Raw genomic sequence first — 72,089 nt, 5'->3', positions numbered from 1 at the left:
TCTCAACAAAATTCACTTCCACTCCCCTGCCTCTCTGGCCCCCCAACCCTGTGAAGTGTATGAGTGCATTTTACATAGAATCAAAAGCCACAAGATCAAAACTCTGAAGACCTTATAGTCTATATTGACTGCAATACAGAATGCTGGGGGCAATAATATTTGGGGGCATAAGGAAGGAATCCACAGCATAAGGTTGTTCTGATGCTTATGTCAACACTGTACATGAGTTAGACCTGGACCCTGTTTTCATTGAAGTCAAGGGAAAAACTCCCATTGACTTCAGTGGTGCAGGATCAGTCCTTAGTGGCTAGAATTTAGTCTTTTTAATATCAGACTAAATAGAGGATAATTGAGGAGAGTTTAGTTCTTAAGGGGAGAATAGGAGAAGGGAGGCTGTGCAGTTTACAAGATCAGGGAGGATCTTCCAAGCACAGTGGGCAGCATGGGAAAAACTACTAAAAGAAGGAACAAAGGCAACAGTGAGACAGGTGGAATTAGCAGATGGTAGAATCTAATTGGAGAGTAGTAAGTGACCAGTGACAACATGTAAGATGGGGATGGTTTGAGCACAACCTTTGAACCTATGTTGAGGAGTTTGAAATTGAGGCAGAAAAGAAGATGCAGAGCAAACGTGTGTGCAGGAGATGATGAGAGGGATAGAACATGTTTCATGGGAGAGAAGGCTCATGGGGACTATCATAAGCTAAAAAAAATGGGGGTGGCCCCACAACTGCTTAGCCATAACTCCCTACTATTCCTATTTGTCTTCCACCATAATCCCTCCACTGTCTGATCCAGATATAATGATCATTCCTGCTATTAAAATAAACTTTCCAAACAGGTTGGAAAATATAGTAGGAAGATTTGGTGAAATAAAAAGCCCACTAACCTCACCACACGTCCACTTGTCTACAGAATATGTGAATGCACACCTCGCCTTTCCTCATAGCTCCTGGTCAAAAAGCCAGGGTTTGTAAGTATTACATTATAGAATCACATTCAGAATTCACTATAGGATTAATGTTTCAGTCTTGTTATAATAGCTCCTCGCCTAACATCCTACTCCTCACTGTCAGTCAACCTGTAACACCTGGATAACAAGTTTTTTGGTCATATTGTGGACTCAGTTACATCATTTCAGTCTGGAGAAACTCCATGTATGTCAGTGGGTTTACACAGGCAATGCAGCACTCATTTTCCCCATCCATGTTTAACTTTAAGAATGATTGTGGTTATCACTGTCTACATTTGTAGACTTAATTTATTGGTAGTGTGCAACAGTTTACAAAACGTATGAGAGAAGCTATGCTGAGTTTTTGACTAAACCCCATCTCACTGTTTCACAACAATCATTTTCTTCCTTGCCACACTGTACATGTCACATCCTCAATCTGTTGTAACTTTATTTTATTTTTAAGAAGCACCTGAGGGGGGAGCAGGAAGAATCCACCTACAATGCAAAAACATTGTAATGAGTATTTTCATCACTCTACATTGTATGAAAATGTCTTGCTTGATATCCTCCCCCAATGCTTCGTATCACGTTTATCTAACCTTTACTGTAAGCTTCTTAAGACAGGGATCCTGGTACAGATCCTCACAGGTATTTAGGTGCCTAAGTCTAACTGAAATCAATGGGAGTTAGATGCCTAAAAACCTTTGAAGATCTGGATCCAAGACCTCATTATCTTTGTAAAGTGCTATACACAACTGCCTAATGATACCACCACTGCTGACAAAGGCAAAGTCATAATACTGTCACTGCTGATTTTTCATCCATGCATTTTCTTCACAACTTCTTTATTCACTCTTCAAATTTCTCTGGGTGCATTGAAGGAGCAGTAGACAAAACAGCTGTTGTAATTTCTGCCAACAAATCATGTTTTGTTTTCGAAAGAGGGGCTAGACTATGTCAAGTCAAGTGTAGTTTAAAATCCAATACATTATTTTTGGAGAGACTATTGTGCATGTCAGCAGGAAAGACTTGTATTAACAAATACAAGAATGTATAATTAAGAGACAAAATTCTTATTACTCTTGCATTCAGGAGCTGCAATTGAAAGTTTTCAAAGAAAAGTTTATCCCATATTCTGACCTCAAACAATTGGGAGTCAAGGAAAATACATACCTAATATCCCACTGAGCATTTGGCTGAAGGATTGTCTTACACACCTGGTTCAAAAGGGTCATAGCTAGCTGATCCCTGATGGCTTCTGACAGGAGGCAATGAGCACTTATATTAAAAGTCAATATAAAGAATTCTGTGCACTGTACCCTCTCCGACAATTGGCATCTACTCTTCACAGCCAGCATGATTCAGGCTATGTCTACACAGAGATCAAGGCTGAAATTTATCCCACAATGTCTGTGTGTCTCTGAGTACATAGTTGGGTCAAAGTTGGATGATTTTTAAACAATTAACATACATTTACAAAGCTATTACTGCTTCTTCTCTACATGACTAGGTTCAGAGGTGTGTGTATATTTATATGCACATGCAGTTGAATGTATGTATATAACATAAAAATTATATTACAAACCTATTATTGCTTCTGTACATGACTAGGTTCAGAAGTGTATATGCATATGCTTGGGTGGGTGTTCATTTTATATAAATCTCAAGTAAAAACCATTTAAAGTATAGTTATGTTTTTCTTTGTCTTTTTGTTGCTTGTGTCTATGTCTGGCTTGCATCAGACACACAGCAATGGCTACATAAGTATTAAGTGCTTATCACAACCCTACTGCAGTGTAAAAGGTGCTCAGCATTCCTATTGACTTGAATGTGCTGCTCAGCACTGTGCTCAGTGTCACTTGCATGTATGTTTCCAAAACTCTCAGTTGCAGACATTACTTGAAGATAAACACATCTTAAAGATTTTTTGCGTAGAACAAGTAGAATCTTGAAATAAGAGTATTCAAAGATCATACTTTGGATGTCTAAATCCACAGTCAAGTTTCTTGGATACTCTTAAAAGCCCCCTCCACTCCAGCCCCCTAAAAAAAAGTTCTTTTTGTCTTCCATTAAAACTTTGTGCTGTTTGTTTGTCTGTTTTTGTGATGTTTTCTTCTTCAGAGAGGGGAGAATTTGGCAGGTGATTGTGAAGGGAAAAGCAGATGAGATGTAAAATTTATCTAATATTTCCCTCTTTAGAGAAGGTTTTTGTTGATTTAAGAGAAAAGATTCATGATGAGATGCCTGTTGTAAATGTCTAAACTGATTTTATTAATAAACTGTGATTTAGACACATACCAATTTCCTGCCTTCGCCTGCCAATACATCAAATGACAGCTGGGTACAGAAGAGTTACCGCTGGGTTTACAGTCAGCCCCACGCTGTTTTCTTAGAAGAAAAAGGAATGTTTGACATTTTTCTCTGTGAATGACATACTCCAGCAAGATGTCTTTATCAACATTATACTTCAGAACAAATCAACATTAAGAATCCTTCATAAACACAAGTCTGCACAATCTTTCCACATAAATATCAAATTCTGGACTGAGAAATTGAGGAATTACTTTTTTTCCCATATACAGTAAAGTTTGTTTTTCTTTTACACTTAAACTTTTCTCTTTCAGTTTTCACTACTAAACAAAATACTCTATCATCAAAATACCTGTATGATATTTTGGGTCCCTAACCAATATCTGAAATTATAATGTATATGATTTTTGTATGTTTAAAGAGCAAAGAACACCTGTACAATCAGTGTATACAATTATTTTTGTATTCATATTTACGAGGTATTTAAAATGATTTTACAGTAATGTAATTATAATGACATCCAAAGCTCAAAAGCTCAAAGATTTTTTTTAAAATTTGGAAGTCTTACATCACAGCAAAATACAATGCAAATCAATCAACAGTGATCAATGCTGTATCACACAGTTACCCAACCAGAGCACTATGACTCTGAAGCAGGTCATGAAAGACAAACAGGGGGTTGCAACTTGTTGAAAAGTTTATTCTAGTCTAAAGCAAAGAAAATAAAAAAATCCAGAATAACTTTTGGATGGCCAAAACCTTCAAAGTTTGTGACATCAAACATAGCAGTTGTAGTTTTGTCTCTTTCATGTCCATCTATGGAACCATCTTCAAGTATCCTCCACCCTTCAAATTAATCTATTCCCTTAATAAATTTGTGTATGTTTTGAGAAGTTATGTAGGGTTATCATTATTATCATTGATACATTTACAATAAAAGTGAATAAAAATATAAAGGGGTTGTAATTAAAAAAAAACACAACTCAAATAAGATGTTGCCAACCTGAAAAGATTGAGACATACTAGCAGAGTGTACAAGATCAAGGAGGACATTCTAGGCACATGAAGCAGCATAGAAGTAATTGGAAGGCAACTATAAGAAGACAGCAATGTAGGAAATATGGATGCTCACTTAATTAGCAAAGGAGAGCATTCAAACAGAAAAGTAGTGATGGTCCAGTGATGACATGTAGGTAGGAGAACAGCTGAGCAGAACCATAAAATCAGGTTGCACCCAAAGCATTGGCAATCTTAACATTGTTTTATATAGCATGGAATGCCAAAAGCACATTTATTTTCTCTCCTTTGGCTAATAAACACTAACTATTACTTTACAAACCAAGCAATGACACACACACAATATAGTTTACATTTTCATATTATTAAAACAATTTTAATCTAGTAACCTTTCAAAGAGCAAATAATGACAAAACCTGAACCACACAGAGTCTGAAAAAAATATAATCATCCCAAACACACAGTATCATCCCACGGGTGTCAGAGTTAAGGTGCCCAACTGTCACTTGCTTCCCAATAGAGATTGTGGGTACAATTTTCATAAACTCATACATCACATATGAGCCCAACTCTCATTGAAAGTCTGTGCGACTTAGGCTCCTAAATTACTTAGGAACTTTCAAAAATGGGACTTTGGTAATTTTGAAACATTTACCCAGTGTGCATTTGCAAGCATGTGTGCATAAGAAGGTGATTTATGGCAATATATGGCTTTACTCTGTATTTTCCTCTTTTTTGTGGTTTTTGAGGAGGGTGTTACTTGCCTTTAGCAATCTCAACATTTTAAACTTGTTAAAAAATGTTTGTTTTTAAAGTGATAAAATAAGGGGTTATCTGCCAAAAGAAGGAGTGAGGAAAACTTGTTGTCCCATTGGAGGTAGCCACTTGGAAAATGGAAGTTATGGAATCCAATTTTACTACTAAACTTTGATTATTCATATTTGATTAATCAAGTTTTAGGACTGTGAGCTCCTTGGGGCAGGAGCAAGGTCTAACTCTTTGTACAGTATCTAGCACAACTGGTTGAGGATCCAGAGCGTACTGTAACTTTACATTCTGATAAAACTGGATTATAACATTCATTCTTTGATTCACGTAGGTCTGAGAACGTTATAATTAACATCCTGCATATTAGAAAATTCATTTTAGATGTAACTAGATAAAGGGTGCAAGTGATTACATCAAATTCTGTAATCCCCTGACTCAGTCTGATATATTTGGCAAGATGCTTAACTTTTCTGTGCCTCAGTATTCCCTTTGGAAAAATGGGATAATAAAGACTTTTATAAAGCATTTTGAGAGCTACAGGTGAAAAACATTATAAAAACATCAGGTCTCATGATCAACAAATAATAATTGGGATCATTTTAAATTTAACCTAAGCAGTCATGCAGATGAGGAAGGCATCATCTGGCAGTTAATGACTGGCTGAGAGAGTAGAAGGGCCCTGAACCATGCTGCTTATTAACTGAGTTGCCAGGAAAGGTCCAACCTACAAAATAATGATTCCTGTAATGAGCAAAAAACATATTATACTCTATATGTCTCTCCTCTGTTGTGTCTCCAATTCTATGTGCTTCTGCTTTTGTTTATAGTTCTAGTCTTTGCCTGCTTATTAAAGAAATCCTAGGTAAGAGGTTAACAGTAGCCTAGGGAGGAGAATCAAACATCAACATTTAGAACTAATGACCTGCAGCTGCAGCTCCTCTAGTGTTGTCTCACCAGACATGCCAGCTTTGTCAGTAGCTGTATGGGAATTCTCTGAGGAAACATGGCCACTGAACCCTTAAGAAAAAGCCTACCAGCTTCCAAAACTGTTGCCCTTATTTTCTGTTAGACTTTCCTACAGAACTTCAAACTGTATTCATGTGCTGGTGCTCTATTTCTGTGGTACCTAGGAATGCACTGGACCATATTACAGGCAATTAAAAATACAGGTCCTTCCCCTGAGTTTACCATCTGATTTAGTTTGAGTCATATCACATGTGACAGATATTGGTCACTTCACTTGATACTATGGTGATGAGGGTGCTTTAAGAACCTATAATAAGCAGAGTAAAATAAGAGATAAGAGTAGATGGGTATGAGAGAGATAACGGTTATTAACAAAAGCTCATTAGCTGGGCTTGGTTACATTTACATCTTCTTAATTATGTTTTAAATAAGGATGTTTTAAATTATTTGATCAGGCATCCACAGGGAGAGATTGTCAAGTGCTAGAGAAAGGCTGCTCCACAAAAAGGGAAACATGATTTGTCTGTACTCCCACAAAAGGCTTGAAACCCCACATTTTTTCATGGACCAAGACCATCATTAATCCACCTCTCATGGTAACAGCAATTACCACATCCTCCCAATGCCCATCTGTAATGTGGCTTTGATTGATAAGACAAGGAAGCAACACTTCCAGGCAGGAATTTCCTCCTGCCTTGTGTACTTTTAGACTATTTTTCTAAGCCATCTGCACTCTAGGACTGCAGAGACTCTTACCTTTCCAAGGGCACTGTGACTTCACAGTTATCTTTATAGTCTTTGGAAAGTAAACACACAGCAATTGATATTTTTAGACGGTTGTAAAAACACTCATGTTTTGAATCCTCCCTTGAAAGGAGATAAATAATATAGCTAGGGCTGGCTAGAGAATAGCAATTCCATTAAAAGAGAGAGACAGAGAGAGACTGCTCTGTTTGATTGGAACAGGAACTTGATTGGAACAGGAACTTGAACCTGGCTCTTACATTCTAGGCAAGTGCTGTAACCACCAGGCTATAGAGTCACTCTGTCTTTTTCTGGCCCAATGACTGTTTAATCATTTATACAAAGTGGAACAGCTTCAACAGGAGAGAATGAGAAAGACTGATTCTACAGCCTGATGGTTACATGGGACATGAAAAAGCCAGGTTCTTGGATTGAAACAAGTAGGGGTTTTTGTTTGTTAGTTTGTTTTTGTTTTTTACCAAGCATAGGTTTTGGGACAAAGTTAAAATACTGAATTCCAAAACCTAAAGTTCCAAAAAAATAAATTCAGAAATGGTGAAACATTTCATTTTGGCATTTTCAATTGAAATGAAACAGGTTGATATTCCTGATTCAAAATGTTTCATTTCACTTAGTTGAACTGACTAAAAATGAGTCAGTTCAACATTTAAAGTACACTCCATTTTGGTGGCATCTTGACTTATAGGTATTGTGGTCGAGACTCCCTGAATGGGGTGCATCTCCCATGACGCAACACACCATTCTGTCACAGGATAGACATTGTTGCATCATGGGAAATCTAGTTGTGCAAAGATCCCAGCTCACATGACAAAATGGGAAGCATTAAACCAACTTCCCATGAGGCAATGTATCACCACAGGGAAATGCAATTTAATGGTGAATTGCTGAAAATGAAATATTTTGCATCAGTTCAAGAAAGCAAAATATTTTAATTTTCCTGACAGAAAATTATTAAAAAAAAACCTTGACAAGGTCAAAATATCCTATGAAAAATTTTAACTGTCTAAACTAAATTTTCCATTGAAAAAAAAATCAGATGGAAAACACCCTGCTCTACTAAACACAATAAGAATATTTGGCCATTTGTCAGAAATAATTGGATCAAAGAGTAGGTGCTTGGGTTGAGATAGAGCATGAAGTTCACAATAGAACTTGAATGTTGAGGCTGAGCTAGGGCTAGGTTTTGCCTTTACTTGATCTGAGATCTGTAAGCATATACAAAATATTATACAGTCTATTGTTCTTGTGACATTTATGGCATATTGAACAAAATACATACAGAAGATCTCTTTGGTCCTGGATCCCATCTGTAACCAATACTGCTGGAGTAGATTCTGATCCAAAGAGCCAAATCTAAACTCTCCAGTCCTCATAATTTCAAAGATTCTAGCTTGAGTTCATCTAGGGGATTGCTCCTGCTTTGAGCAGGGCGTTAGACTAGATGACCTCCTGGGGTTCCTTCCAACCCTAATATTCTATTATTTAGGACCAGATTCTTATGACAGTGGAGTTACACTAGGTTTGTACCATTGGAATTGAGATCAGACTCTGGCTGTCTATTTGGAGGAAAACAAAAGTACTGTTAAGTGTCACATTTCTTTCTGATGGTCTATAGTATCGGTATAGTGCAGAGGTGAAACCAGTATGTTTGTTTCAAGAAAGAATTGGTGAATTGAGCCATGTGATATTTACACTGCCAATAAGTTTCTTATATACAATTCTTTAGGCCATACCCTACTATTGCTTCAGGCACAGCAGTCCACTGATAACATTGGGAATTCAGTATGAAATAATATTGCAGGAGAGTCAGGTGCAAACTATCAGCATGCAGTATGTGCCATGATATATTTAAGAAATATCAGGTTTTTTTCTTTTCTTTTAGTGGATATAGGAATTGCCATAGTGCATCAGATCGATGATCCACCTAGTCCAATATCCTTCTTGGACATTTGACCAGTACCAGGTGCTTCAGGAGAAGGTTCAGGAAAACCCCATATTGTACAAGTTATACAAAGTATCTTCATAACTTCCATTAGCTAGTGGTGGGTTTATGTTCTGAAGCATGAGGCTTTATTATATCTCTTTATTTTAATCCAGTGTTCATATTAAAATCTAATTCTCATTTTAATCCTGATAATAAACTCTTTGCCACAAGATGGCATTGATGTTATGAGTGCCACTACCTAATTTGCATTATGTAAAAATAATAATTCCTATTATCAGCTGTAAGTTTGTTGCCTTTCTTTCTCATTGTAAAAACTGAGGGTAATTTCATTTAAAAAAGACAGAAAAACAAAATGGGAATATTTTATAAACTGCCAAGAGTGTTAAAAACTGTATGTTCTTAGTTACTTCATCCTTTTTTTTAAGTGCTTTCTTAGCACTCTGTTACAGAAACACTAGAACCATGGAAATAAGCTTTTTTCTTTCTTTTTTTTTTTTACAAAAAAGTCACTTTAAAATAACCAGGAAATTTAATAACATATTAAAAGCTAACAGTAAGATCAAGCTTATTTTTCAAAAGCATAAGCAATGTTCAATTGTAAGTAATATGTCACTCCTAATTGTACTTTATGCTTCAAGAAAAGAAATCAGAGGACCTTGACTGTGTATATGACATCAACTTACTTTCCTATACTCATAGAGCAGTGGTTCTCAACCAGCGCTACATGTACCCCTGTGGGCACTCAGAGGTCTTCGAGGGTACATTAACTCATTTAGATATTTGCCTAGTTTTACAACAGGCTACATAAAAAGCATTTGCAAAGTCAATACAACCTAAAATTTCATAGACAATGATTTGTTTATACTACTCTATATACTATACACTAAAATGTATGTACAATATTTATATCCAATTGATTTATCTTATAATTATATCATAAAAATAAGAAATTAAGCAATTTTTCAGTAATAGTGTGATATGACACTTTGGTATTTCATGTCTAATTGTGTAAGTTTTCAAGTGAGGTGAAACTTGGGGGTACACAAGACAAATCAAATTCTTGAAAGGGGTACAATAGTCTGGAAAGTTTGAGATCCACTGCCATACAGAAATGCGAGCTAGGCCTATGCACAATTAGTAGGGTTGAAAATCAACACCAAGAAAAAACTAAAGATATCAGAATCAACACACAAGGAACACCAATAACACTTTCTGGAACTGACACAGAAGCAGTCAGATCTATCACATATCTTGGAAGCATCGTAAGTACAACAGATGGAACACATGAAAACATTCAAGCCAGAATAGCAAAAGCCAGACATGCCTTTGTAACTGTAAAGCTGATCTGGGGAAACAGAAATCTTACCCACTAACTAAACTTCAAATATTTAACTACATTGTAAAGTTGGTCTTACTTTATGATGCTGAAATTTGGAGACTTATCAGGATCTTACTAGCTAAACTCCAAATTTTCATAAACAGCTGCCTTTGACAAATCTTCAGAATCCAATGACCAGCAAAAAATCATAACTGTTTAATATTTTTCTTATTATTGTGGATTAGTTAGGACTAATTCATGATGTAACAATTTAAACCAGGTAGATCAGGGACCGGCAACCTTCAGCACGAGGCTTGCCAGGGTAAGCCCCCTGGCAGGCCGGGCTGGTTTGTTTACCTGCCGCGTCCACAGGTTCGGCTGATCCTGGCTTCCACAGGCCGCGGTTCACTGTTCCAGGCCAATGGAGGCTGCGTGAGGCAGTGCAGGCCAAGGGATGTTACCCTGATGGACCACGTGCCGAAGGTTGCCAATCCCTGAGGTAGACCTTTGTCTGGTAGTTTCCCTGGAGGATTTTTAATATCAAGCTATTTTGTCATAGTCAGTTGAGTAAAAATGAAACTTACTGTAGTCTGGGAAGATGCACTCACCTTTGCAATCTGTTTTCTGTAACGTGTCACCTTCTTAATAACAAGAGAGGATAAACATGCCAGTAGCTATGCTTACCTGGTAGAAAGGAGATGCAGCAAACAGCACTTAATAGCCTACACTGAAGTTGAAAACCCGCTGCTGGCCCATGTCATCTGACTTGAGCTAAGGGGCTTGTGCTAAGAGGCTATTTAATTGTGGAGTAGATGTTTGGGCTTTGGCTGTAATGCAAACTCTGGAACTCTCCCACCTTGCAGGGTCCTAGAACCTGGGCTGCAGCCCAAACCAGGAACGTCTACATTACAAATAAACAGCTCTTTAGCCTAGAATGGGCCGGGTGTGTGTTTTTAATTGAAGTGTAGACATACCCTTTGAGGGAAATGTTCCTGTATCAGGTTGACCTCCACTGTGGAGTTTTAGTAGCAGTATTCATCTGGTTATAAAAAGAGGAGAACTTATCCACGTTTTCCTTTTTTTTTCTTCTTCTCAAAAAGGAATTTTATCAAAAATTTTCCTGGAGAAATATTATTTTTAATAAACTTTTAAAGTTCCTTGGGAAATGTCAAAATCAAAAAAATGTTAAAGTTTCATTTCATTTTAGTTTTCATTTTTTTATTTTTTGACATATAGGGTGTGTTTTTCCCCCTTTCTCCCCCCTTTTTGCCACCAAATGCAATAGAATGTCTATTTTTCAAAACTTTTTTTTAAAGAATGTTAATTTTTCAGAACTTCATCTTTGAAGAACTTAGGGAATAGGTATAAGTGAAACTCTGTACTGCTGTAAATTAAAATAGTTAAATTTTGAAAAGTTATAGTTAGAAAATTAAAGTTCCTTTTTTTCCTCTCTGTAGCCCTTCTGAAGTTGGAGATATTTTGAAAAGTACGCAGTGGTTCCATCTTTGCTTCTATTATTAAATTATTATTGCTTTTGTTCAAGTTTGTATTGTTTTCTTAGAAACAGGCACATCATCAGTCTAATTGCGTGGGTAATTGATATTCATGCTAATTTTGGTGACAATTTCAACAGTTTATTGTTTAGACCTGGATAAGTCTATCCACATGAGAATGCCATCACACAGCATTCTTTTAGCTGTTGCACCCCTACTAGTAGTATTTTTAATCTAATTTACATATTAGCTGCCTTATGTATTACTTTCCCCGCCACCTTTGGGAAGCTGGCCTTTATGTTATTGTTAATATTAGATATAACCATTGAACTATTTGAAGAATGAAGGCCAATGGGATTAGCTAATTAAAAATATAATTTTCATAATAACAATAAGCATACTTACTGTCATGTATCATCTATGCTGTCTGATCTCTGTATCCATCACCCTTGCTCTTCATTCTTATGCAAGAAAATAATTTGTAGTGTTGACAATTATGTTTGTCTTTAAAAAAAGTTGGGGCCTGATTCAGCAAGGTAGTTAAGCAAGTATATAACTTTAAGTATGTGAGTGTCCCCAATCATTGACTTCAGTTGGACTATTCACATGCTCAACGACCTTGCTAATTTGGTCCTTAGTAATTGAATTCAGCAGTAGGTAATCTTTTCCCCCCACCTTTGTATAGGCTTTTAATCACTTTAATCACTTCTGTATTGTAAAGACCACTAATGCCTCCTGTCCCTTTACTAATTGTATTAAGAATTGGTCCTAAAATTCTGGACATTACTTCCCAGCATACCAGGAGTGCTAAAGTCCATAATTATTAAATTTCCTTTTATTTAGTTAGGGGCGTCTATAATAGATTTTGTCTCTAGCATCCTATTCTAGTTGTCTGATTACAGTTTACTGTGTTATCCATTCATAACTTCCCTTATTGCTGCATTAATTCTAGTCATATGCTTTCTTCTTTTCTTCTTTTCTTTCTGCTTCCTGTTATTGCTGGAGTCTAAATCTCCATGTTTACTAGCTAGTCAAGTACCTCTTCCCACCCTGTTTCTGTCAACTCTCCTATATCATTTTTCTATGTTAGTCACAGCTTCCAGTTTCCCCTTGTTTGTCCTTCATGCTTCTTGTGTTAGCATGCAGGTATTTTATTATATTTGATCTGTGACTGAAAGTGCTCGTGGATTGATATATTGGTATCCTTGTGAACTGCCTGAAGGTTCTTCTTATTTGTCTGCTATTAAAGATCTTTTCCCCTCTCTGCTTCTTTTCAAGTCTAATCACCTTATTTACTTGGTAAATTTATTTAATCTGTTCCCCCATACTAGCACTCCTGTTCTGTCCAAATGCTTGTCATCACTGTGGTTCCAGCCACCTTCCTTCTTCAACACTATCTATCCTATGCTAGCAAAACAAAATTTTCAAGCTTACTCCATATCTCTAAAACCAGAAGATTTAGGAACCAGGCCACAGCCTTGAATTCATCCTTAATGACTGTAAAAGCTTCATCTCTACTTTCATTACAAAGTTGTAATTTGTTTATTGTTCAGCTCCAACCTGACATTTCATGATGGGAAGATGGTGACCTTGATTTGTTTTACTTAGCCTGATGACTAAGGGAAACAATCTAAATATAAAAAAGTTTTGAATATGAAGTGAATTCCATATAATCAGCATTTTATTATTTGCAGCCATAAGCAAAAGCTGTTATATTATAGGCAAATGGATAGTGGGAGTGGAACTACATGTGAAAAGGCATAGAAATAAAAAATATAAAGAGTTTTCAAGCATAAAATGTTTGCTTCATTCTGTATCTGAATTTTAGGCAAAGATTTGATTTATGCCTTGTTATAGCAATCAGTCTTTTTCTAATGAGCGCCCCACTAATTAAATGACCAGAAAGCTCAAATATACTGTATGAAAATGAGGAATATACAAAAACTCTAGGTATAATAAATTAATGGGAACAAAAAGACTCTAAGATCTACCACCTGAAATCCATGGCTAAATTAAAAAAAATAAAACAAACAACAGAAAGCCCATTATAACAGCTAATAGTGTGTAAACTATGAAGTTATGTACACAAAATATTCATGGTAGAAGTGGTGGTTATCATTCACTCAGACTAATCTTGCAACACCTCGCATGGACAGACCCACACTGAAATCAAAGATCTACCTGCCCTGAGCTAACTGCAGGGTCAGGGGCTAAATCTGAAACTTCAGATTATTTAATTTTGTCTTGGAGGAAGAAGAAAAATAATTATAATTATTCTAGAAAATGCAATTCAGGTTGCCTCACAAAATGAGCAAGAGGACATTTGTTGAAATTAAAAGGCAAACAATTTAAAATGAATAGAAAAATGCTTTCTAAAGCAATGTATAATTAAACTGTAAAAGTCGCTTAAAAGGATATTGTTGATTCAAATAGCATACCAAGATTGTTAAAAGCATTAGAGATTGCATATGAATGAGAACAGCATTTGTAGTAAAAAAATGGATAGGATAAGAATTGCAAAGGGTTATTGACTCTTATGTTTCAGGGGATATTAAGATGATCAGCAGGAATCAGGAAGAAAAGTCCTTTCCTCTACAAACATTCTCCGTTTCTTGTACAGCACTGGACATTTGGCACTGTGCATTATAGTAAATTTTCCACTTTCTCTGAAACACCCAGTATACTTTAAGTGACAGCTAAAGAAAAACTATTGAGTTTTGATCCATACTAGCATGACAATTCCTATCTGTCCACTGCGTGAAAATTGCAAGAGTATAATTTGATATTCAAATTTTAAAATAGTCTAAAAAGTCTAACAAACGTGGTTGAATATATACATATAAAATTTGGCATGGGGAGGAGGAGGAGGAAATACCACAGTGTGGATAAGGCTGGACTAGAAATCAGAGGAATAAGAGACCTCTAACTAGTTCCACATTGGGATCAGCTTTTCAGTTTCTTAAAATATATACAAAACCTCTTAAGTTTTACAATCAATAGGAACTTGCAAAAAACTATTTTACTAAAATGTAGGAAGGAGTTTTCAGTCAATTCTAAATCATCTTGAAGCTCTTCATTGTGTTCAATTGTGGCTGAAGCAATCAAAACTCCTGGAGGACAGGAAATTACCTGCCTCATCAGAATCAGTAAAGATGTATTTCCTGTCCACCAGAATGACATGTAACCTCAGAGGAAAAAAAATATGACAAAGTAAGCTCCAATTTTACTAAATTAATCTTTAAGATGACAGTCTCCCTTTGCAGCCATGTGTCTCCTTTGCAGGATCTGTAAATATCAGAGCGTGATTCTCCTTTATGCTAAGGCCATTTTGCACCTCTCTGGCAGGATAAATGGATGTTGAAGAGAATGTAAATATAGTTTATGCCCACTTCATAGACCATTTACCATACCAGAGGGATATAAAGTGATGTTAGTGTAAATGAAAATCAGTCCCAGAAGCATTGTAGAGACTATTTTTTCTTCTTGATTAGTTGTAAAAACTATATCGTTATCATTCATAGAACCAAAAACAAAACAAAACAAAAAAACTCACAAAAAGTTCAATGTGCTTTCCTTTTGGAAAGGTGTTCTTGGAAAGGTGTTATTTAATTTTTAGTTTAAAAAAAAAAAAGCTTTAAAGGTACAACAGGATTATCTCCCTCTGAGCCCTATATGTTTGAAGAACCTTTATTTCCAGTAACAGAACAATATTTTATAACTGTAGTTAGCAAATAATGCTGAGCTGCAAACATTCATTTTAATGTGATGGTTTTCTTTAATGAGATTCACTTGTTTATGGAGGGGAATCTGCTCCGCATAGCCCTGAAACTTCCTTATTTGTGAATAATAAAGCAATAAAATTTTACTATCCTAAATCATAATCAATTAATATAGGCCGTGATCAAACAAAATACTTAAGCTTCAGTGGAATTTATTCATGTGCTTAAAGTTAAACATATGCTTAATCATATGCTTTTACTTGATCAGGACCTTCTGGGATGGCGTTGTAACAAAGTACATATGGTTGATGTCCTCTCAGAATATCACTTGCATCCATCAGCAGGAATTAGAGCTCATCCTATCAATGAAATAAAAATGTGTTTCAACTATTTTTCAATTTAAAAAAAAAAAGACAAAAAATGTTGACCAAAATGAAGATTTTTTTCATGAAAAAGTAATTTTCCATAGGAAGAAAGAAAATGCTGACAGAAATTTTTGACCATTTCTAGCTGGGACTGTGTGACCCATCTGTTAAAAGATGTCTGTCATGGGGAACACACCTCACCATCCGCACTAGCTTCCTATTCCCCTATAGGTGCAATTTAAGGAGTCGGTTTTATCCTACAATGGCCTTGATCCCGTTGCTCCAAGACCTCCTCTGTCTGATATTACGCAGTTGAAATCTGAAGTGCTCAGGCTAACTGTCTTCTGGTTTGTTATGAGGAAGCTGGAGGCAGAGTGTTTTCAGCAAGTAGTCTTCCACTGGGAAGTTTATTTCCCCCATTGGATTCTCAGATCCCAGATTTATTCACCATCAAATCATAATATCAGGCCCATCAGTTCTTCCAGGCTCTCACAAGAGGAGAGGGAAAGACAAGCAGATGGGTGGTTGTTCTGGAGTCTGGAATTCTGAAGATTTAGACTGGTCCACATTTTGTGATATTGAGTCCTATTTGCAAATCTATTGTTGTGAAAATTAAGTACAAACCTAAGAACTAGAGGGGTGCCTTTTTATAACTTGAAACCAAATAAATAGTAAATCCAGTGCGTTTGGGGGCTTTTGTAGCATTTAACAGTTGACCCATGAGTGGAAGGTTAAAAGTATAGTCAGAATGTCATTTTCAGGAAACTGCAGCTATAGATGGCTCATTGCCATAAGCATCTAAAAGGGTTTCTGTGTCTTTTATGATTGCATGTAGTGTCATCTTATGTTGCTGAACTGCATTTCCACAAGGCTTGTGGATCTTCACAGAATGGGTTGTTTCATCCTGCAATCTGGATTGCAATAATAAAATAAATAGGAGCAATGTACATCCCCACCTGATATCAGAGGACATCACAGCAGATATGTTTCCTGTTGGATGCTAGATAACATGTATAGTTTGGCCTGTTCATGGCACTGGTTACAAATTGAAGATGTGCCCAGATGGGAGTCTTTCCCTGACTAATGCTCTTCTTACATAAGGGACAGATGGCATGACACTAATTATCTTGATCAATTTATTAAATCTGCCATATGAGAGAGATGGTTTTCTCTCTCTCACTTTGGAAAAGAAGAGAACAGCAGCACTTCAGTTGGACCCAGGCAATGTACCAAATAAGTCTGAAGATTAAAGAATCAATGACTTGTTTGGACAGAAGCAGTAAGTACTGGCATGGTTCCATAATCTCTATTTCAAAAACCAGATGGAAAATATTCTGCCACCTGAATGTGCTGGAAAGTCTTTCTGTTACACAAAAAGCTCCTAAATATTCTGCAACGCCTTAAAAAAAATAGTGCTGATGACATGAAAATCAGTAGTAAAGACAGTGCAAGAATGAACAGGGATATTGGAAGGAGCTACAGGTTAAATAACTTAAGTTTCCTGACACAGAAACCAAAATTAATATTTAATATACTAGGTCTCAACCTTTAGTTATGATTAATAGTTATAGATGCTACCATTACACAGGACCCTGATTCTGACTAGGGAATTTTTTGCTAGGTACTGCACAACCATAAAGGTAGACAAGGTTTCTTTCTTGAAGAGCTTATGATCTTACGTGACTGATCATTTTGTTCAGTAACTATTCCCAGATCTGTCTGCTCTGCCTTTTCCTGTACTGTAGTTCCTATCTGTGAGAACTCACATTCTGTCTTCCTTATGTGCCATGGCCCTTAAAATTTATAGTGTGTTTTATCCAATTGAGACTGCAAGAGTCTGAATCTAGCCTGAGACCAGGCTCTTTGTGATTTCACCCTGCTAGAAGAATATCTGGGGAACTGAATTCTTGGAGTTGACATCTACTTTTTGTGGATTTAATTAATGGGATACAATGATTATACTGGCTTCTACTGATACTTTAGTTACATTTTATTTACCTGGAGCTAGCTAGTTTTCTCTCGTGAGAACTGTTTTTCACATACTGACCAGTTTAATCTAAACAAAGTTTAATTTACTCCTATTTGACCTGTTTGTGGTTTTCTTTTCCCCTTCTTCTTGGGTAAGCATACTTTCCTTCTTAGGACCTAAGGTGAACTCCTTAACAAGGTTAAACAGAATGAATTTTACTAGGCCTGCTATTGGTAAGCCTAAGGAAATTTTAATGAAATAAAGTTAGACTGGTGCTGTTGTTCTCTCAGCAACACAAAAATAGAAATTTCCTATTGGGTTAACTGATTCCAGAGAAGGAGGAGTCACATTCTCTTTAGGGCAAGTAGCCCCATGGATGTCAGTGATAATACTGAAGTCTGCTTCTTTGGCTGGGAGGAAAAAGGTGTGCTCTCAATGTGCTACGCTGAATGAATGAAAACTAGCTAACTGGCTTTCCCTGACTGGTACTCCAAAGTTTTAGCATGTTGTGCTTTTGGAATTTTTTTTCACTTCCCCACAATACTGTTTTGAGAGAAGTGGAACTACTTAGCTCATAAACACTTCAACTTAACTCGTGTACTTTAGAAAGGTAGAGTATGGATAGCATAATATCCAAGCTATTTCCAGTTAAGCAGGTAACAATGGTTGAATGCATGCAAGTGTCTTTCGACCATTATAAGTATCTCTGATATACGCATGTGCGCACACAGACACAAACTGTACTTGTGGGGCAGGAGTTTATGCTAGTTTAAATGGACATGGCACTCCACTAGCCTCTAGAAGATATCTTCACCCAGTTTCACCAGTGGAGGAAACAACACATGTTGTTTGCTTCTGCTGAATATCTAATGTTTATGAAATGTAAAAAAATCTGTGCTTGTGTGTCATTCCTTTAAAACTGAAGATATTAATGCCTCAGTTTCTCATAGAAATAAATTTTGCAGATTGCTGTCTAAAAGTGACTCCATTGAAAATCACATTTAATGACTATATTGCTGTAATTCATCAAGTATTCTTTTTCTAATTATTGCTTCATTGGAATTCTTACTGCCTTTATATAAATAATAGCTCTTCTCACAAGCACTAGATATACATTCAAAACTTGAGAGGTTTTGCATTCTTGGCCTATCTGTGCCCATACCACCTAATTTATTCATCTTAATTTCAATTGAGACTGGAAGGAAATAATTTGTATAGGGACAAATCTGGCATCTGTATTCAGTTTATACTCAGGCAAATTTACTGCTGAAGGCAGTGAGAGTTTTGACTGATTAAAAACTGAAAAATCATTACAAAACTTGTTCTGTAGTCTACATTCTTCTCCATAACTATGGCCCTTTTAAAGGTATAGATGATTTGAATATATTTTATACATAGGTTAGTTTTCAGCACTTTTTAAAACTAATGTATACTTAAATGAAACCTTTACTCCTAGTATGTGCCTTTGCCTCTGTCCTGCAAATAATTAAACTATGGATGCTGCTTGTCCTGAAGGAGAGGATGTATTTTGTTGACTATCTTTAAAAGGATACTTATGGTCTCCTCTGGATGTAATGTATAACTGCTATAGATTTTCTGATGTTGCCCTTCGGTTTATCCTCAAATGTTAAAAAAAGTATATTGTTACTCACACTTGTTCTGTTAGTTGACTACTAAATATTTCTCTGTAGTGTGTGCCCTGGCTGAGGATGTTTATATAACCCATAGTTTTATCTGTTAAAGCAGCTCAGTGAGGTGCAAGTTACATAGTGTTTAACTGCAGAAGACTCTTGATGTTCCCTCTCCCCATAGCCAGGCTGTCTTTAGGAGTCCTACTCTTGTAATCACTTTACACTCCTGGCTCTATATAGAGGTTTGCCTTGGACCAATGACAGCTTCCCTAACAGGAAATTAAACTCATTCCCAGTTAAAGGGATGCCAGAAATACCTCAGGTAAGCTGGGTAAACTCCCCATTACTACCAATCTTTCCAGAACCACCATCACCCTTTTCGAATCATAAGCATTTCTGAAACCCATCTGATGTATTCACATTAAACAGGCTGTGCATTCATTTCTGGGCACCTCAATATCAGAGAAAGCAGATGGCAAATGGGGGGAACTTACAAAAGAACAACTGCAACAGCCAAGGGTCAGAAGGGCAAAATATGAGAAAAGAATAAAAGATGTGTATAGTTTAGTTAAATTATGACTAAAATAAGGAAACAAATCTACATATATTTTAAGTCTGGAAAGACCCCAGAAAAAAGTAATTTGTTTATGGTGGCCCAGTGATCTGATGGGATGAAATTATGAAAAAGAAACGTTTAGACAAACTATCAAAGAAAGCCTCCTAATAGTGTGTTGAAGGTGTGCTCTGAAATTAAATGACAATACATTTAAAAGGAACAGAAGATATGTTTCAAAACAACGTATAGTTCATTTGAAAAGTCATGGAAGAAGGGAGAGATTCCAGAAGACTGGAAAAGGGCAAATATAGTGCCAATCTATACAAAGGGAAATAAGGACAACCTGGGGAATTACAGACCAGTCAGTTTAATTTCTGTAGCCGGAAAGATAATGAAGCAAATAATTAAGCAATCAATTTGCAAACATCTAGAAGATAATAAGGTGATATGTAATAGTCAGAATGGATTTGTCAAGAACAAATCATGTCAAACCAACCTGATAGCTTTCTTTGACAGGGTAACAAGCCTTGTGGATGCAGAGGCGGGGGGCGGGGGGAAGGGTAGACATGGTATATCTTGACTTTAGTAAAGCTTTTGATGCTGTCTCACATGACTGTCTCATAAACAAATTAGGGAAATGCAACCTAGATGGAGATGCAATAAGGTGGGTGCATAACTGGTTGGAAAACTGTTCCCAGAGAGTAGTTATCAGTGGATCACAGTCATGCTGGAAGGACATAATGAGTGGGGTCCTACGGGGATCAGTTCTGGGTCCAGTTCTGTTCAATATCTTCAGCAATGATTTAGATAATGGCATAGAGAGTACACTTATAAAGTCTGCGAACTATACCAAACTGGGAGGGGTTGCAAGTGCTTTGGAGAATAAGATTAAAATTCAAAATGATCTGGACAAACTGGAGAAATGGTCTGAAGTAAATAGGATGAAATTCAATAAGGACAAATGCAAAGTACTCCACTTAGGAAGGAACAATCAGTTGTACACATACAAAATGGGAAATGACAGCATAGGTGGACCATAAGCTAAATATGAGTCAACAGTGTAACATTGTTGCAAAAAAATCTGAACATCATTCTGGGACGTATTAGCAGGAGTGTTGTAAGCAAGACATGAGAAGTAATTCTTCTGCTCTGCTCCTCATTGATTAGGCCATATCTCAGGAAAGATGTGGAGAAACTGGAAAAAATCCTGAGAAGATCAACAAAAATGATTAAAAATCTAGAAAACATGACCTATGAGGGAAGACTGAAAAAATTGAGTTTGTTCAGTCTAGAAAAAAGAAGACTTAGAGGGACCATGATTACAGTTTTCAGGTACATAAAAGCTTGTTACAAGGAGGAAGGAGAAAAATTGTTATTCTAACCTCTGAGGATAGGACAAGAAGCAATGGGCTTAAATTGCAGCAAGAGAGGTTTAGGTTGGACAGTAGGAAAAACTTCTTAACTGTCAAGGTGGTTAAGCACTGGAATAAATTGTCTAGGGAGGTTGTGGAATGCCCCTAATTGGAGATTAGACAAACACCTGTTAGGGTCCTGTCATGAGTGCAGAGGACTAGACTAGATGCCCTCTAGAGGTCCCTTCCAATCCTATGATTCTATGATTATCTTGTGAAATCAAAGGAAATAGTAGAAAGGTAATTACCTGAAACATTTAAAACTAAAATTAAAAAGTACTGGAGAATATATTATAAGAAGCACCTCTGCAATAACAGGATGACCTAAAAGGTCTTTTCCATCTCTTTTGTGAGTGGTTCCTAGGAGAAGTTCTGGACTTGGAGAAGAAAGGAGCTGTACATCCTAATAATTGAGGAGTCTCAGCTCTCACTATAAGCCTTTTGTTTTGCAAGAATGTTCAGATTCACTGATTTCAGTGCCTTGTGCATGCCTGTGCATCTGAGAAGGGGGGGGGCAGTTGCTGGCTGCGAGAGTTTATTGATATGTCTGCTGTGATTCACAAAGTGAGCTGTGACCCAGAGAATCCTTAATGCCAACTGGCAAGGGTGTTACAAGAACACCCTGATTCTGGTCTGAACATTGTGGTTCACCACAGAATGTCATAGGAGGTCTTAAATGAAAGCTGGATCACACAGATCATGAATGTTGTTTTGAAATGTACCTGCAGGTACTATGTAAGGAGTTATACTGAAAATATGTTTTTAAAGTCTGTAACAAGGCAGAGGTGAAAAACAGGTTTTGCTCCAGACAGATGGTAATAAATGTATATCTTTCTGTTGGCATAGAGTCATAGACTTAAAGATCAGAAGGAACTATTATGATCATCTAGTCTGACCTCCTGCACAACACAGACCACAGAATCTCACCCACCCACTCCTGAAATAATTCCCTAACCTATGTCTGAGCTATTGAAGCCCTCAGATTATGGTTTAAAGACTTCAAGGTGCAAAGAATCCTCCAGCAAGTGACCCGTGCCCCATGCTGCAGAGGAAGGCGAAAACCCCCCAGAGTCTCTGCCAATCTGCCCTGGAGGAATATTCCTGACCCCAAATATGGCGATCAGCTAAACCCTGAGCATGTGGGCAAGACTCACCAGCCAGACACCCAGGAAAGAATTCTCTGTAGTAACTTAGATCCCACACCATCTAACATCCCATCACAGGCCATTGGGCATATTTATCACTAATAGTCAAAGATCAATTAATTGCCAAAATTAGGCTATCCCATCACACCATCCCCTCCACAAACTTATCAAGCTTAGTCTTGAAGCCAGATATATCTTTTGCCCTCACTTCTCCCCTTGGAAGGCTTCCAGAACTTCACTCCTATGATGGTTAGAAACCTTCATCTAATTTCAACCCTAAACTTCCTGATGGCCAGTTTATATCCATTTGTTCTTGTGTCCACATTGGTACTGAGCTTAAATAATTCCTCTCCTTCCCTGGTATTTATCCCTCTGATATATTTATAGAGAGCAAGCATATCTCCCCTCAGCCTTCTTTTGGTTAGGCTAAACAATCCAAGCTCTTTGAGTCTCTTTTCATAAGACAGGTTTTCCATTCCTCAGATGATCCTAGTAGCCCTTCTCTGTACCTGTTCCAGTTTGAATTCATCCGTCTTAAACATAGGAGGCCAGAACTGCACACAGTATTCCAGATGAGGCCTCACCAGTGCCTTGTATAATGGTACTAACACCTCCTTATCACTACTGGAAATACTTCGCCTGATGCATCCCAAGACCGCATTAGCTTTTTTCACAGCCATATCACATTGGCGGCTCATAGTCATCCTGTGATCCTGTAAATTAAGCACTGTAAGCTAATACAACAGTTGCCTATTTACATATCAAGTCTGATTTTAAAGACATGTGAAGTCAACAGGAAAGCCATGGGTGGTTATCCTTTCTGAGTATAGACAAGGAACTTTGTGGGTGTATGTAGGAGGCAAATAAGACACCTCATCATGCACTTTGGAAATAGATGGGTAGTGTGTTTACATTCATGAAAATGGGATCTCAGTCCTTGGTTGAAAAATGCTGCAAGAGATTTTTAGGTAAGATAAACTTCATTAGATAGGAGGTTAACTTGCTAGATTTAGTCTCTAGAAAGCATATTATGCTTTTGTTTTATATGTAACCATTTGTTTCCAATACCCTAACTCATGATTACTTGAATCTGATTATAAACATATTCTTATTTTCACTATAAATATCTCATTGCTGTGAAGTTAAGCAAAGTGCTGGTCCTGATGGTCTTACCATCTGGTGTGTACTGTTCCTTTGGGGACAGTAGACCTGGTATTTAAGTGAGCAGTCCGTGTTGGGGGCTAGATATCACTGGGGAACATTTTAAAGGGACACGGAGTCTGGGGTGCACCTGTTGTTACCCTGCAATGCAAAGTAAGAGCTGGTATAGCCCAAAATAAAGTACTCAAGTGGCTAACAGGCTTCAGGGAGCTGACACTCAGTTAAGCACAAGCAAGTCACATTCACACTGGAAGCAGAAGGTAACAAGGTGACTCACTGTCCTGGTTACCCAGTGAACAATCACAGGTGCACATGTGTTTTCTGAGCAATTATTAGGACAGGAGGGAATAGACCCATGTGTGGAATTTGAATATGTTATTAGATGGGATAAGGCACCCAATGGGATTAGACACCAACACCCCTTTACTTTCATTTCCTTAAGCAGGTTGTGCAGTGTAGTTTTTATCATGGCACATGTCAGAAGGTACAGTTACCACTGAGATGCCTTCTCCTGCCTGCTCTGGGAATTAATGCCTTCCAGGTCCAATGCACCATTCTGTTGCTCATTCACATGTCTTGCCACCCATCTCTCTCTCTCAAACTCATCATGCTCTCTTCATGTCTTCCCTGCTCCCTTTTTATAGCTTGACCCTCCAGCCAGGTCATTATCTGTTTTCCCCCTTTCAAGGTATCCAAGTCCATCCCCCCATGCAATCTGTGTCATGCTATCTTCCCATTCACTGCCCAGACTGGGGCATTTCCCCAGTGGCTAGTAGGGGAAGCCAGGCTCATCCTCTGCTCCAGTGTTTCCCAAACTTGGGACACTGCTTGTGTAGAGAAAGCCCCTGGTGGGCCGGGCCGTGTCCGCAGGTCCAGCTGATTGCGGCTTCCACTGGCTGCGGTTCGCTGCTCCAAGCCAATGGGGGCTTTGGGAAGCTGAGGCCAGCACATCCCTCAGCCCTCGGCACTTCCAGCAGCTCCCATTGGCCTGGAGCAGCGAACTGCGGCCAGTGGGAGCTGCGATCGGCCGGACCTGCGGACGCGGCAGGTAAACAAACCAGCCTGGCCTACCAGGGGCTTTCCCTACACAAGCGGCGTCCCAAGTTTGAGAAACACTGCTCTACTCCAAGACCCATCTCAGTGACCCTCTAATCAGCTGCCTTTTCCCGGAACCTTTTACTACACCTTTATGTTAGTTTGTTTGTTTTGTTTTGTTTCCCTCGCTTATGTCTAAGGAGTAGCTGAAGGCTCCTTCACTGAAGCCCTCATCTGTACAAAGCTTCCTGGCTTTGTACTAGCCCTACCTGCTCCTTCTGAGCTGGGCTCCATCATCATTCAGGGGTTCCTTAGGCCATCTAATCACCCTTAGCTGTGGCCTATTCAGTTAATTGACTCCACTTCAGCCTCATTAACCCCTTCTCGTCGAGTGTGGAATGAACACCCCATCACAGCACCCAGAGCTTTTTGACGTGGAAGCATTTTGCATTTTATAAATCAAAATAAATACTATAAAACGTGGTAAAAAGACAGAGAAGGAAATCATCAGATGAGAGAAGAAAATTGCTACACACATTCTTCCTGAACAGTGCATCTGAGCTAGTGAAATGGACACAGGGCTGAGCTGTGAGATTGGTGCTTTGCATCCAGGACTGCTGTTGAGCAGTGGATGACCATAGACAAGTTGCTCTGTGCCTCAGTTTCCCCCTCTGTAGCATGAAGACAATAATACCTACCTCACTTTGCTTATATTAGGCTAAAATAATATTTTTGAAGCTATTGGAGATCAATAAAAGTGCAAAATATCATTAAACAATGGCCGGGATCTGGTGAGTCTGATACTCTCTCAATTACACCAATTTTATAATGGCACAACTTCACTGAATTTAGTGGAGTTCCCTTGATTATGCTATGTAAGTGAGATCAGACTCAGGACCACTGGCTACACGAGCAATACAAACCTGAAGTAAAAAATCTCCCCTAGCTAATGAGAACAACTCATACTCAAGTTGAAAGCAATATCCTATCTTTACATGGAAATATTTGTTCTTACTTAGTTTTAAATGCAGTGGAATCTTCTTTATTAGAATGGTCCTGGCTGGCTGTTCAAATCCATTACAAGAATGTGGTGTTTAATAGCGTACACAATTTTTATTCTACTTCTGCTGAGGGGTTTCAGATCCCATCTTGTTATTCACAAGCTCAGAGGAGACACACTGTCTGTACTAGAGGCTGTTGCCCGATGAGAGCCAAGTAACAGGTGAAGCAGCAAGATGCCCATTATGGCAGCCCAGCATGTGAAGCTGGCATAGAAGGCAAAGTGATAGCAGTCGAGCACACTGAATCCATACCCTTACTGCATGTGTCAGTGCTATGGAGGAGCTAAAAGATGTTGTTTGAAGAGCAGACAACCTCAAAGAAACTGGGAGCAAAACTCCATTACATCATCTGAAGGCTTCCCATCAAGTGTACTAATGACTACCATCCCCATTAACCAGCAGCTGTACTGTCTTTAAGAATCATTGAACTTGAATCAGATCTCTTGGTAACATCTAGACCAGGGATTGGCACGCGGCTTGCCAGGATAAGCCCCCTGGCGGGCCAGGCCAGTTTGTTTACCTGCCGCATCTGCAGGTTTGGCCGATCGTGGCTCCCACTGGCCGCGGTTCGCCACTCCAGGACAATGGGGGCTGTGGGAAGTGGCACGGGCCGAGGGATGTGTTGGCCGCCAAGTGGGAGCAGCGATCGGCTGAACTTGTGGGTAAACAAACTGGCCCAGCCTGCCAGGGGGCTTACCCTGGTGAGCCGCATGCCAAAGGTTTCCAATCCCTGATCTAGAATGAGTGGATTTCCCAGTTAAGCATGTCTTAGTTAACTTGTATGCGCTATACCAATGGATTTTGTTAAGACTAGTTCCATTGTCAAATGCCATTAAATCAAATATCTTTTTTTAAAGTAAATACACAAAGGACCCTCATTTAAAATATACTAGCTCTTATTTTTCTCTTATTAATTTTGTGGCATTCAAAAAGTGTTAAACCCAATAGAGGGGTTTTGGTAGGGAAAGTGGAAAATTGCCATTTTTTTATCAGTGTTTTGTATATCAAATTTCAGGACAAAACCATTTTTTTTCCTTTTGAGTTACTTGGCCTGAATTCTGGGATTTAACATAAACCCTAGCTACTGTATTCACCAATTGAGATGTATCTGTGCCTGGGCTTTTTCTTCCTCAACAGTCTCTTTCAGCAATAGCCTGTGTTGTTTTACAATTTGTTTGATTTTTCCCTCTCTTCCAGAACTGCTCTTTCTAACCTTAGAGGCATTTTCCACTTACATAGATTGAAATGTTGCAGTCTCAGATACAAATGGCAGCAGCAGCACTTGTGTGTTGTGTGCATTCCCTTAATTTCAATAATTTCATATGCCACCCTGCCAATTTTCATTTATCAAATACTTCCTACCTAATATGTGGACCCACAATGACACTTAGAGAAATGCTTTAAGCTTTCTCTTTTAAGAGAGAAACAAATGGATCTATTTCATTTAATCTTGATTCATTTACCTAAATATGAGGAACAGTTATATGCAGCGAAAAATATTCATCTTGATTGTCAAGGACACTTTTCTATAGTCACCATCATTATCTCCAATATTATTAAGAAGGGCAAATATGTCTTCTGCAGCCATATCTATATAATATAATAAGTAATACTCAGTGGTTCTATCCTTCAGCTGTCACTCTGTTTTTTTATGAACAGTAGGTTTATGCTTTCATCTCTTCTACATCTTACAGAACAGATCATAAACACTTTTGTAAAATCAGCATTGAATTGATAAATATATATTTTATAAAAACGTACAGGTAAAGATAGCAGGTGATGGGGGTTCTGACAGAATGTACCACTGTGTCAACACCCTACACACTATTGTAATAATCTTCATGCAACGTATTCCTTGTAAGGCATCATTTGAAAATTCATAATTTGCTGGTCAGTAATACGTGTGTGGCAACATTGCATGTGAAATTGTAAGATTTCCCTGTATGATGTTATTAACACATGTTCAAAACCACAGCCCTACCCAAGCAGTAGTTGGCAAACAGGTTTGTCTTAAACAAAGGAATGTGTGCTCTGCTTAATTTGTATATAAGCAATAAACAGAATCATCAAGCAGAAAGTGGAGAAAAAGAAAGCTTGAACAGGTGAGAAACAAGCAGCAGGGAACATCCTTCTCCATAGACATTTTGTCTCCTGGTACCCAGTTGGAAATGTTTTTCAAGAAGGGAACTGAAAATATAAAAAGGAGGAACAAACACACTTTCTCTCCCCAGACCCATTGCATTCACAGTACCTGAAGCAATAAAGGAAGCATTCATTGGATTCTGGGAGAAGGGGTTCTGATCTAGAGGGTTTGATCAGTAAGACTGCTGAAAGCATACAGCAAGAAACTTTGCTTGAATCTGATATAGTTTGGTAAGTTATTTGGTAAGCAAAATCAGTTGTGTTTTATCTTTGTTTTTTCCTAACTATTTCTGATTCTTATGCTTCATTACTTGCATTCACTGAAAATTTCTCTCTTTGTAGTTAGTATACTTGTTTAATTGATTTATCAAATCCAATCTGTTTAAATTGAAGTGTTTGTGAAACTCCATTTGGGGTGGCAAGTTCTGTGCATATTATTTCTATTAAAGAGATAACGGACTTTATATAAATTTGTATTGGCCAGCTGGGGCTGGGTATCACAGGACGTACATTTCTGGGGGGAAATCTAATACTGGGGGTGTGTTGGGGTGTCACACTGCAGCATAACTGAGGCTGGTAAGAGCCCGGGTGTGGCTGGCTGATTGCAGCACACACAGAGACACAGCTGGGAGCGACTTGCATGCTGGAGGCTATTTGTGAGCAGTCCAGGCTTAAGGCTACAGCAGCAAAGCAGTATAAAGAGCACCCCAGGTTAGAGGGCAGGGGTGATACAGCTACTCATTATTCTGGATTGTACCCTGGTTTGTCACAGGGGTGTCAGGTTCACTGTGTATTTTAAGAAAGTTCTAACACTATTAGTTTTTGTCCATGTGTTCTTTAGTTGAAGTGGCTCAGACTTTTCCTTCTATGATTTTAAGCCACTTGATTATCCCTATTTCCTAGAGAGCACAAAAAACTCTTTCTCTTGAATACAGAGTTCCATGTTGGCATCATCAGTGTGTTTTTACTTTGATGTGTAGTGTTGGTACATTATAATCATCCGTGCTGAGGCGAGGGCTCTTCTAAGGAAGTGTGGGTATGGGAGGGAATTTTAGGAAACTAAAAAGTCTTGGTCTTAATGAGACACTCTAATAAGAGGAAACTATCTTGGAACATTTGCAACCTTAGATAGGTGAGATGGATTACAACATGTACTTGGTGTCCTCCAGATGAAATTTATCCTGGCACTAAGGTGGTATCATTTATGAAGAAACAAAATCAGGCAATAAATTCCCAATGCTCAGGTCCATACTTGTAAAACTGTGTGAGTATTTATAAAATGATGTAATCTACATGATCAGAATTTTAAATCATGCAGGAATCGAACAGCGCTTGATGTGAGAGTTTTCTATTTTATCAGATGAATATCACCATTTCCATGGCAACTTGGGGAGGTAGTGGGGGTTATTGGGTGGTTTAATAGACTAGGAGTCAGGAGACCTCAGTTCTATTCCAAGTACTGCCACTTACCTTCTGGCTGACCTTGGATGACTTGTCTCACCTCTCTGTGCCTCTGTTTCACATCTCACTTCTTGTCTATTTAGATTGGGAAAGGGATTGTTTCTTACTCTGTGTTGTACAGCACCTAACACAACAATTGAGATCTCAGTTGGTGCCCATAGATGCTACCATTATATATATTAAACCAAACCTTGCAATACAATATATATCAAAATGTTGCTTTTTTTCACCAGAATCAGAAAAAATGAAATAATGTATTTATTTTTGCCAGTTTCACCAGCAGCAAACATTTGTCCCCATAACCTTGATTGAATTTGACCTTTCACAGAAAGGGGTGTGACCCACATATCCTTCACCACTGATTTTGTTTGTTCCCTAATTATGTCTTGCTATATTAATGTGCCTTACATATGTAACATAGCATTATAAAATAATATAACAATAAAATGCATTTATTTAACCAAACTTAGTTCTATGATGATTTCACATCAATAAAGAAATGCCAGCTCTGTATACATATATTGCACGGTCATGTGAACTTTGATTGTGAACACTAAATGATGCAGCCAAATGTGTTGGGTACTGAATCTTGTGTAAGTGGTTCATGTTTATTTTTTAAGCTGCTTATTTAATGTTTGCAATAATGGTAGAGACAACAGGATATAGACTAACTCTGAATTTGAACCATCATCACCTGTACAAATAATCAGAATACAGAGAAGGATTGTCAAAGAGGAAGCAAAAACCAGCAGTGTTGTATCCAGAAGAGGAAAGTGCTGGAGAACAGACAGGAAAGTAGTAATGTCCTTATACGCATATGATGGAAAGAGAGATTAATTGCAAATGTGTGAGTGAGTGTGTGACAGCAAACAATACAGTAGTATCTTCAATAGAAACCTAATCTATTTCCATCATTGATAAACATTATTTTACAATATTTTAGATTCAATAATAACTACTATATTTAACTTCAAAAATTTACTCAGGCTCTGTGCTTCCTTCTACCTACATGGGCAGAAATATGGGGTGCAAAAATGAGCAGGGGCTCTGTTACTTGCCAGCCTTCTCCTTGGGAGATCAGAGAAGCCCCTGCCTTCTTCCCAATATGTACTTCCCACCCTCTTCCCCCACCCCCACAAATGGGAGCATCGGTTAGAAATGCTGAAAGGCAAACTTCAGTAACTGGGCCCTCTGTCCCACATTTGCAGGCTCTACCACAGGAGGGTATGGCATACAAGCACCCAGATACCAGAGTGAGGGACAAGATGTAAGAACTTTGATCAATAAAGGCTAAAATTTTCAGACCTGGTTGCCTAAAGGTAGGCTCTTAAATCCCTAAAGCAACTTAAGTAGAACTTTCCTGGTTTTCTGAAATGTAAACACGAGAGCTGAATTGACCTTATACAAAACTGAGCAATCCCCACTAAAAAAGATTCCTATGTATGACACAATGTGCAATTACCCATTAGTCAAAGTTATGAGCTGGAAAAAATGGATCATTTCTTGAAAAGAGAAGTGGCATGTTATTCCAACGCTGTGTCTGAAAGAAGAAAAGGAAATATGATACAATACAATAGAAAATATGACATAGGCTTTTACATCAGTTTGATTCAAAACCACAGCTTGTAACATGTTGTGAGGTGCTGTCTGCTGAGGGTCTGAAGCCTTCAAATTCATTGTGACATTTGACCAAACATCTGTCACTGAATGAAATGTGAGGATTTTTTCAGGCAACACTTGACAAATCAACAAGATTTGTAATGTCTACTTGAAGGTCCTTCAGGGCTTTTGTAGGTTAACTCAGAGAATCACAGAACAATGAAAGGTGCACAGTGATGCAAAAACAAATCTTTCAAAGTGTAATAGTTTCCAGTGTTATAGTATCTGAAACTGCTACCAAATTTGCGGGGTGGGACAGGGAGTGCTTTGCACTGGATTAGCCATGTGGATACAAATAATCAAGAGTAACTGCTTTCAAAACTCAGGAAAATTGAATATTTATTAAGTCAATTGATGTCTCTGGCTCTGCACAGTTCCCAGTATTATAAGTAGGTTTCTGATTGTTCCATTGAAGAACTGCTATTTTGTAAAATTACGCCAGGAAGCACAACAGAAGCATGCTTATTTAAGACACACCAGGAAGCAGTCAGAGTTCCAACTTCATTGGCAGTGGAGTATTGTGATCTACCCATATGTTGCCAAGTTAATGACATATGTCTGGTGACGGAGATCCAAAGCACTGCCATATATCTCCAAGACCTGGCTGCCTGGAAAAGGCCTGAAAACCTACACCTGGTCCTTCATGAAGCTGTTACAATATGGAACATCATAAAAGACCATCCAGTGATTTTTTGTGTGTGTGGCTTTTTGCTTTGCTTTGTGATGACATGGGTTCCCTAAGGTAGCTCATATCATGTTCTAACTCAACTTCAAATTAAGATCATTTTCCTTTTACACTCAAGCCACTGCCTCCATTGGCACTTGGTATCTCTTTTTGGTAGTTTGGTTTATTCTAGTTTCTAGCGTGTGACAGTGCAGTTTAGATGTCTCCAGTCTTTCCAGGAATAGCAATGGTATGTAGCTGCTCTGTAGCTGTTCCTGCATATACATTCAGAGAGCTATTAGTGTGCCATAACAAAGTCCTTATTCAGATAGAAAATCAGGTCTATTAGTTACATCACTTAGCAGGGTGGCACCAGCTTTCATCTCTTGCAACAGGCTGTTCTGCAGGACAATGCATCCTGATTATTGAAAACATTCCTGATTGCAGGGAAGGACAATGTGAGTATAGATGAGATAAGTATTCAATAATAAACTCCAATGAGGAATCCCTCATGATCACAAAGTAGTGAATCAGTTCTTCCTCTAGTAGGAGACACCAGAGGTAGATCTTTTTGCTATTTACCTAATCAAAAAGTTACCAATCTTCCTCTTCCCCCAATGCTTACAGAAAACAAATCTAGCCAGGGACACTCTCTACATCCGTAGGCAAGAGAGGCAGTATGTCTAGTCCTCAGTTCTTCTGGGAGCGAGGGGGTTGACTAAGCTCAGAGCTAGGACAAACAAAGGCTTGGTGATGGTAATAAGCTCATAATCCAAGCAAGAACACTTATCAATCTTTCTGCAGTTAGCAGTGTCCAGTCCTGTGAGACTGAAAGCCTGTCTGTGGATGGTTACTCACTGTTATGTTCACAGTATATACACAGAGAAATTAGATAAATAAGTACTCTTCCTGGATGGTTGCAACCTTCTTATTATTCAGAACAATAGCACACAAGAAATCCAGACAGAAGGCAACAATAGGCTACTCCCTAAGGCAGCGAGGCACAACTCATCCTACTTTCCTTTAAGCTGGTTCTTTCTAGACTGACTCAGATTATATGCTTTGTTACAGAATCCCCTAGACCGCAAGCAGAAACAGGACCAGGACACCCCTCCCCAACATCAGCCACTCTTAAAGTAATAGCTTGCAATTCCAACACAACCCTCAACACACCATGCTCAAACAGGGCACTTCACTCTAGCTCAGGGATCAGCAACCTTTGGCACGCGGCTCACCAGGGTAATTGTAAAAGCAGCAAAGAGTCCTGTGGCACCTTATAGACTAACAGAAGTTTTGGAGCATGAGCTTTCGTGGGTGAATACCCACTTCGTCGGATGCATGGCAATTGTGTATATACCAGGGATCGGCAACCTTAGACACATGGCCCGCCAGGGTAAGCCCTCTGGCGGGCCAGGACAGTTTGTTTACCTGCCGCATATGCAGGTTCGGCTGATCGCAGCTCCCACATCCCTCAGCCTATGCTACTTCCCACAGCCCCCACTGGCCTGCAGCGGCAAACCACAGCCAGTGGGAGCCATGATCAGCCGAACCTGTGGATGCAGCAGGTAAACAAACCAGCGGGCTTACACAATTGCCTTACACAATTCCTAGACAAAACACATTCTTGGGACTGGCAAACCAATATTGTTCTGCCACAGTTACTATGAGCGATGAGTTCACATTCTAACTGCAGGTCTGCTATTGAGTTTAAGTCAGTCATGTAGTTGTATGAGGCCCTTTTCCTGACAACATTGCCTTGGAAACAGTGGGTGGGGGAATGGATGGAATATTGAAATATTTTATTCTAGATCAATCACAAATGTTGAGCATATGTAGAAGGTTACCACTGGAATGGGCATGAGAACAATGTTGGTAAGATGAGATGTCTGGATCATTAAGGTACTAACGAATTCCACTTAGTATCCTTCTGTTGTTGGACTGTATTTATTTTGCTGTTAAACATAACTATATATTATTAAATTTCAACTTTTATAGTGTATGAGTATTTAACACATTAATATTAATTTTGGAGTATATTCTCACTTCTAAGCTCAGGAATTTACTTTCCGATCTCCACATGGCAGACAGTGCAAATGTATCCCCACTGTACATGTAATTTTGTGTCAAACTGTATATTTACTATAGTCTAGCAAATTATTGAATGAACAACAGTCTTATAAAGTACACAATCTATAATGGAAGCAGCCGGGATTTTTTAAAGTCTGTATAATGTTTACATTTAGGAAAACTTATAATTATTTTATGATCTATAAATTTTCATTGTATACAATTTACAAAAACACAGATAAAATCTTAAGAAGCACTTTATGAGCTTTTTGTATAGAAATTCACCTAATTTTCTCTGAAATTCCTTTCCTTTTTAGCTAAATGACTTGATGCTATGATTACCGTATTTTATGGCGTATAAGACGACTTTTTATACTAAAAAACAACCCCCAAAAATCGGGGGTCGTCTTATACGCCAGGTATAAACATACTGTAGCTTCGGCTACATACAGAACGTCCCTATTATTACCTTTTAGCCCGCTGGATGTGCCCTAATACAGTACTGTAGCTTCGGCTACATACAGAACGTCCCTGTGCTGATACTGTATGTACCGCGCTGAGCCAATCACAGCAAGCGGTGTCATCTATTAATGCATACAAAGCCTGCTCGGATTGGCTGAGTCAGAGAGGCGGGCTATTACAACCTTTGCCAATCCGAGCAGGCTTTGTATGCATTAATAGAACACACCGCTTGCCGGGATTGGCTCAGCGCGGTACATACAGTATCAGCACAGGGACAGTCTGTATGTAGCCGAAGCTACAGTACTGTATTAGGGCACATCCAGCGGGCTAAAAGGTAATAATAGGGACGTTCTGTATGTAGCCGAAGCTACAGTACTGTATTACCGCACATCCAGCGGCCTAAAAGATTAGGGACGTTCTGTAAGTGAGTGTACAACAAATGGCTGGTAGAAAAGACCCCATCATGGCTCCAGCAAGAAGAAGGAAATTTGAAGCCAGTTTCAAGCTGAAAGTTGTAAACTTTGCCAAGGAACATAATAACTGTGCTGCTGCAAGTCAATATGGAGTAACAGAAAAGATGGTCCGAGACTGGAAAGCAAATGAAGATGCATTAAAGAGTATGCCAAGGAGTAAGTGTGCATTAAGAAGAGGCACCCCACATTGGTCAGAACTTGAAAAGCACGTAGCAGACATGGTGCATGAGCATCGTCAAAATGGTTATGTAGTGACACGAAACAAAATACGTATGTTTGCACTTCAGTGGGCCAAATCTAACCCAGATCACAGCAAAGGATTTAAGGCTGCTGTATCCTGGTGTACTAGGTTCTTGGAAAGGCATAATCTGGTACTGAGGCAAAAGACCAGAATTGCACAAAAATTACCTGCAGATCTCGACGGCAAAGTAAGTCTTTTCCATCGATATGTAATACAACAGCGCAAGAAACATGGCTATGCGTTAAGTCAGATTGGAAATATGGATGAAACTCCTATGAATTTCGATATGGTTGGAAATAAAACTGTTAATCCAAAAGGTGCAAAAACAGTGTTAATTAAAACAACAGGACATGAGAAGTCCAGTTTTACAGTGGTACTAGCATGTACAGCTGATGGCGCCAAACTAAGACCAATGATTATTTTTAAAAGAAAAACAATGCCGAAAATCAAGTTCCCTGTTGGAGTTTTTGTACATGTGAATGAAAAAGGCTGGATGGATGAAGAAGGGGTAAAGCTATGGCTTGATAATGTATGGAGTAGGCGACCAGGTGGTCTTCATCAAGAACGTAGCCTACTGGTGTGAGATATGTTCAGGGCTCATTTAACTACCAGCACAAAGAAAAGGCTGGCAAGAATAAACACAGATGCGGCAGTTATTCCTGCAGGATTGACATCATTGGTACAGCCACTGGATGTGTGCCTAAACAAGTCATTTAAAGATCGCATTCGAGAACAGTGGAATGAGTGGATGGTTAGCGGCGAAAAGTCATTCACAAAAGGAGGAAACATGTGTGCGCCACAATTGGATGTTTTGTATAACTTTGTCATAAAAGCCTGGAATGATATTGATGCAGAAACAGTAATCAAGTCTTTCAAGAAGTGTGGCATATCAAATTCTTTGGATGGTATGGAGGACGACTTCTTGTGGCAAGATGAAGGGGAAGCCGAAGCTGAAGCCACACCATCTGATTCGGAATTAGATCCATATGATGACTGTCTTACAAATGTACCACAAGATGTCATTGATGAACTTATGATGTCAGAGGATGAACATGATGAGGATTTTGAAGGATTTTAAGTACCGGTAAGTCAAAACCATTTTAATTAAAATTATTTAAATCAAAACTGATGTTATTAAATGGTGTTGCCTCGGAAGGGGGGGTAGTCTTATATGGCGAGTATAGGCCAAAACCTATGTTTTAACTGGAAAATTAGGGGGTCTTCTTATATGCCCAGTCGCCTTATACGCCGGAAAATATGGTACTTTGCATGAGATTCAATTTGTTAATTTATTTTGTTCTTACTTATAATTTACAACGCCATGAACTATTGCTGAAGATAAGTATTAAGTAAGCCAATAAATGATTTTAAAAGGCTATATAAGAGTTAAACATAATGTTTTGTTATCTACACACTGTATCTGCCTCATTGATTTCTCTGTGTGTCTTCTAATGAACTACATGGTATTCTATCCGATCCTGAGGCAGAAGCTGGGAGGAGTAACAAACTTATGAATAAATGTTATTAAAATCATTACATGACATGTTATCCTGCCATGATGTTAATCTGTTTGGGGAGAGAGTTAAGCTACCGGGGCAAGGGAATTGAGTGTTTCAGCAAATGTTGTAAAGAATGAAATATGAACTGAAGGAGAACTGGCTGTCAGAAAATTGATTTAATCAGTAATAATCCATTTTAAAGAATGCTCAGTTTTCAGTTTGTGTTTTATTGAAAATCAGCTGGAGAGTAGGGTTTCTCTATTTATTTTTAAAAGTTTTTGTGTGGTGCCTCTGTTTTTTGTTTTGTTTTTGTTTTTTTAAGTTCCAGTGCATTAGGTAGCTACTAAGTCATTGTTGTTCTTCATAGACATGGCTTATGAAAGACAACTATCTGACACCACTGCTGCATCAGAGTTCTCTATCTGTAGAATAGGTGCAGTACAAGCAGTGTCAATATGAGCTTCCCAAACTTCTCCTTGCCAATCTGCCTCAAACCTGACTATGGGGGATAGTAAAAGGGTTGTTCAGTTTCTCTACCACTTCTTTTCTTGGTGTTTCAGCTAAAGTTGTCAGTGGTGTTTATAGCTTCCTTATAAATTGGTTGATTTCCTTTCTTGCATAATTTACACCTTCGAAGTCTCATGTGGACAAAAATGTCTTTCTATAATTTTCAGCATTTATTTATTGTTAGCTCACACAGCTTGCACTAATATTTCCAACTATTCCTTTTTCTTCTCCCAGGATGAGAAACCATGGACAATGGGCACTGCAAAGAAGGAATGCTCTCTGTTAGGGGGCACAGACTCTACTTTATCTATTAGAAATTATTTCTTTACCACTGGGTAATCCCTACTTTCAATAAAACTTGTTTGAAACAGTCAGATTGGTATATGATAATCAAAAATGCTCCTTTATGGAACAGAGTCAATGGAAATCAGTGATGGTAAAAGCAAGCAGAAGGTCTTTGGAGTCCATTGGAAATTCTAAGTAGAGAAAATCAACTGAGAACATGAAATATGGTAGAAAGATGATGATGGATACATTAGTACTGCTTTAAGGAGGCCACTGGCATGGCGTCCACATCAAGTGATAATCTGGATAGTGCCAGGAAGGAGAAAAAGAAGGTGACCTAGAGAAACACTATGTAGAACAATAGAGAAATGTCAACTCTATCATCATGACACTCAGTATCTGAACAAATTAGCACAAGACTGAAATAAATGTCAGAATCTGGTGGACATCCTATACAGCCAAAGGTGTGGGAGGATAAAGAATGCCCCTGTCATCTGGGTGTTGGGGCACAATAATTGATACTTAAATCACTAAAAGCTCAACCCTACAAAGTGCTAGGCATACTGGCCCAATCCAACAAAGCATTGGAAGGAGTCCTATCAAAGTCAATGGGACTACTCACAATCTTACAGGTAAGATGATGTTTAAATGCTTTGCTGCAAGCAATGCTTGTTCCTGTCTGAGGGCAGAGGGAGGTACATTTGAAGAGCCTCTGGAAGGCGTAAAGGCAGTGAAAGTGCCTGCAGGTCAGAACTCAGCTACTCCCCACACCTGGAGATAATTCTGCTCTTTTCCAAACCAATAGTTTTTGATCTAATTTCATAGTGTGGTAGAGGGTTCAGACCCATTACACTTTGCCCACACAGTCTCCACCCATCAACGTGGTCTTCTTGAGTGCTCCACACGGATGTAGAAGAGGGTGTGCAAGCAAGTGCTCACCCCCCGTGTTGAGCAGGATGTGCTTTTCACCTTGCTGCAATGTTGCTGCCTACGCCCCATGCTCAGTCTGATAGCGTAGCACAGCAGGTGCCCCTAGCCCCTCTGTGCCTGCCTCCATGACACAGAACAGTTTGTAGCATTATTGTAAAAACAATTAATCTCATTCCGGAGGGGCAGATGGGCCAAACTTGAGTGGCACGGTGGGCAATGGCAATAAGTGGAGCTGGGCAGCTGGGATTAGGAGGAGCTGCCCAACCCTTGGAAGAGAGTCCAATGCTGGGCTGTGGGGCTTTGTGGGGGCAGCACACAGTGAGTGGCTAGGGAGGTATTGGGTATGGTGGATGAGGGGCTGGAGGTGAGTAGTTCATGGTCTATGGGATGAGTACAAAGTGGTGGGGGTCTCTGGGGTGAGGGGTGAGTGGGGGATATTGATATATGGGTTTAGGGGCTGTGATGTTGAGGTCCGTGAGGGAAGAAGGGTTGTTGGGGTATATTTGGGACAGAAGGGCATTTGGCAGTCCATGTGAGGGATGGGGTGTATATGGGATGTGGTGGGAAGGGCATCTGGGGGTCTGTGTATGGTGGTGGTGTATGGGACCAGGGACACTTTAAGGTGGGCCCCCACAATTTACATAGTACACAGGGTCCCAAAATTCTTTAATCTGAGGGTGTGGGGGGGCACCTAAACCCACCACTGAGGAGGAATCAATTTCACAAAGCCCAATGGGGCACCCAAGCCTTCCAGACAGGCAGCCCCATGCCCACAACAGTGAGAGCTCCCTCTCTCAAGCTAATGGCAGTGGCTCCACCTTCTGCATAGGCAGAGATTGCTACATCAGTTACACTCAGGTTGGTTTCAGAACTTTTTTTCACAGCTATGAGGGCTAGAAACCTGAGATTCTGATAAGGGTCTGCAAAAAAAGGCCTTAGGCATGTGCCCATTGTTCTGATGCCTTAATTTGTCCCAAAGGTGTATCAAAACATCACTTAGCGAGAACCAAGTCTGAGGAGTCCATCAGTGCCTATGTGATCATATTCTGAACCCCTTGCAAATTTGCTGTGAGTGACGTCTCACTTTGTGATCTTGAGTAGGTGGAGCTTGGCTTATTGGGTAGAGCTTGGGATAGCAACATTGGTTTCTCTCTCTCCCTCCCACCCCCACACACAATTTGAGCCCCGATAAAGGTCACTATTGAATATTAAATGTAGCAGGAGATGGTAGACATCAATAGTACTTTGTTGGTGGACTTACTGCCCTAGTGAAAAAGCCTGTTTGTGAAATTGCTTTATTTTTCTTCTATTTTCGTTCTGTATAGAGACAGTCTTTCCCTAGAGTCTCCTTGACCAGGCTTGAGTAGTCTGTTTAGTACGGAACACTGACATTCTGAGTTAGAGTAGGTGGATACAATACATGGACTCATTGCAATTCCCTTGGGTATATGTTATAGTCCTTCTGAAATGTATGCATCTATTCTGTTTGTCTACCTCAGGCCTGCACAACATACGGCCCGCATGCGGCCCGCGGAGCCTCACTGTGCGGCCCGCAAGGGGATTCTAAATCCCCCCATACATGGAGCACTGCGGGCAGCCTAGAGCCCTTTGAATCCTGGCTGCGCCAGGAAGCAAAGAGCTGTGGGCTGCCGGCAACCGCGGGGAGCCCTTTGAATCTCAGCCGCAGCCGGGAATCAAAAGGCTCTGGGCTGCCGGCAGCGGCGTGGAGCCCAGAGCCCTTTAAATCCCAGCCACGGCGGGGAATCAAAAGGCTCTGGGTTGCCCGCAGCCATGGAGAGCCCAGAGCCCTGTAAATCTCAGCTGCGCTGGGAGTCAGAGGGCTCTGGACTGCCGGCAGCGGCGGGGAGCCCAGAGCCCTTTAAATCCCATCCGCGGCCGGGAATCAAAAGGCTCTGGGTTGCCCACAGTGGCGGGGAGCCCAGAGCCCTTTAAATCCCAGCTGCAGCTGGGAATCAAAAGGCTCTGGGTTGCCCGCAGCCGCGGGGAGCGCAGAGCCCTTTAAATCTCAGCCGGAGCCGGGAGTCAGAGGGCTCTGGGCTGCCCGCAGAGATTCCCAGCTGCGGCTGGGATTTAAAGGGCTCAGTGCTCCCCGCGGCTGCGGGCAGCCCAGAGCGGTTTGAATCCCGGAACGCAGCCGCTGTTTGCCCCCTCCCCAGACCTCTGTCCCAACTGCCCCCCAGGACTCCCACCACCTATCTAAATGCCACTGCTCCTTGTCCCCCGATTGCCCCCTCCCAAGACCCCTGCCCCAACTGCCCCTTGGGACCCCAGCCCCTATCTAAGCCTCCCTTCTCCTTGTCCCCAACTGCCCCCTCCTGAGACCCCCCCAACTTTCCCCCAGGACCCCACCCCCTACCTGTCCCCTGATAAACCCCTGGGACTCCCATGCCTATCCAATTGCTGCCTGTCCCCTGACTGCCCATCTGAACCTCTGCCCCATCCAACCCCCCCTGCTCCCTGTCCCTTGACTGCCCCCCGGAACCCCCTACCCCTTCTCCAACCCCCAAACCACTTACTGTGCCACTCAGACCAGCATGTCTGGCTCCATGCAGCTCCAGACACATTGCTGCCATGCTCCCCCGTGGAGCCCACAGCCCCCTCCCCCAGCACCTGCCTTCCAGATTTGAACACCTCAGGATTCAGGAGTGCTCAAGCTCAGTTTGGGCAGCTGTTACTTCATTTCTCCCAAATCAAATATACTGATCCACTGTAACTTGCTGTAGAAAAAGCAGGATAAAATTGAGCAAGAAATGCTTATTAGCACTGGAATTGCTATTTTCAATAGCCATTGCCTTTTTGTTTGTTTAAGGAAGACAGTGATATTGCATTGGCAAATTCCCCATAGAAAGAAAGAGTGGAACAAAAGAATAATAAAGGCACCTCAACTTTTCCTCATTTATAGAGGACAGTCTTATAATATGCATCCAGATATCTTCCTATCACACAAGCTGAAAATTGTTCCACTTTACTGCAGCTCTGTAACCATATGGGAACCAATCCTGTCTGTGTTTTGTGCACATCCAAAATTCCTGCTGAATGACCTGCCCTGGGAGCATTACTAGTGACCCAGGGCTGGGGAGGCAGGAGGTGTGTATGGGGCGGAGGCACTGGTGTGGGGGAGCCCAGGGCTGGGGCAGCAGCAGGGTGGAGGGAGGGCACTGGTGGGGAGGAAAGGGGGAAGCCCAGCACTGGGGCGGCAGGGGGTGTGGGTCAGTGGGGGGAGAGCCCAGGATTGGGGCAGCAGGAGGGTACAGGGGGAAGCCCAGGGCTGGGACAGGGGGCAGCCAATTTTTTTTTTGCTTGGGGCAGCAAAACACCTAGAGCCGACCCTACTGGGTTCCCCCAGCTGCCAGAGCCCCGAGCCCTTTAATTTGACCCTGAGGGCTCCCAGCCACCTCTTCAGCTGGGAGCCCCCGGTTGATTTAAAATAAAGTATCACCTCCCCACCCCCAACCTTCCTTTTTGGCCCACAGCTCTTTTGGTGGGGCGGCGCTGGGGAAGGAGGGTTTGTTTCTGCAGGGCTGGGCGGCCCTGGGGCGGGGTGTTTCTGCGGGGCCGGGAGGTTTCAGCCCTCGGCTGTTTTCTTTGGAGGAATGTGGCCCTCGCCGCTTTACGAGTTGTGCGGGCCTGGTCTACCTGTTTGGATAGCTCTGTGGCCTACATCTATATATCTATCTAAAGTTTATGAGGTCCCATTTATGCATGCTTATATTATCAACTTACCCTTGCCACCCAATTCTTAAGAGCAGTAAAAACTGTTTGCACCGTTATCAACCATGCCTCCTCCTGTTTATGTATAGATATTCCTGCTAAGCCTAGCCAGAATTTGGGCATAGCAGTGTTATAAATGCTTACATTGTATCTACTTTTGTAAGCTGCTGTACACTTTCCCCAAGAGAAGAGTCAGAACTTGTCTCTAAATGTTTATCACTGGCTCTTGGCAGGTTTTGTAGTTAGATCAATGGATGAACTTCGTAATTGTTAATGGTGTATTGATTACAGAATTCCTTATAAATCATGTCACTTACTTAATAAAGCTTTATTATGTAACAAAAAAAATAACCATCTATCTCCTTTAACTTTTGAAGTAGGGTATTATTAGTATCTTATTAGCTGCATTTAATCTGAATTTATAATGGTAAAATATCTAGTAATGCATAGGTTTCAAGATCAATGTACACAACTTAACATTCTAAAGCTAATTAGTTGTGGTTATTATTTAAGGGACTATTTCAGAACAATGGGCTATTGAACGTTACTTAGCAAAGCTGTGCAGAAATGTGAAAATTGCCTGCTTTTAGAAGTTAAAATCCACCTCAAGTTGCTGAAAATTCTACAAAAGAAGTCTGTTAAAGCTCAGCCTAGAACTTGACAACGTCATCAAAAACAGCCCTTCATTTCATCCCATTTTTTCCATGGCCAACTCTTGTTCAGATTTCTAAGTGAGGTTTTGAGTCTGACTGACATGTGCCCTCTCAAATTTAGCCATTGCTCACCAGAACTGGAAGTAGGACTACACCTCAGCTCTGAGGAAGCAACAGAACTCAGAAAGTAAGGAAATGGTTCATATAGTAAAATTGGGCTATAAATATTGTTAGGACTGTCAATTAATCACAGTTAACTCAAGCGATTAACACAAATCAAAATAGATTTTTTTTAAAGTTGCAATTAATCACTGTTTTAATTGCATAAGAACATAAGAATGACCCTACTGGGTCAGACCAAAGGTCCATCTAGCCAAGTATCCTGTCTTCTTACAGTGGCCAGTGCCAGGTGCCCCAGAGGGAATGAACAGAACAGGTAATCATCAAGTGATCCATCCCGCTGCTCATTCCCAGCTTCTGACAAACAGAGGCTAGGGACACCATTCCTGCCTATCCTGGCTAATAGCCATTGATGGATCTATCCTCCATGAAGTTATCTAGTTCTTTTCTTAACCCTGTTATGGTCTTAGCCTTCACAACATCTTCTGGCAAGGAGTTCCACAGGTTGACTGTGCATTGTGTGAAGAAATACTTCCTTTTATTTGTTTTAAACCTGCTGCTTATTAATTTCATTTGGTGACCCCTAGTTCTTGTGTTATGAGAAGTAGTAAAGAACACTTCCTTATTTATTTTCTCTACACCAGTCATGATTTTATAGACCTCAATCATCTCCCTTTAGCCATCTCTTTTCCAAGCCAAAAAGTCCCAGTTTTATTAATCTCGCCTCATATGGAAGCTGTTCCATACCCCTAATCATTTTTGTTGCCCTTTTCTGAACCTTTTCTAATTCCAATATATCTTTTTTGAGATGGGGCGACCACATCCGCAGACAGTATTCAAGATATGGGCGAACCATGGATTTATATAGAGGCAACATGATATTTTCTATCCTATTATCTATCCCTTCCTTAATTATTCCCAGCATTCTGTTCACTTTTTTGACTGTTGCTGCACATTGAGTGGATGTTTTCAGAGAACTATCCACAATGACTCTGCAGAAAAGGACCTAGGGATTATAGTGGACGAGAAGCTGGATATGAGTCGACAGTGTGCCCTTGTTGCCAAGAAGGCTAATGGCATTTTGAGCTGTATAAGTAGGGGCATTGACAGCAGATCGAGGGATGTGATCATTCGCCTCTATTCAACATTGGTGAGGCCTCATCTGGAGTACTGTGTCCAGTTTTGGGCCCCACACTACAAGAAGGATGTGGAAAAATTGGAAAGAGTTCAGCGGAGGACAACAAAAATGATTAGGGGGCTGGAGCACATGACTTATGAGGAGAGGCTGAGGGAACTGGGATTATTTAGTCTGCAGAGGAGAAGAATGAGGGGAGGATTTGATAGCTGTTTTCAACAACCTGAAAGGGGGCTCCAAAGAGGATGGATCTAGACTAGGAGTAATGGTTTCAAGTTGCAGTGGGGGGAGGTTTAGGTTGGATATTAGGAAACATTTTTTCACTAGGAGGGTGGTGAAGCGCTGGAATGGGTTACCTAGGGAGGTGGTGGAATCTCCTTCCTTAGAGGTTTTTAAGGTCAGGCTTGACAAAGCCCTGGCTGGGATGATTTAGTTGGGGATTGGTCCTGCTTTGAGCAGGGGTTGGACTAGATGACCTCCTGAGGTCTCTTCCAACCCTGATATTTTATGATTCTATGATCTCTTTCTTGAGTGGTAACAGCTAATTTAGACCCCATCATTTTATGTGTATAGTTGAGATTATGCTTTCCAATGTGCATTACTTTGCATTTATCAACATTAAATTTCATCTGCCATTTTGTTGCCCAGTCACCCCCACCAATTGTTGCCACCAATTGCACTGTTAATAGAATATCAATTTAATTTTTTTATAAATATTTTGGATGTTTTTCTACATTTTCAAATATATTGATTTCAGTTACAACACAGAATACAAAGTGTACATTGCTTCCTTTTTTATTTTTTTATTACAAATATTTGCACTGTAAAAAAGTTAAATGGTATTTTTCAATTCACCTCATACAAGTACTGTAGAGCAATCTCTTTATTGTGAAAGTTCAACTTACAAATACAGAATTATTTTTTACATAACTGCACTCAAACAAAACAATGTAAAACTTTAGTCTAGAAGTCCACTCTGTCCTACTTCTTCAGCTAAACACTAAGACAAAAGTTCGTTTACATTTATGAGAGATGATGTTGCCCACTTCTTATTTACAATGTCACCTGAAAGTGAGAAAAGGCAGGTTCTGCTTGATAATTATCCATAGCAGTGCGGCCCGATGTAACTTCAGTTTAATCATTTTAGTCAGAGGCCTCCAAAAGAAGGTTGATTTTCTTTTTTGATGGTTCAGATTCTGTAGTTTCTGCATTGGAGTGTTGCTCTTTTAAGATTTCTGAAAGCACGTTCCACACCATATTCCTCTCAGATTTTGGAAGGCACTTCAGATTCTTAAACTTTGGGTCGAATGCTGTAGCTATCTTTAGAAATCTCATATTGGTACCTTCCTTGCGTTTTATCAAATCTGCAGTGAAAGTGTTCTTAAATTGAACAACATATGCTGAGTTGTCATCCGAGACGTCCATAACACAAAATATATGGCAGAATGTGGGTAAAAGTATGGAGCAGGAGATATACAATTCTCCCCCAAGGAGTTCAGTCACAAATTTTATTAACACATTATGTTTTTAATGACCATCAGCAGCACAGAAGAATGTTCTCTGGAATGGTGCTCGAAGCATGAAGAAGCGCACAAATGTTCAGCATATCTGGCATGTAAATACCTTGCAATGCCGGCTAGAACAGTGCCATGTGAATGCCTGTTTAACAGTGCAATTGAAACTGTGATTAATTTAAACTATTTTTTAATCTTGCAATTAATTGTGATTATTTTTAATCATTTGACAGCCCTAAATGATCCACCATATACAATAGTAACAATTCCCAATGATTAGGGAAACTGGGTTTGCAAGAAAGTGGTAGGGCTCGTCTGCTGACCAGGTCTGTTTGCATTTGTTCAAACCAAGAATGAAACACCTACTGGCTTATTGTGGAAGGTGCAGTTCAGTATTTGTATTTGAAATTAAAAGGAAGTGAGAGAAGCTCTTTGGACTGACAGGAAATTAGGGAGCTATGATAGAGAAGATCCTGCAGAGGAGACCCTTGGAATGACTAAACTCAAGAAGGAACATTAGGATGAGATTTATGTGGTGATGGTGTTCCTGAGTTACCAATGAAAACAAACCCCAGAAAGGGATTTTTTTTCTAAAAGATTTGATGTAGTTCAAACAAGAACTAATACAGGGAAGTTATGTGGCCTATGTTAGGTAGGAGGTCAGACTAGATGATCACGGTGGTCCCTTCTGGCCTTATAGTCTATGAATCTATGATTTTGGACACTAACTTAATCTCTGTGTGCGCTGTGGAGCATGGGATAGGAATCCAAAGAAATGTAATAATGTACTAGATCACCGCCTATTAGCATCAGACACTGGGGCTAGATGAAAATGATTTTCTGTTTGCTTGTTTTCCCCCAGATTGATCAGAGAGTTCATCTAAAATACAGACTCTCTGAGAAACCAAAAGGAAATGGTTCTCAGATGAGAAACTCAAGCAACCATGGAAATAGGAGTTACAACATCCAATGTCCACCATGTGATTTGTCTCATGTGACCAATCCCAGTGAACAGAACTCAGATTTGAAATACACAGCTAACAATGTCCAGACACAGTTTAGATAATCAGAGTGAAAGACTACTGTGGAGATGTCATGAACATACAGCTAAGGGTAGCATAAAATCCCTCCTTTACCTGTAAAGGGTTAAGAAGCTCAAATAACCTGGTTGGCACCTGACCAAAAGGACCAATAAGGGGAGAAGATACTTTCAGATCTGTGGGGGAAGGTTTTTGGTTTGTTTCTCTCTGTGTGTTCTCCCTGGGCCAGCGAGGAATCAGGGCAGAGAAAATACATCTCTCAAAGCCATACCTGAACTAAGCATCTAAGGTTACAAATTGTAAGTAATAGGAAGGAAATGGGTTAGATTACACTGGTCTACAATTTTTGAGAAGTCGTCTGCTTCAGAGATAAAATGTGCTATTTATTATGTATTTTGATGTGCTGAATTCAAATATGACAATTAAAACAACTGATTGGCTACTGTTTCTAAGTTATTTAAGTTTTTACATTTTATGTCTATGTATATTATGTAGATAGTAGAGTATTAATCATAAATTGTAAACCTAGGTCTTTTCATGTGTTTATGGTTGCTTTACATCATAATATTTCACCTGTCCTGTATATGTAACGCATTAAAAATCAGCAAAAGGGTTATATAACTAAAATTTATTATGAAACAAAAGGCAAAAAACTATTATGTACATAGTTTAGTCCTATTCAGTGTCTACTCGGCGCTTCTTGGCTTGTCTCTTGTATTCATTAAATGGAGCATCTCTTGTCACTGTCCAGCAATAGTCTACAAGCATTGATGGGCTCCATTTGCCCTGATAGCGTTTCTCCATTGTTGCAATGTCCTGGTGAAATCGCTCGCCGTGCTCGTCGCTCACTGCTCCGCAGTTCGGTGGAAAAAAATCTAGATGAGAGTGCAAAAAAATGTATCTTTAGTGACATGTTGCAACCAAGGCTTTTGTATGCCTTGAGGAGGTTTTCCACCAACAACCTGTAGTTGTCTGCCTTGTTGTTTCCGAGAAAATTTATTGCCACTAACTGGAAGGCTTTCCATGCCGTCTTTTCCTTGTCATGCAGTGCATAGTCAAATGCATCATCTCGAAGAAGTTCATGAATCTGAGGACCAACAAAGACACCTTCCTTTATCTTAGCTTCACTTAATCTTGGAAATTTTCCACGGAGGTACTTGAAAGCTGCTTGTGTTTTGTCAATGGCCTTGACAAAGTTCTTCATCAGACCCAGCTTGATGTGTAAGGGTGGTAACAAAATCTTCCTTGATTCAACAAGTGGTGGATGCTGAACACTTTTCCTCCCAGGCTCCAATGACTGTCGGAGTGGCCAATCTTTCTTGATGCAGTGGGAAACTCTTGAACGACTATCCCATTCGCAGAGAAAACAGCAGTACTTTGTGTATCCAGTCTGCAGACCAAGCAAGAGAGCAACAACCTTCAAATCGCCACAAAGCTGCCACTGATGTTAGTCATAGTTTATGCACCTCAAAAGTTGTTTCATGTTGTCATAGGTTTCCTTCATATGGACTGCATGACCAACTGGAATTGATGGCAAAACATTGCCATTATGCAGTAAAACAGCTTTAAGACTCGTCTTCGATGAATCAATGAGCAGTCTCCACTCATCTGGATCTTGAACGATGTTGAGTGCTGCCATCACACCATCGATGTTGTTGCAGGCTACAAGATCACCGTCCATGAAGAAGAATGGGACAAGATCCTTTTGATGGTCATGGAACATGGAAACCCTAACATCACCTGCCAGGAGATTCCACTGCTGTAATCTGGAGTCCAACAGCTCTGCCTTACTCTTGGGTAGTTCCAAATCCCTGACAAGGTCATTCAGTTCACCTTGTGTTATGAGGTGTGGTTCAGAGGAGGAGGATGGGAGAAAATGTGGGTCCTGTGACATTGATGGTTCAGGACCAGAAGTTTCATCCTCTTCCACTTCCTCGTCTGACTCAAGTGAGAATGATTCTGGTGCATCAGGAATCGGCAGTCCTTCTCCGTGGGGTACTGGGCGTATAGCTGATGGAATGTTTGGATAATGCACAGTCCACTTTTTCTTCTTTGACACACCTTTCCCAACTGGAGGAACCATGCAGAAGTAACAATTGCTGGTATGATCTGTTGGCTCTCTCCAAATCATTGGCACTGCAAAAGGCATAGATTTCCTTTTCCTGTTCAACCACTGGCGAAGATTTGTTGCACAAGTGTTGCAGCATATGTGTGGGGCCCACCTCTTGTCCTGATCTCCAATTTTGCAGCCAAAATAAAGGTGATAGGCTTTCTTAACCATAGTGGTTATACTGCACTTTTGGGATGCAAAAGTCACTTCACCACAAACATAGCAGAAGTTATCTGCACTGTTCACACAAGTACGAGGCATCTCTGCTCGCTTTGACTAAACAGAAATGTGTCCCTTTGCAAAATCAAACACTGACAAATAAGAGAGCATGACACTGTATGATTTCTAGAGCTGATATAGGGCAATTTGTTCAGCAGAGTGATTTAAGCTTCATTATGATTGCATCATCCATGACTTCTAGGAATAACATGATGCAATTCATATCATGTATGATGCAATACCAGCTTCAGATTGCATCATTCATTGTTTTGCCTAAAAAGCAAGTACTGTCCAAACCCAGTCATAAATTTATTCATAGATCCAGTCAAAGATGTATTTTAGTCATTTCTGGTTTAAATTGAGATCCCTTCCCTTTATAACTCACTTATCCTCCGCTATTCCCAAGTCAAGGATCGTATATACTGACCCAATAGCATATTTTGAAAACTAGAGGCAATGAACAATTTTAAGCATCATTTTCGTTCTCAGTGACCCAGAATTAGTAAAGTTTGACAACATTTATTTCAGAAGCATTTTGGCTGTAGAGCAGTGTTTATCTTTTGTTTTAGCTTGTGAATTGTCCCTATGCTAAGAAGGAGGTTTATTCCCATTCTTCTGTAACTTTAAAGTTTTGCCTAGAGGGGAATCCTCTGTGTTTTGAATCTTATTACTCTGTAAAATTACTTTACATCCTGATTTTACAGAGGTGCTTCTTTTACTTTTTTCTTTATCATAACGTTCTGTTTTAATTTCTGTGCTCACCCTTGTTAACCTATTTGGTTGGTATATTATTATCAAGTCTCCCCAGGAAGGGGAGTGAAGGGGCTTGGGGGAATATTTTAGGAAACTTCAAGTGATCCTTTTCCTGAATCTTTATCTAATTCACTTGGTGGTGGCAGCAGTACCCATCCAAGGACAAGGAAGGATTTGTGCCTTGGGGAAGTTTTTAATCTAAGCTAGTAGAAATAAGCTTAGGGGATCTTTCATGTGGGTCCCCTCATCTGTACCCCAGAGTTCAGAGTGGGGAGGGAACCCTGACAGGAGGAAAAAATGAAATTTAAGCAAACAACTCCTGGTTCATGGCTGCAAACTGAATTGAAATCAAGAATGATTTCAAGTACTTTAACAGATCAAGACAATGAGATATAAGACCTGTGCTTCTAACCAGAATAACAGAATTAAATAATTCAGTAGCACTGAGCGCATTTAGCACAATTTCTTGATGTTTTCTTATTATTGTCATTGCAGAAGCTTCTAGATTATAGTATTCCTTAAAGCAATTATAGTCATAGTGCAATAGCTGAATGTCCAAATATTTAAATGTGAGAAATTATATAAAACTATCCACAAATAATAGCATTAAAGGAAAGTACTTCTACTACCACCAAAATTACATTGATAACATAGTTGTCAGGAATAAAATGGAAAAAAACAAAACTGGTAGCCATTTCAGGGAAATTGAAGGGTATTATGAGTAAATATATAGGTTAGTATTATAGAGGGAGCTGGTAGTGACCCCTGTATTTAAGTTGCCTAACATGTTGTATTATGAAGGATTCTTGAACCTTTTCTTTAAGAAACTCACAACTCCATAGTTTGCAACATGCATTTGATACTCAGCAAAAGGATAACTGACAGACTATGGAGGTCTCTATTTTTTGTCCCATGAAATTCTGTTCAGCTTGTCATGAGATATAAACTGTTTAAATGTTATCATTTCTCTTCTCCCAATTATATTCCTAAAGAAAATGTTGCCATCTGTCAAAATAACATGAATATTCTAAGGTCAGGCTGTTGTTGCCACCAAAGCAGCAGCAGTACTTGTTGCATTGGTATCATCTGCAGCAATTTTGTTTGGGATTGGAAAGGAGAAAATCACCCAAGCTGGTCTCCCTGGCCCACAGAAACCAGAACATGGCCCATGGCCCTCTCTCTAAGGGCACCATCTCGGGCAAGAGTTCCTACAACTCTCAGAGGAAAGAAAAGAAATAGCTAGGTCAAGCTGGGCCTCCAAATTCCAACCACCCTTCAAACCCAGGATGGCTAGGTCCAAGTACTTTCTCCCTCTTGGGCTATCAGTCTTTTCCTGCTGACAGGAAATGTGGTTGGTTAGTCCTGTAACTTAAGTGTTCGCAATCTGTGCAGCAGTGCTTGAAGGTTCAAGATTCAAAATCCTACTAATGAGGCTTGATGGGGATTTGTTATAATTGTACATACTTTTGTTTTTGCCTTTTTCCTTCAAAGAAGGCACCACCTAGATTTTAAAATTTAACTTCCTATGTAAAAAAAATGTTGTTTATGTTGCAAAGTCAAGCACTTGAAATATAAGAAATACTAGATTTACAAATGCTTGTAGAACCTTAATTTGGCCCTCTTATGCATGTGCATTCTGATGCAGACTTTAATTAGATGACCTCATAGTATTTTTTTTCTACAGGGTCTCTGCCTGATATATTTATTAACAGGAATATTTATTCACTGGTACATTTATAGTGAAACAAACCAACCAATCAAAAACCTACTACTAAACCAAGATACTCCACTGCATACCCTTCTCTCTTTGGGAGAGGATGAGAGAGCATACAACTCGTGTATTCAGTTGCTTAACACACTAGTGGAAGGGGCTGAAACACATCAGTGATGAGCATGGTATAAGAACCTATGAAGAATAAGATGAAAATATAAAAGGGCTGATTTATGGTTGCATGCATAATCATACATTTGGCATTTATTAACTTCCAAGTGCTTTCCTTTGCCACCTAAATAACATTCTTTCAAGGTTTTTAATAATGGAATATATTATATATATAGTGTGTGTTACTGACCTGCTGTGTGACCTAGTGTTTCATCTCTGTGCCTCGGTTTCCTCATATGTAAAATGGAGATAGTGGGTGACATCCTAACCCCCACTCCAGCCCCTTTATGCCAGGTAAAAGGCTGTAGTGGTGTAAAGATTCCCTCAGCACAGGAACTGCATAACTCAGTCATCAGGCTGCTTTCTGAGGACAAGCCATAGCATAGCTGTTGTAGGAGGGGCATCTCAGGGTGGGGCCACATCTCACAACACTGCAGAGATTTCAAGCAACACTATGGCCTATAGGGCAGCCTTAGCTTGTGGAGACTACTGTAACTTAGAGCCCTAAATTACACCAGGGTCCTCTCCAGCCCCCAGAGCAGTCCAGAATCAGGAAGTGCAAGGGTGATTTAAAGCCTGTCTCTTCTCCCTCCTGTTTTGTAAATTCAGTGTTTCTTTTCTTTCACCCAATGATACACTCCTTTTTAAAGCCCTAAGAATAAAAAGGGAACAATATAAGCTATTGTTGTTGTTTCCCTTCAATTTAACAGGTTAAAAAAATCCTGCACACACAAGAGAGTGGGAAAGAATTTATAGCCTAAGATTGGCACTGGCCTTCAAAGCAAGACAAAAGCAAAATTCCTACTCAGAAAATGAAGAAGTCCTTTCTTCCTGACATCTGAGTGCTGAGCTGACATCAGAACTAACAAGATTTCCAGAGTTTCTGCATAGTATTTGGAAAGAGAAGGAACTCAGCATCAAATGAACCAAGTTTTAAAATTAATATCCACATAGTTCCATTGAGGTCATTGTGAGTCATATATACATCACAAGGCAGAATTTGGCTTTCAGAATTGATGGCCTCTCTGAATCACTGAACAACAGATGAGAAAACTGCAGAATCTGTGATTAGATTTCCGCTGTGTTTCTTTGCTCGCTGTATGTATGCTCCAGTTCACTGGTGGGGTTTATCAAATAATAATAATCATACCCCTAAGGACTTGATTCATTGTTTCATTACTTTAACTATTTTTCCTCCTTTTTTTCTTTAGTTACTACAATAAAATACAGTTCTTTAAAGAAAGATTGATGGGCAGCAGCCTAGTGGAAGAACTTGTTTTGGAAGCAAAACAAAAACTTTTCACTTGCAGGCCTGGTGAGAGATGATCGTGGCAGACAGGTACATGTTTTGTTTGATTCTGTGTTCTATTGAGAAGCTGTTCTGCTCCTCTCATCTAGCTGTTGTGGTGCACAAAGGGGCCTTGATGGTCACTGTAAGTGTAAAAAAAAAAAGGGCACTGGGGAGTAATTATTTTGCTTGTGATTAGTCTGTATTTGCACAAATAGGAATGTCTGATATCAGACATTTTGCTCATGATTATCTTTACATAATAGTTGCAGCTTGTTAATGCAGTGCTCCTAAGTTTTCATTTTAAAAAGCCATCTCCTGATATTCTTGGATTTCTAGCAGATGATTAGATTATTGGTTTTTAAATTAGATACCACTGAACCCTGACCAGTGATATCTGATCCAAGTCCATTAATTTGTATTACATTTTCAAAGCAAGTCCTGTCATTAACCTTTCTATCCTCCATCCCTTTCTCTAAAACTATGCCCACATTCTTTCTCAAACATGAAATGTAATAGTGAGTGTAGTGATATGTAGCGTGGAGAGGAGATTTCTCTACAGTCTTAAAAGCAGGGGTGTTAGTGTCTGTCAACTTCTTACTTGATACTGACTGTATGTTCTTACAATGAATGTCAAGTGACTTGAAATTCTCTGTAAGATAAAATAGACAGATGTTTATACAGAAATCTTATAACAATAGATAATAGTTAACACTTCATAGTGTTGTTTTTTTCATTCATAGAAATGCAGGATTAGAAGGGACCTCAATAAGTCAGCTAGTCCAGTCTCTTGCACTGAGGCACGATTAAGTATTATCTACACCATCCCTGACAGGTGTTTGTCTAACCTATTCTTAAAAAGCTCCAGTGACAGAGATACCACAACCTCCCTAGGTAATTTGTTCCAGTGCTTAGCTACCCTTATGGTTATAAAGGTTGATTTTTTTTGTCTCCCCCCCTCCCCCCAATATCTAACCTAAATCTCCATACTGCAATTTAAGGCCATTACTTCTTGTCCTGTTCTCAGTGGTTAAGGAGAAGAATTTATCACCCTCCTCTTTATAACAACCTTTTACGTACTTGAAGACTGTTATGTCCCTCCTCGGTATTTTCTTCTCCAGATTAAACAAACCCAATTTTTTTAAATCTTTCCTCGTAGATTATGTTTTCTACATCTTTAATCATTGTTTTTGCTCTCCTCTGGACTTTCTCCAATTTGTCCACATCTCTCCCAAAGTCTAGTGCCCAGAACTGGACACAGTATTCCATCTGAGGCCTTATCAGTGCTGAGTAGAAGGAAGAATTAATTCTTCTGTCTTGCTTATAACACTCCTGCTAATACATCTCAGAATGTTTGCTTTTTTTGCAATGGTATTACATTTCTGAAGGAAAATATGGTGGGCTTACAACTTTGGCCAGGCTTTTAGGCCTAAATTTTGGATAAGCTTGTTTCTAGGCTGTGTTGAACTTTGGTTTAGCTTGTCTGTGTGTATAAGAGGCAGAGAGGAGGGGGACAGAGTGATGAAAGAGTGATGGAAAGTTGCTTCTGTGTGTCAAGGGTGAAAGGAGTCACAGTGGAAAATCTCCAAACAGAACTATTTGTAATTTTCCATGCTTATGAAATATATAACCGCAACAGTAGTGTTAGAAAGGTCGCTGACTGCAAAAGAACAGACAGTGAGTAACAGTAGGGACCTAGTGGGGAAGATGCTTGTTTTTGCTTTTGGCCTGTATTAATTTTGCAATGTATTCCAAATAAGGTAATTAATACGGAAGTATGTGTAATTTGTCTGTGGTTTTAACCTTTATAAGCTAGTTAAAGTTTAAAGAGGGCAGAGTAGCTTGCCACTTTGCATGGGGCTATGCTGACTCTCCTTATTGAGGTTAAAGAATACTTATTGAGTTTGCAGGAACAAACTATCCTGATGCGTAGAAAGAACAGTAAATATGGCAGGCGACCAGCTTGACTTAACAGTGAAATCCTTGCTGATCTTAAACACACAAAAAAAGAAGCTTACAAGAAGTGGAAGACTGGACAAATGACCAGAGAGAAGTATAAAAATATTGCTCAGGCATGCAGGAGTGAAATCAGGAAGGCCAAATCACACTTGGAGTTACAGCTAGCAAGAAATATTAAGAATAACAAGAAAGGTTTCTTCAGGTATGTTAGCAACAAGAAGAAGGTCAAGGAAAGTGTTGGCTCCTTACTGAATGAGGGAGGCAACCTAGTGACAGAGGATGTGGAAAAAGCTAATGTACTCAATGCTTTTTTTGCTTCCGTCTTCACGAACAAGGTCAGCTCCCACACTGCTGCACTGGGCAGCACTGCATGGGGAGGAGGTGACCAGCCCTCTGTGGAGAAAGAAGTGGTTCAGGACTATTTAGAAAAGCTGGACAAGCACAAGTCCATGGGGCCGGATGCTCAGCATCTGAGGGTACTAAAATAGTTGGTGGATGTGATTGCAGAGCCATTGGCCATTATCTTTGAAAACTCATGGCCATCGGGGGAGGTCTTGGATGACTAGAAAAAGGCTAATGTAGTGCCCATCTTTAAAAAAAAGAAAGAAGGAGGATCCAGGGAACTACAGGCCAGTCAGCCTCACCTCAGTCCCTGGAAAAATCATGGAGCAGGTCCTCAAGGAATTGATTCTGAAGCACTCAGAGGAGAGGAAAGTGATCTAGAACAGTCAGCATGGATTCACCAAGGGCAAGTCATGTCTGACTAACCTAATGTCCTTCTATGACAAGATAACTGGCTCTGTGGATGAGGGGAAAGCAGTGGACATGTTATTCCTTGACTTTAACAAAGCTTTTGATATGGTCTCCCATGGTATTCTTGCTGTCAAGTTAAAGAAGTATGGGCTGGATGAATGGACTATAAAGTGGATAGAAAGCTGGCTAGATTGTCAGGCTCAGCGGGTAGTGATCAATGGCTTTGGGCCAAAAGAAATCTGATGAGTTTCAACAAGAACAAGTGCAGAATCCTGCACTTAGGACCGAAGAATACCATGCACTGCTATAGATTAGGGACCGAATGGCTTGGCAGCAGTTCTGCAGAAAAGGACCTAGGGATTACAGTGGATGAGAAGCTGGATATGAGTCAACAGTGTGCCCTTGTTGCAAAGAAAGCTAACGGCATTTTGGGCTGTTTAAGTAGGGGCATTGCCAGCAGATCAAGGGACGTGATCATTCCCCTCTATTCAACATTGGTGAGGCCTCATTTGGAGTACTGTGTCCAATTTTGGGCCCCACACTACAAAAAGGATGTGGAAAATTGGAAAGAGTCCAGTGGAGGGCAACAAAAATGATTAGGAGGCTGGAGTATATGACTTATGAGGATAGGCTGAGGGAACTGGGATTGTTTAGTATGCAGAAGAAACGCCTGAGGGGGGATTTGATAGCTGCTTTCAACTACCTGAATGGGGGTTCCAAAGAGGATAAATCTAGACTGTTCTCAGTGGTAGCAGATGACAGAACAAGGAGCAATGGTCTCAAGTTGCAGTGGGGGAGATTTAGGTTGGATATTAAGAAAAACTTTTTCACTAGGAGGGTGGTGAAGCACTGGAATGGGTTACCCAGGGAGGTGGTGGAATCAGCTTCCTTAGATGTTTTTAAGGTCATGCTTGACAAAGCCCTGACTGGGATGATTTAGTTGGGGATTGGTCCTGCTTTGAGCAGGGGATTAGACTAGATGAGATCCTGAGGTCCCTTCCAACCCTGATATTCTATGATTCCTTGCATATATGCTCGCATAAAATAAAGGCACTTCAGGCTGATCTGATCCAAACTCAACATGTAGTTGATTTTCCACAACACATTGTTGACTCATATTTAGTTTGTGATTCACTATAACCCCTAGATCCTTTTCTGAAGTACTCCTTCTTCGGCAGTCATTTCCCAGGTTGTATGTGTGCAATTGATTATTCCTTACTAATCATAGTACTTTGCATTCATTCTTATTTATTTGAAACCATTTCACAAAGGTAGCATGAGAATTTTAGTTCCCAACATTAAAAAAAAACCTGAGGGTTGCTTCACTGCCTGCCTATAGCTGAGCACCACCAGTGACTCCTGGAGAATCATGAGCAGCCTGTTCTTACTGTGGCCCAGTGGTGTTGACGTGAGTAGACTTTATGTATTGATTCCCATTGCCTTTCCTTCTGGCTGCTCACAGTCTGTGTCAAAATGAGCAAACTATGCAGTAACCACATTCTGTGCAGACCAATCTGAATTTCACCACTAATGTGTTTCCCCTCAAATACAGAAAGTTAGGCTATAGGCACTTGATCAGTTTAGCATAGGCATTCTCTCAACCAAGATGCTAATAATGGGGGCTTTGGATGAGTACTGTTTTGATTACTTAGCTGAAGCTTCCTCCCACCACCTCCCCAGTGGAAGATCCATTCTTTTCTCATTACTATGGATTTCCCTGCCATCTGAGCCTCTCCTTGACACCAGGCAACCCTCTATTACCCTCTAGCCTGTTCACCATGGGCCCTTCTCCCATTGGTGTCACTCCAACCTTCCATTCTCTCCCAGCACCGGTTCACTACTTGCCCCTTTACAGAAGCAAAGGGACTGGGAATGGCAGACAACTGTAGGAGGAAAAGGGAATTGGAGTAGTCTTAGAGACACAGAAAGGGTAAAGAGAAGAATAGATATAAAGAAAAACCGAGCAAATGACCAAAAATTGAAGGAGATAATGGAAAAGGGGAGATAGAATCAATGAAAGTGTGAAATAAACAGGATAAAGTAATAAAAGAGAAGGAAAGTCACACCTTCCATGTTAGAAAAAAGTTGTTAACCACAAGTACACTGCATTTAATATTTTCGAAGCATTGTTTGCGTTCATACATTCTGAGGTTGACTCAAATCAATGTTACTCATTTTTATTTATTCCGTGAAATGTGGGCCATTATATGTATCATTTTAGTGCTTTGCTGCTATAAAAGATCAAACGTTCTCCCTGTGACCTTATCATTTATTGGTATGACCATCACAGCATTGATACACCATTTAGCTGTGACTGAAAATTTTATTCTATTCAGTTATCTGGGATTTGGCAGAATATGCTAAAATTAGACATTCAGTGCAACACTACTATGGGATTATCATTCACTAGTTACATTTAATTCAATATGTGCAAAGAGCTAGGGTCAAGATTTTTAAAGGTATTTAGGCATTCTTGTGCTCAGTGTGGCAATGCCTATCTGCTTTAGGTGCTTTAAATCTCATTGTCAAAAGAGATTTGGGTATTTCAGATGGCAATGGCAATGGGATTTTGGCTCCTAAGTGTCTCAATCACTTTTTAAATGAGCTTTAGGCTCCTAAATATGCGAGGCATTGCAATGCTGAGCTCAGCAAAGCCTCAAATACCTTTAAAAATCTGGACCTAGGTTTTCAGATGAACACATTGGCCATTGCTCTGACCTTATCTGAACACCCATAAGGGAAGCAGGGATGAAATTCTGTCCCCAGTGAAGTCAGTGAAGCTGGTATTTTACTCTGGGGATTGAACATGAATTGGATGTCAAGTCAGTTGTATGTGCCTATGCAGAGCTCATTGTAGGAATAGCACCCAGTTTTGGAATTTTGTCCCAAAATACATATTGTATCATATCTCAGATGTCCACACCACATATTTTCATTTTTGTAATATAACACTTAAATGAATAAATTATATTTATGTACATTCAAAGTAAGCTAAATTAACCTTTAACATTTGGATTTAATAGTCTGATACTCTGCCTCCCCAGGAAATTAAAAATTACTGCCACCTCTGAAAACTTGTCATTATCAGCAATATGCATCTACTGCAAAGAAGGAAGGCCCAATCCTGCAAACATTTATGCATGTGCTTAACATTCAGTACAAGTAGCCCTATGAAATCAGTTGTAGTAGCCACCTGCTTCAAGTTAAGCAAGTGCACCAGTGTTTGCAGGATCGAAGTGTATGGGGCCATATTTCCAGGTACCTATTTTCTAATAAAAAACATTAAGGAGATCATTGTCATATCTATCCTGTACTATATTCTTTGTCTTCTCAACTCAATTATTTAAAGCCTTATTCTTTAAACATCTTGATCATTACGAGTCTTAGTTGATTAATAGCACCAGGTTCTGCAACCTTCAGCCCAATGTTAAGCTTTTTACACTTCATATCATAGCTATAAACACTTCTTCCTTTTCCAAGTTCATCAATATCTGATTTATCACATAAAACAAAATGGTAAAGACTCCACTCCAACACACACTGCATACTTAAAAGGCATCTCAGGGTAGTAAATCAACTTCATTTTACATGTTTTTAAAGTTTCTTCATATTTTTATTTCTGTATTCTATTCTTGGAATAAATTGTCACCAATGTACCACACAGCTTCTTTTTGTGAGGATAACTAATTTGACAATAGATCGAGCCTGTGTATTTGTTTACTTTATGTGTTCAAAATAACCATAAGAGATACCATCACTGGGGGGACATCTTTCAGCTGATTACTGCATGACATGTTTTTATCCTTAGCATAGAAGATAAGTTACTGATTTCATTTTTTCTTGTACATAGTTGAAAATCTCTTTTGCAAATTAAGGCGGTACTGTGGATTGTCAACATTTTTTTAATATAAAAATCCTGGTACTTCATGTAGTTTCAGATATTGACCATTGAGGGGCCAGATCCACAAAGGGGCTTAGGCTCTTACACCCAAATTTAGGTGCATAAGCAGTGATGTAGTGGTAAGAAAAAGTGGGTAAACTTACCTTACTGATGTTCCAGGCCAGGCCATGGCATGGTAGGCACTCAGGGTGTGCAGTATCAGTAAAAGAGTGGTTAGTTTGTAAGTATAATAGTAGATGAAACAAGCAACACTGTGTATGGGAACTGCTCAGCTTCAGAAATCAAACTCAGATTTGTTGAGGAAACATTTTGTTTCTTCCCCGAAAATAAAAGAATGTTTGATTGCTGAAGCTTCATTTGCTACAAAATAAAAGTAAATTAGGTAAAGTTGTAATTAATTCCATATTCTTTTAAATGGTCCACACATATGGTCAGTCAATCCACATAGGCAGTAGCACCGGATGGCTCACTGTGGTTTTTACAGGCCACAATTTCCATGACTGATCTCTCTTGCTGAGCATAACCAGCTAGTAGATAATGTGCATATCAGTTGTGGTGGTCGTGCAGCCAGTTCTTGCTTACCACTGAAGAATAGGAGTTAGTAAAAGCTTTATTCCTTAAATGAGAAATGGGTAAACAATATATTCCCCAAATGAGAATTGGATTAACTTAATTTAGCCATATTTACCCTTGACTATCCTATTGTGCCTACATCCCAGTTCGCTGTGCCAGGCCAATGGGAGCCACGATCAGCCGAACCTGCTGATGCGGCAGATAAACAAACTGGCCCGGCCCGCCAGGGGGCTTACCCTGGCAAGCCACGTGCCAGAGGTTGCCAACCCCTGGCCTAAACTCATTTGGTGCCTAAGTGTCTGTCTCTGAACATGCACACTGCTGCCTCACTCTAAGCATCAGGATACCTATCTCACACTTAACCCCAGCATGATCCTCATTCTAGGAGAACATAGATTTTCCTCCCTCTATCTTCCCTACAGGGCCTGATCTGGTAGATGTGCTCAGAGCACGATCAACTCTACACAAATCATCCTCCAGTGCAGAAAGAGGCAGATAACTGCCTTATAACCTTTAATGCTGAGGTTAGGGTGCTCACATAGGATATCAGAGATCCTGGTTCAATTTCCCCTTCTGCCTGATCAGAAGGGATTTGAACAGGGATCTCCCACCTCTTAAGTGAGTCCACTAACCACTGGAGTAGGGGATATTCTGATGTGAGTCTTTCTCAGTCTCTTTTGTTGAAGTCATTCCACTATACTTAAATATTAATTGGGTCTGTGAGGCTTTTGTGGATCGCATTCTAGGCACCCATCTCTCTCTCCATTTCTTGTATAGGTGCCAAGGCTCCCTAACTAAGGCTTTGTGGATCCTAATGATTCTCAAGGGGCCTAAAATTGGACACTGCAGAGCCTAAATTCCTTAGTTGACCTGGGCCTGAGAACAGCGTCTTTAAAAAGTTTACATTATTAAAATCACTGTGAACTTTAGTGACCTTCTGATACATATTCATATTAATCTAAGGAAAATAAAATATTCAAATCAAGTTTTATCATCGACAATAGTTTTTTTATTGCAATCAGTCTCAGTAATGTTGTCTTTTTATTTTTTACTTTTGGTAGACTTTGTAGTTAAAAAAAAATTCCAAATGGTTCACTAGTAGATAACGAAATTACCTGCATTTTCTTTTATTTTGCTTTTTCTTCTAATGGAAAATACTACCACATGCATTTTCCCCACAAGTGCTAGCACACTAAGATATGCAAATGTATACCACTGCACATCTTTTTGATAAACAAAATAGTTTTCATCAGTGTATTGAGGTTATATTTGTATTTTAAAATGTTTTTCTTACCAAGATTAACGAAAATATTCATTTTAAAAATCTTAATATTAAATTCATAATATGGAGGCAAGCTGATCACTTACTTAATTTTATTTTAAGGATAATTTGATACAAGAGATATTTGTAAAACTGACCAAGTGGTATACAGGCAAATTCATAAATACCCTTTCAAATGTCAAAATGAGTTTGATTTTATTGGTTTTGTATCCTTTTTATTCCACCAATACATTTCCCAATAGATACTATTTATTAGACTATCTTTAAAACAGAAATTGTTAGTAATATTGTTGAAAAGTTAATTTCAGTTTCTTAATTCTGAGTATTCCTGCTGGGGAGCCTGAGTCTCTGGATTATACCCATACAGTCAGAGAACAAAACATTCCATGTTACCTGTGTTAACAGATGGATTTAGAATGTTGAGCATTCACAATAAATGGCTAATGAACAAGCTAAAAGCCAAGTGTTGTTTGAAACTGTTTGCTATTTCTACAAATAACAAATATTTTTAAACAATTACCATCTGTTAGGCAAGTCACACACAGAATATTAAATGAATTAAATATTCATCATGAATTCATCCATATGCACTCAAGTACTTAACCCTTCTCTCTGTGACTTGACATATACAGAACTTTATTTATATGGCAATCGTTACTATACATCTCATTGGCATCTTGTTTTCAATTGTTTGTTCAAGAATAAAACACTTAAAATAGATTGTATTTCTTCTTATTAATGCTGCTTGTAATCGAAATTATTGCTTTATTATAGAGATGGGCCTGAGGCACAAAGTTGAGATCTGGATCTGAAGTAACCTCAAATTGTAGGGTTTAGGGGTTTAGCCTTCTCAATTAATGACATTAGATATTTATCAAACATGTTATGGATATTTATTTTGGAATACTCAAAGTATTCACATTTTACTTTTAATTCAGTTTTATATAAAATGATTAGGGCAAAATCCTCCTCTTACTGACTGGAGCGGCCATAGTGATATGGAAGAATTGAAATTATGGTTCAGGAGCCATCCTGCTGTACAGGGCAACATTATAAAGGGGAGTCTGGATACACAGTGTTGCTATGAAAAAAGCAACGTGAACCCCTGTTTACAGTGTGCCTGACCACACTTCAAGTATACAGATCACATCTCCTTGGGGTTATGGTGTGTCTGTAGGCATGGGCGGTAGGTATAGGAGGCCAGGGCAGGCTAAGCCTCCCCAAACAGAAAGTGTGCTGACCCATGGCCTTTGGAGCAGCGCTGCCGAAATGGCACCCACCCGTGCTCCATTCTGAGGCCCCGCTCCTGCTTGTCCTCTTCCCCACATGGCCTGCCTGCGCTGTTCCTCTTCCCACTCCTGCTCCCCCTGTTCCCGGGGGGGCTGGGAGAGGGGGCGGAGAGGCACAAGTAGTAGGTGGGGGGGGCCATGTGTGAAGGGGCAGAGCAGGAATGGGGCTTCGGGTGTAGTGGCAGTGTAGTGTGGGTGGGGCCTTGGGGGCAGGGTCGGCTCCAGGCCCCAGCACGCCAAGCGCGTGCTTGGGGCGGCATGCCACGGGGGGCGCTCTGCCAGTCGCCGGGAGGGTGGCAGGTGGCTCCGGTGGACCTCCCGCAGATGTGCCTGCGGCTGCCCCACCGGAGCCGCGGGACCAGCGGACTCTCTGCAGGCACGTCTGCAGGAGGTCCACCGGAGCCGCGGGACTGGTGACCGCCAGAGCGCCCCCCGCGGCGTGCCGCCGTGCTTGGGGCGGCGAAATTGCTAGAGCCACCCCTGCTTGGGGGGAAGATGCTGAGGAGGGGTGGGCCTCATGGCGGAGCAGGGGGGTGGAGCCATGGTCCAAGCACCAGTACCCCCCCACCGTGTATGTAGGTGCATGTAACCATGTCCTATGCTGCTGGTACATCTATGAACTTGGGCAAGGAGAGTCATAGGCATTCCTGGTCCTTCTTTCTTTCCCTGGTACACCCATACAACATACATTGGGATTTGGTCCAAAACTCATACTGTGCTGGGACACTAATATCTATCAATTGGTCATAGAGGGATTTGTACCAATTTCAATAAGTTAGTTGGGAAAAGAATGTTTTTGCCTCTATGAATTTTTTTCCCTTTACTTCAAAATATAAAAAAACTCAAAACCATTTTGTTTTTTTTTAGTTTTTAGCAGTCAACAAATGAAATAATTGCCCTCAAAATGATAAAAATCAAAAAGTTTTCAGCCTGAAATTGCCAAATACTGCACAATTTTCAGTTCTCTGACAAAAATTAAAAATAGTTTAGTCAAAAACCCAATTTTCCTCAGAAAACTGTCAAAACTTTTTTTCAACCAGCACTATAAATCAATTTGAAAACATGCTTTTAGTTTAACTAGTGAAGCTTTCTGTGTGGACCACTGCTATCAGAGATGTGACTGTGGCACAGGTAGGCATACCTGACCTATCTTTTGTCTGTTACAGCTCCATTTTGTTCTTACAGCTGTCCCCTTACTCCATTTTGTTCTTGTTTTCCTCCTGTGGCCGCCCCTCCCTGGCTGTTAAGTTGTTTACCAGGACCTCTGCCCTTCTCAAAGGGAGGGCCCCTTAAGTTGTTTAACAAAAGCCATTGCCCTTCTCAAAGGGATGGCCACTTGTGCTAAGTGGGACCACTGCCCTGTTCAAAGGGTTAGTCCTGTTATCACCTTGTTAAAACCTGGGCTTGGTGTAGGGTAGGCTCTGTCCAGAGCTGCAAGACCTCTTGTGTTTTTAAGATCCTGGGCATGAGTCATACCTCTGGGCTCAGGACTAGTCCAAACATGTTGTCATGGTCTACACCCTCACTTGAAACTGGGGGGTTTCAAAGTGAGGACCAGCATGTATTCCCCCACCCTAAAATCCTAGGGTAGGTCTCCTTCGCTGCCACCAGTCAGGTTAAAGTGTCTGACACACTGCCTGTCCCCCAAGCTTCCCCTGGGGAACCCAGATTCAAACCCCTTGAATCTGTACACACAGGGAAGCAGCCCACTCCCCCCCTCTCTCTCTCCTAGCCACTTTGGAGAGATATACACCGAGTCAAATCCTTGACTCAACACAAAGAGGGACTCACTTCCCCCCTCCCCTTCCCTAGTCCTGGAAAGAGATACCTGATTCAAACTGCTTGAATCAAACCCAGGAGGAACTGTCTCTTCCCCCCTCCCCTTCCCCTGAATTTCCACAAGAGAAGGAATTAACCAAGTCCAAAGAAAAGAAAAGAATTTATTAAGAGAACAAAAAGAAAATACAGAATCTCTATGAGCCCAAGCTGGACACTCATAGGGTATAACCTTATCAATCTCTGGAGAGAATTCCCCCTCCCCCTTTCTCAGTAAACGCAATATCAGCAAACAGGAATAAAGCATTTCCTTTAGCAAACACACAATTGCAAATATAGAAATCAAATCATAAGACTAATTCACCTTTCTAATTAATACTCACTATTAATTAGTAGAAACTACTCCAGGAGAACTTGGAGACATGACTGTCCTCTCTTAGATCTAAAAAGAGCTCTCACAAAGAACACAGACAAAGGCTTCCCTCCACAGAGATTTGAAATTATTTCGTCTCTGATTGGTCCTTTGGTCAGGTGGTCACCAGGTACTACATGTTAACCCTTTCCAGGGAAAAGAGACCTTAACCCTGATCTGTTTACTTATGACACATGTCTTGGTGGCTGCCTGCAGTTTTTTTTTTCTCTGCTTTCTCTCCTACCTGTAAGAGGGGGAGCCAATCAGAGTTACTGGCGGGAAGCTGCCAGGATTTGCCTTTATAAACAGACATTTTTTGAACAGACTTCAGAAAGGTTCTTGCATTGCTGCCTGGTCTGATCAGCCAGGGGGTTCTGGGGGTCCTTTCTCCGCTCTCGTTTTATTTTTGAGCATACCCCCGTTTTTGAAAAACCCCCCACGAACAACGAATTTTGCCTGGAGATCTCCTGATTATTGTGAACGAATTGAGCCCTCTCTGCATCCTCTGATGCTGCTGCTGCTGCTGCTGTGCCTGCTTCTGCCTCTGCTGCTGCTGCCTTGTGGGATGGTAAGAATCCCTCTGTGAAACTTTCTATACTTTTATTTTATCATTTTAGCTGCTGGCTCTGTCTCCCCAGCACACAGACTCAAGCTAAACCTTGGTCTGTGTCTTAAAACCTCTCTTACACACCCCCCCCATCCTGGCTGCTGGCTCTGTCTCCCCAGCATACAGACTCAAGCTAAACCTTGGTCTGTGTTTTAAAACCTCTCTCTTAAACCCCATGGCAGTCTGCCACTGAAAATAAGTTTGTGCTGCTGCTAAGTTCTGCTCCTGTGGGCTTTGCCTTGGACTCTTTTCTGCTGTATCCACTGCTGCAGTCACCCCTCCCTCTTTGGAGCTGTGTCCTGGACACACACCACTCAGCCCTCTAGAACTATCCTTAGCATAAGGTGCACCCATTAAGTTAAGTTTAGCATTATACTTTGTAAGTTAGGCTTAGGGAATTGTTGCATTGTGTTTTAATTTGTGTAGTCTTGGTTAAGTTAGCTCATAGATAAGATTTTGCTGTGTTCTGTATAATTGTAATTGTCTGTCTTCCCACTGCAAACACGCCCCCCCCCAGCTTCTCTGTGTCTTTCTACCTAATTACACTCTCTCTGCTGCTTAAGCTTGCAGCCTGTTTGCTCTGTCTCACTAAGTTTAAATCTCTAGCATAAAACCCCATTGGTTACTTTCTTCCTTTCTGATACCCCTCACATTCTACATTTACACAACTGTGGCACATTTTTACCTGAAATTGTTTGTTATTTAACACATTTTATACATAACTGTTAGTTGGTTATATGCTGCTGTGACACACCTTTTTACATAGAAATCGCTAGCTACCTGTTACATTTATACCTCAGTGTTAACTGATTACCCACTGTATTGTATCCTACTGTGTTGTACCCCACTATTGAAACCCCCTTACTGTTTACCAAAAAGAAACCCCTCCCCAATTGTCTACCTTAACAACCCCATACCCCTCACTATTGAATTTTCCCTGTTTTTGTATTTTCTTAATAAAGTTTATTTTGCAACCCACCCATGTGGTAATTGCTCCCCAAGATCCCATATACCTGCTGGCAGGGACATCTTTCATCTAGCTAACGTGAAAAACAATAGTAGTGAAGCTGTGGCTGCCTGGGTCATACAAGTCCACTTGGGACCCTGGGTTTGTACTCAAGTGGCTAGCCCATGCTACCACTTATGCTTCACTGCTATTGTTATTAGAGCTAGGTAGATAAAAGCTAGGTCTGGATGTTTACATGTGCTGCAGTCAACTTTAGATTGCAGTGTAGACATAAGCTGAAACTCAAAAAACATCCTCACAATAATTTGCTTAAATAGTTGTAGTATTTACAACATAAAGTTTGCAAATCAGCAAACATAATTATCTTGAAGAAAAGCATTAGTGACCTCCCGGAAAGGCAGACCTTATACTAGAGGAATTGCACTCCACCATATGGTCTAACAGATAAGAGATCTTAGTACAGATAATTCCACCTGATTAAAAACATCCCAAAGAAATCAGAGGGCATCAAGCACTCCTGCTGCTACAGACTGTAAACCTGATATCTTTGTGTTTTAAATAAAGTACAAGTTAAAATAAAAAGGCTTAATGCTAACATACAAGTCTTTGAGCAGTAGGAAATTAACAGATGAGGAACAAAAAGCAAAGTACATGTTGACCTGGGATAAAGAGATAGCTGCACTGTTAACAGAGGTAGTCAATTTGGCAGATGGTGGAATCATCTTAGATAAGTACAAGAGAATCATTTCAAAATTCTCTGGCAGTGGTATCTGATCTCTTCCTAACTTCTGAAGATTTATGGGACTGTCGCCAATGGATGTTCACAAGACTGTGACACAAACATGTTAATTCCTTGATTTTACTGCTCCAATTCTGACCCTTTGCATTCAGTATCTCCTTTTATACCTCAGCAGTAACAGTGGTAACTCTCCCATTGGATTCCACAGGTTTTCTCCTGGGATTACTGGGTAAGGAGGGTTATACAATGTCAAAAAAAAAAAAAGGTAAAATGACTTCTGAACTTCCAGTGGTGGATCAAGTTGCTACAGCAACCTAATAGAAAAAGCCAAAATAAGCCAATAATAAGCTGCATGATCAGGATATGGGTTCCACTAGCCAGGAAAAAATATAACATATCTGAAATGACGGGTAGGAGCGAGAATATCTTGAAACTTGTCTCCCTTCTTAGAGAAGTCAAAAACTGAATGTTCCAAAACATAAAATCCAAAGGTACTTAATGCCTCCTTCTTCTGCAATGGACTTTTCATATTGTCGCCAACCATCTTTTGAAGGCCTCTTATTGTATTGGACTCCAGAGCCACCTCACTGTCTCTATGGAGCACTGAAGCTATAGTTTGTAACAGATATAAGTGCTATATATTTTATTGAATCTGTAAACAAAATGTGTAGTGAATAAACACGATGGAAGACACACCAGAGATTAATATAATCTTTTAAATCAAAGAGTAGCAAAATGAAAGCCCATATGAAAAGAGGATTTTTCATTCAGACAATCCTAAATTGCAAGTTACGGAAATCATTCTCAAATTTTTGCATACGGTGTGGACAATTTCTCATCTATCCATGGCTGCTTCCCCCCTCAGCCTCCTAATTCCATATCTATTGGGCAGCAGTTATACTGCTTGGTTAAACAAGACCGTAAGATTAGAACAGTTCAGTGGAGGCATATTTAATATAAACTCACTTTAATGCAAATGGTTTCGTTGCTTGGTTACATTATTTCATTTTTATCTGTCTATTTATATCCTCTATCTGGGTATAGAACTTCAAATTTATTGGTACTTAATTCCTCTCATTGATTGTAGCCTCAATTAATCTTATATCTCCAGGTCACTTTGTAGTTTTCTGTTCTTCTCCATGTTTGTGATCCCTTCAGTTTTGCTGTTCGCTGCAAGTTTGAACATGGTTGAATTGCCTCCAAAGACACTCGTAATAAAAACAGGAATCGGGCACTCATGGGACTTGAGAGAGATTCTTGATTCATTTGTTTTTAGTTTAATTGGACACAATATTCCTGGAAACCCTAAAAGAGGATTGGACTGGACCACGAATATCAGGAATTGTCAATGCTTTAATAATGGCAGCTGTTTCACCACTTTGGCAGAATCAGCTCCATGAACAAAACTTCTTTGCATAGAACAGCTTGAGAATCACTGATCACTGATGTTTTGTCTATGGTATATGCTTCAAACTTGCAGTGTACAGTAGGGATTGACAAAAGAGAAGACTTTACTGGAAGATTTTGTGGAGTGCAAGAAAGGAAAATATTTGAAAAATCATGACCAATCTGTCAGCAACTACATTATTTTTAAATATATATTTACCTTAGATTACAATGTGACCTCAGTGACTGTACTGTTTCCTAGAAGACATAACTTCTGTATCATTTTTTAAATAAATTTCAGTAGAAATTTCAGATGCATCATGAGGAGGTATATAAGAAAAATATGAAGAATAAAATAAAGAACTCCACATGGATTTCAACAATGTCCACCCTACCATCAACCTTAGCCTGGACCAGTCCACACAAGAGATCCACTTCCTGGACACTACAGTGCAAATAAGTGATGGTCACATAAACACCACCCTATACGAGAAACCAACTGACTGCTATACTTACCTACATGCCTCCAGTTTCCACCCAGGACACATCACACAATCCATTGTCTACAGCCAAGCCCTAAGATACAACCGAATTTGCTCCATTCCCTCAGACAGAGACAAACACCTACAAGATCTTTATCAAGCATTCTTAAAACTACAATACTCACCTGGGGAAGTGAGGAAACATATTGACAGAGATAGACAGGTACCCAGAAGTCACCTACTACAGGACAGGCCCAAAAAGGAAAGTAACAGAATACCACTGGCCATCACATACAGCCCCCAGCTACAACCTCTCCAGCACATCGTCAACGCTCTACAAGCTATCCTGGAAAACAATCCCTCACTCTCACAGACCTTGGGTGGCAGGCCAGTCCTCGCTTACAGACAGCCCCCCAGCCTGAAGCAAATACTCACCAGCATCTACACACCACACCACACCACACCACAGAAACACTCACTCAGGAACCAATCCCTGTAACAAACCTTGTTGCCTACTCCATCCCCATATCTACTCTAGCGACACCATCAGAGGACCCAACCACATCAGCCACACCATCAGGGACTCACTCACCTGCACGTCTACTAAGGTGATATATGCCATCATGCGCCAGCAATGCCCCTCTGCCACATACATTGGCGAAACTGGATAGTCTCTACATAAAAGAATAAATGGACACAAATCAGACATCAGGAATGGTAACATACAAAAGCCAGTAGGAGAACACTTCAATCTTCCTGGACATTCTATAACAGATTTAAAAGTAGCCATACTTAAACAAAAAATCTTCAGAAACAGACTTCAAAGAGAAACTGCAGAACTAAAATTCATTTGCAAATTTAACACTATTAATTTGAGCTTGAATAGGGACTGAGAGTGGCTGGCTTACTACAAAAGCAACTTTCTCTCTCCTGGAATTGACACCTCCTCATCAGTTATTGGGAGTGGACTACATCGACCCTGATTGAATTGGCCCTGTCAACACTGGTTCTCCACTTGTGAGGTAACTCCTTTGTCTTCATGTGTCAGTATAATAATGCCTGCATCTGTAATTTTCACTCCATGCATCTGAAGAGGTGGTTTTTTTACCCATGAAAGCTTATGCCCAATTAAATCTGTAAGTCATTAAGGTGCCACCAGACTCCTTGTTGTTTAAGTAACTTTTCTGTCAGTCTCACCTTTATGTTTACAATGAGAAAATTCTACTAGAAGCTGGAATCATTTTATGGGTGGTCTAGTAGTGTCAATAGCTAACATAACTAATCAGAAAATGTATGGAGATGATAACAAAGGTGTGTTGACCATAGAGCTAACTGCTAATTTCAAGAACATTTTCACAATGCGAGCTTTATGTTGGATTATTGCTGATATCCTAAGGATAACACTGCTGCTCAGTAATAGTCTTTCTGTGTATGTTTTTGTGGCATAATGTAGATGGCATGACCCAACAATAACTTTTATGACTTAAAAAAAAACACATTGTACCGATGACATGGTGTTCCATCTATTGGTCAACGTATTACCAAATACATCTAACCTGGATTCTCCAGTTTAGATCTGGAGAAATTCAATTGGAATACTCTATCCTCTCCTACATCTAACATGCACCATAAGCCACTTACCCCTATGTCTAAGAAATAGCAGGGGGTCATATGAAAGAAAAGGAAAGTTGCTCAAGGTCAACTGGATCTATCAGAATAAATGTCTGCAGGTTCACATACGTCAACTCTCTTTTTCCTGCTTCTTCAGAGCACTTGCATGGTACTCAAAGTGACAGAAGGGAATTGAAGGCAGCTACAGCCAACTGTTACATGGTTTTGTACCAATATTCAGACCCTAATAGAGGGTATGTGCACAGCCAACAATGGTCACTGCTATGCAAATGATGCTAGGATTTGAAATATGCAGGTTGCACATTCCTAAGGGTGTGACTGCAAAGGTAATATACTCTGCAAACTGAAGTTACAGCTGAAAAGTCATCCTCTTTTAACCATATGGGGCTTACTCCCATTGACTTCCATATGCTTTCACACACTAAAATCTCAAAGGCAGAAGGGTCCAATTCTGATTTAACTTATACTAGTGTATCTCAGTTGACTTCCAATGAGTTAATATTTTCAGTAGTGTATGTGAGATCAGAATCAAATCCATAATTTCCATCAGAAAACTTAGTGTCAATAGTTCAAAATAAAAAATTCTCTCCTCCAGCTGGGGAACTCATGCAGGATGTTTCTGACCTTTCTACGGGTTCACTTTCTTCCCTTATTTTATTTTGCTTTTAATTTGCCTCTCAAGAAAATTGAAAATGAACATATAGGATTTATTTTCCAAGTAATTGGTACCCCAGTGGGCTAAATTTATGTTAGTGAATTTCTAGAAAATTACTCATCTTGGAAAAAAATAAGACAAGTTCCAAAGGCTGAAAAGATATTCTTCATGCTAAATATCATCATGAATATTAAAATATGGGTAGGTAAATAAATCAGCTACTCTTGTACATTCATCCATCTACAGTAACTAAAATGTTATAAAAATGCTTTCCACGTGTTAGTCAGTCGAGGACCACCTACATGAAGCCACTTAAATATCTCCATTAAATATTGCATTTTCTATATTCAGCATTGCATAAAGGTTCACAGTATATAGTATGTTGGAAAGGCATTCAACATGTCTGCATGTTGGACAAACATAAACCAAATTATGTCAGGCACATATTCTCTATACCAGAAACACCATAACCAGCAACAAAAGCAGATGACAGATAACACCTGGATTCTGCTGTCTGTCAAGCATTCTAGAGATGTGATTCATGAGACCTTTACAATGATTTACACTGTGGAGGGACCTGGGCAGGATGTCACAGGGCATGGCCTCCATGCATTCATTTTTGGTCAGCCTGCCCAGATTAACAGGATCTTGGATTGTTATTTAGGCTGTTAAATATGCATTTTAACACAGTTCAGATGAAATGCAATATGAATATTACTTCCTATGTATAATTTTATTTCAAATATTTGACCTTAATATTACTTCAGTGGCCTTATTTTTCATCTAAATTCTGTATGGTTTGGGTTTTTTAAAGAGAGATACTGGATGGAAAAAGAAAAAAATGGAAAATATTTGGAATTTCCACCTTTCAGCAAAATCTTTCCCACTTGTAATCTCCATACAAACAGTACAAATCTTCACACACTCATATACTTCTTATGAATGAATCCTTACCTAAAGTGTGTGCATTTAATTAAGGTGAGTTATACATGGACTTCTTCAACTCATGCACACTGCCATAGGATCCTGCAATCCTTACTTACAGAGACAGGACTAGAATGCAAAGGTTCAAGGATTCTAGCCTGCTGCTCATTCCTTTAATCAATGTAGCTTCTCAGGCAGTGGCGTCTCATCTTCTTAACCCACTGTTTTGTGTCCCATATTTTTAAATGTGTTTACATGTTGTTAGCCTTTAAATTTAAATGAATTGGCAAATTTAGATTAAGCTAAAACTGCTTCAGAACCACTC

General features: G+C 39.9%; 2 long non-coding RNA genes across 2 annotated transcripts; one reads left to right on the top strand and one right to left on the bottom strand.

The window, feature by feature from the left end:
• Positions 1 to 15,530: 15,530 nt before the first annotated feature.
• On the bottom strand, positions 15,531 to 52,050 carry LOC123371894. Its single transcript, XR_006580000.1, has 3 exons — positions 51,945 to 52,050; positions 29,204 to 29,318; positions 15,531 to 15,615 (listed from the first exon to the last, which is right to left on the bottom strand). It is a non-coding gene; the product is annotated as an uncharacterized LOC123371894 (long non-coding RNA).
• Positions 52,051 to 52,160: 110 nt separating this feature from the next.
• Positions 52,161 to 56,544, top strand: LOC123371888. Its single transcript, XR_006579995.1, has 3 exons — positions 52,161 to 52,237; positions 52,351 to 52,478; positions 56,411 to 56,544. It is a non-coding gene; the product is annotated as an uncharacterized LOC123371888 (long non-coding RNA).
• Positions 56,545 to 72,089: the final 15,545 nt, after the last annotated feature.

The sequence above is a fragment of the Mauremys mutica genome, chromosome 1 (genome assembly GCF_020497125.1).
Source record: "Mauremys mutica isolate MM-2020 ecotype Southern chromosome 1, ASM2049712v1, whole genome shotgun sequence".
Taxonomy (NCBI): domain Eukaryota; kingdom Metazoa; phylum Chordata; order Testudines; family Geoemydidae; genus Mauremys; species Mauremys mutica.
Note: the sequence above shows the minus strand (reverse complement) of the source record. Positions and strands in the feature narration are given on the sequence as shown.